Source organism: Thalia democratica, chromosome 7, assembly GCF_965202585.1.
Source record: "Thalia democratica chromosome 7, ktThaDemo2.hap1.1, whole genome shotgun sequence".
Taxonomy (NCBI): domain Eukaryota; kingdom Metazoa; phylum Chordata; class Thaliacea; order Salpida; family Salpidae; genus Thalia; species Thalia democratica.
The window spans coordinates 36,110,809-36,174,978 of record NC_139171.1 but is presented as its reverse complement, the minus strand read 5'-3'; the positions used below and the strand labels follow the sequence as shown (position 1 = coordinate 36,174,978).

Here is a 64,170-nt window from a genome sequence, read left to right as displayed (position 1 = left end):
AACTAAGTTTATAGATGATGTTACGTTTTTCTTGGATGGAAGTGTACCTCTAAATGGAACTTACAAAGATGTTTCTCCCATCCAAGAAAAAAGTAACATCATCTATAAATTTATTTGTCACTGTGGTAGTGACTACGTGGTAAGAACATCACAAAGGTTTAATGTAAGAAAATATGTTCAGCATTTATAGTAACATTTATACTTTGTAATTTAGCTGTTGTTTTATTTTTATACACAAACTTTAAAGTATACTTTGACTAAGGACATAAACTTTTAATAACTTTCCATAGGCTTAGATTTACTTATAAGTAGTTTTTATATAAAACTATTTGAAACGCTAACAGAATCGTGTTTAAAACTACGAAAGCCTTATGAAGTTATAATATGCAGAATATAAAACAAGTAAAACTTACAAAAGTCTAAGTATAATTATAAAAAAACTAAAACGTTGCATATCATTAAAATAAAACACATATCATAGTATAATGGAGTGTCATATTTATTTAGTTTAATATTAAAATGTGTTAAATTTAAATTTTAATTTGAATGAAAAAAAAAAAAAAATTTTTTTTTTATCTATTTATTTTTGTATTAAATCTAATGTAAGCTGCCTTTGTTATCGTTCCGTAATAACCCTCATTATATTTAGTCATATATCATACAATTACTTTTGTTATAATACTCATTTAAATTGTTTATCGTTTTACTTTTATTTTCAGTTTCACACCGTTAAAAGATTAGGTGTAAATGACTACAGCTAAAACTAATAAAAAAAAGTTATTTACAAGAACAGTTTTTTCAAAGATTTTTATAAAGCAATAATACTTTAAATACAAAACTTGAACAGAATTACTGGTTGTTGCCACTTTTGTAGAGGCGGTTTTTTACTTAACTCAGTGTGGGCAGAACACACAAATAAAACTTGTTTGCTATCAAATACAGTTAGCTTAACTTAGCTTTTATATTTCATGTGTAATTTTTTCAATACAGTTTATCAATGCATGTTTTAGCATAACTTGAAAAAAAAGTTTCAATGAGAATAATGATTTTTTTATAAATATTTTTCAATGTATATTTTCGAGTTAGTACAAGGAATTTTACAAAATTTTTTGTTATTTATTTTATTTTTTTTTATACAAAAACCTTAACATTGTTAGCAAGCATTAAAGTCCAGTGTAAACAATTGAGTTTTTTTTTATAAGTTTAGTTTTAAAAAACCAAAAAATATTAAACATTTTTGTTGTAAAGTTAGGCAAGCTGCAGATAAAAGTGGAAGTTTGTTGTTTCTGTTAACTACAAGCTTTTAAAGAAGAAAGTAGTAAAATGTAGGAAAACTAGTGATGATTTAGATGAAAAATGATAGGCAGCAAATGCAATTTTATTGGCAAAACAAAAAAAAAAACTTTCATACTATTTTGATGCAACAATGTTTTTTTGACATTAATCTAAATTATCATAATAATTTAAACGAACCAATGCTATGCAAAGCATTTAATTTAATTATGTAATTAAAATTTGAGTTAAAGTAAAACATTGATCTTTAAACCGTTTGTTTTTATAATTTTCTTTTGTTGGACATCGACGTGGAAATTTTATTATTTTCGCTTCGATAGTCTAAAAGCCGAGTTTATAAATAATTTAATATTTAAATCCTATTTTTTTTACTAATAATTCTTAAAATGATATAAACACTTTGGTTTTTAAAAACATTGTTTCGAAAAAATAATAACAACTGCTAGTTGACGCATTTTTGCCATGTAGAGTTAACTACCGATCACGCCGGGTTTCATGCTTTGATCAGCATGTTACATCATGCAATCATGTCTTGACCAGGCGATTGTTATGTAAGAAAGACGTATATTAACAACCGAGCAAACGAGAAGGCAGATCATTTGGATTTCGAAGTTAAAAAGAATAATCACTACACCAGTTTCCAGTCCGAAGCGTAAGCCGCCATCTTGGAAAAGCTAGATGATCTCCAGTGAAACATTCTTATTCAAGTATTTGTTTGTCTGAAACATTTACTTTGTACTTAACTTCATAACTTCGTAGTTTTAAATATCTTGTTCTATATGCATTCTGTATACCTACTTTAGCAACGTCGACGGGGCGTACAACTTGATTTAAGTTGTTAACGTGCCGTACTCATAAGCCTACGCATACTGCAGCAGACAAGCAGCAACAACTTCCAGTTTGGATTAATTTGAACATTAAACTCGACCCATAAGCCCACGCATTCGGTGGCATAAACTTATTACTTTTACCTTTCATTTTCTTTATTTGAATATTATATCTTTTTACCTTGCGCGCTCTACATCCGGTGTCAACGAGGAAGTATAAGTCCCTACTTTCTGAACCAGTAAACTGTACGAGCAACTATTTGTTACAGCCTAACTAGAGTTGTGAACTGCAAGAAGCCTTCTCAAGTAATAACTTTTAATATCGTGTCTTTGATTGCATTGTATAATAAAGCATATAGATACTTGTTAGTCTATATTTAAACTTAAATTATAAGTAAAATGAATAGGGTATTAGCTCTTACACACTCTTGCACTCGGTCGCAGACCGAGGTAGCAACTAAATATAAAGATGGCCCCGAAGCTACTGCTAATCTGGCTCCTGTCGAAACTGCCGAACCTGTAGCGGTTTCTCATGAAGCTAGAAACCCCAGTAGTTCGGAGTACATCAATTGGGTCCTCTCCAGCACTTTCACACAAACCATTGAAGACAACACTAAAAGAATAAACGAGCTAACTAAAGTAGTAGAAATTAAATTTGATGACATTTAAAAAACACTTTCTTTACAGAACAATCAACCAATTAATACCCCTACAAGAAGTGTGGTAAGTTCAGTTATTGTTACCCAGACTAGGAGCCTCACTGATTTCCTTCGAAATTGCCTCGGTCTCAGGCTCGACAATCTCATCAGATTCCAGGTTAGCAGTAGTCTCGGAACAACTCATTTCGGTTCGCGAACGTGTGCGAGGGGCTTTTAAGGTTAATGCCTTTTTTAGGGGTTTAAAGGACATAACTATATAATTTATATAACTAAATATAATAAAACTAAGTAATGTTGTTTTATTATGTACAAGTAAACGCAATAACAGCTCACAATAAGTCTAAACACTTAAAGTTAATAATTAAGAAGGGAAACGTGCTATGGATTCCCTACTTGTCGTGTCACTGGTCTCCGGTCGCTCAGTTTCTGGCATTCGACGTTGGTCCGTCTCGTGTACAGAATCTAGATTCTAGATGAACGTTTGCTTGGTCTTCTTTCGGTTCCCGTCCGTAATCGGAGCGTGGCGATAAAATACAATATTAAATAGGCACGATGATGTAAATATGTATAAATATTACAATACAAGTACAATAGTAAGTAGATACGATAATATAAATATGTATAAATATTATAATGGAATTGATTAAATGTACGAAAACAACTTGTTCGTAGAAGTGTAGCTAAGGTTGATGCCACAGTCTGTGTGGGCTTACTCGACAAGATGAATGTTCAAGTTTTTTTTTTGAACGCTGTGGACTCAATCGTGGAATTCAGTATAGAGTTATTTGATGAAAGAGTACTTGCAGTACTTAAATTCTCGATGCCACAGAATGCGTCGGCTTCTTCGATTAGGTGGCTGTTGAAATCTTCTTGCTTGAAGATTGGCGGTAAATGTCTTCTATCAAAGATGGCAGCGGTTGTTATTTCTTTTGTGTAGCAGAATGTCGCTTTGTGCTTGTTTCGAGGTGTTATGCCCGCTTCACGCTCTGATTGGGCGTATTTGTAGTTTTTCGATTCTTTTTCTAGAATTTCCGATGGACTTTGGACTGTAGATAACGCGATCTCTCATTTGATTCTCTCATTTTCCCTGGACTTTGGACTGTGGATCACTTGATCTCTCATTTGATTCTCTCATTTTTCCTTAGCCAACACCCACAAACAAGCTATTTCCAGGTCAATCAAGAAATCGAAAACAAAAATAATTTTAACTAGCACTTATTTTGTTTGTGAAAATTAGTTTTTTTGGGAATTATTTTTACTATATTTATTGTTTTTTTTAAAGGAAAAGTATAATATCAAGTGAAAAAAATTAATTTCTTTAAGTTATCAAAATTTGGACACAAGGCAAAATAAAATTTTGCATAAGTGTCCAACACAGTTAATGGTTTTAATTCACAAGTTATAAGATATAAAAACTTTTTTATATCTTAAATAAATAGTACAGACGTATGAATAAGGTGTACACTTTTCATATCTACTACTTATTACATAATGTAGGTTGACATAAGTAATAGTTAAGATTTTTACAAAGTATACATGTTTTCTATAAAATTTTGAATAACTTGTTAAATTTTAAAAGTAGATTTCATAATAAAAAACTTTTGCATCACTGTAAACATATAGACTTAAAATACAACATCTGAAATCTTTAGGTAGTATTTAATTGTAGCTGAAATTAAGTAACTTTAGTTTATTGCATTACAATGCATTTATTTAATAATAAGAGGCAAAAAAAAAAGATTTTCTTTTATTGCAAAACTAAGCTTTCTTTTGGTAAAAACTTTGAAAAAAATAGTAGATATTATATATAAAAGGTTTTTAAAAGACTAATTTTTTTAAGCTGTTTTTTCTGACTTATATAAAGTTTAAAAATATTATCAAAAACTATTTAACGACTTGTTTTTTTGATAGTTGTTAACCTTTTTTAGCATGAAGTAAGTATATATAAGTAAGACTTGATAAAAAAGACTTAAACATTTCAGTTATACTTGTTACCTAACATATAATAAATAAAAGTAAAGTTAAGCTATTTCTATACAAAATATTTTAGCATAATACTACATGATATTTTCAATAAAAAATAATTAAAAACTAAATTAAGTTAAATGACCTATAAATCAATGTTAGCTATATACACGTCTTAAACTAATCGATAAAAAACTGCTCAACAACTTACCTTGGACACAAAAATTTTCAAAAAAAAAAAATCTTACATAGCTCACCTATTTCATATTTCATAAACTAATTTAAAAGCATAAAGTATTAGATATTAGTTTGTTTGTTTTCTGTAATGATCTACCAAATCCACTATTTAGGACTCCGGAGCTTAAATGTTTTAAGTCTTATGTAGTTTCATTAGAGATCAAAATTAGAAATATTAACTATTATAATACCATTAGTTGGTAAATATTGTTTACTACAAATGTTTAAAAAAAAAAAACAATGTTTTTGTTTTAATGTTTTATTTGAACTTTTGGAAATAGAATGTTGTAAAAGAAAAAAATAATCTACTTTTACGAAATCTCAGTTTAGATGTTAAATTCCAAGCTATTTAAACGACTAAATTTGAATTTTGTACCTTGTTTGATGTAAAAGAAAAAGAAATTAAATATTAAAAAGCTTTAAAAAATAATGAACTTTTTTTTGAAAATCTATACATTATACTTTAATTTACATAAGTTCGAACTATAAATTGAACAATAATTTCTTTAGCAACTGTTTACATATATAATAGTAATTAATTTAGTAAACTACATTTACTCATATCAACACGCCATTAAGCTTCAAAGAAACCTATTCTGTTTTTTCAAGTTGTAATAATTAATGTTTTTCGCCGGTTTTTGGAAGCAATCAATTTCGCTTTTTTTTCAGACAATTTTCCAGGTTCCAAAAATAACCTTTAAGAACAAGCAGAAGATACCTGTGCCGAAAGATACCTTTTTGCAAACCTGGCAAGATGTATGTGTTTTTTTATTGTTTGAGTACCACCAAGACAAGACTTCAGCTTCTTTAACTTCTTCAGCAGATAAATTTTCTTCAGCAAAAAAAAATAATTTTTGTCTCAACCTCTTGATCAACTTAATCTTGTTGCTAACTTTCGTGAGTGTTTGCACTTTTTTCCGATTTAAATTTAGAATAAAACGACAAAATTTTTAAGAACATCATTTTTAGATAGTTGAGTTTTAGCTTTATTAGGCGGTACTAGAGGAACTTGACCACTTTGACCAGTCTCACGACAACTATGATTTTTTTTTTTGATTTCAGTTGCGTTACAACCTTCTGTTTGAGATTAGCAGGGAAAAAGCCAAGTCGATACCGTGGATCAACAGCTGTTGTGAGTAAAAACAAGTCGTTATCATGAAAGTTTATTTGTGTGGTGTTATAAGTAGTATAAAACCTATTCTTTCGAAAGCCTCTTCTATACTTTCTGCCAAGTTTTCTAAGGTTGAAGAACTACTTTGACCTTGTGGACTTCTTCAGGAAACGAATCTGGAAAGCACGGTTGTCACTTTAGCGAGAGTGAAAATTTAGCACGGAATGAAACTTTAGCACGGAGTGACACTTTAGCACGGAATGACATTTTAGCACGGAATGAAATTTAAGTACGGAATGACACTAAAGCACAGAGTGAAACTTAAATTTGATTCTATACATTACATAGTTTGATTTTAGATTTTAAACATTACAGTAAATATGTTATGTAAGCATAAAAAAAATAGTGTCAGTCCGTGCTAAGTTGTCAATCCGTGCTAAAGTCTCACCCCTTGCTAAAGTGTCACACTGTGCTTAAGTGTCAATCCGTGCTTCAATGTCAGTCCATGCTAAAGTATCATTCTGTATTAAAGTACGGAATGACAAAAAAGCACAGAGTGAAACTTTAAAACAGAGTCATACTTTAGCATGGACTGACATTGAAGCACGGATTGACACTTAAGCACAGTGAAACACTTTAGCACGGGGTGAGACTTTAGCACGGATTGACAACTTAGCATGGACTGACACTATTTTTTTATGCTTACATAACATATTTACTATAATGTTTAAAATCTAAAAAGAAACTATGTAACGCATAGACTGTTTACTCCTTACTTAACTATAATTTTAAATGTAATACTTTTGGTAGATATACTTTTCCTTGAATTCGCACTTTAAAATGCTTAAAATGCGTGATCAACAAGATGCTGACTATATAAAGTTCAGTTTTAAACATTTTATTAAATATATTCTTAATTAGTTTAATTACTCAATAGTACCGACCGTGCTAAAGTGTCACTCAGTTCTTAAATGACGCCGTGCGAATATGACACTCCGTGTTAAAGTGACGCCGTGATAAAATGTCACGACGTACTAAAGTCTCACTCTATGCTAAAGTTTCACTCTGTTCTAAAATGTCACCCCGTGCTAAAGTGTCACTCTTTTCTTTAGTGACGACCCGTGCTAAAGTGGTGCTGTGCTTTTCTAACACCTATCCATTTTTTTAAGATTAAAAAACTTTTTTAGTACTGTGCGTTCGGGATTACTTGATAGCAACGCGTTGTTTTTACTACACTGCTGCCTTACTATTTAAAAAGTTTCGAGCAGCTTATTAATGAAATTAAGATTGTAAAGAATTTTAACAACTTGAAATACATTAAAATTTAAATATGTGTTTCATATTGTCTAAAAAAACATTTTAAGTTTATAAATAGATAAGCGACGCCCGTGCTTTTCTGACCCGTTCCCATTTAAGCGATAATTTGTTTTACTACCTTGCGTTTTTTCTACCATTTAGAAATATTGAAAAACAAGTAATATTTTTTTTACTTTTTAGCTTCGCACATTCGTAATAATGAAGTTTTAATATACTTTATTGCTTATTGAACGACATCAAAGGCGCTAAAAGATTGATCTAAGGAACCTCATTGGGTACGAAAGAACATTTCGGTTATCGAGTCATACACCACAAACTTTAAGTTATTCATGACTTGAAAAGCATTACTGAATTTATTTTGACATAGTCAAAGATTAATTTCTAATTCAAACTTTTTTTCACTTAATACAACTGATGTAAAGTAATAATTTTGTGTTATAAAATTTACTTAATTTTTTACTGTTATAACCGACTAAAGGCTTTATTAAGTAGTATATAAACGGAAAGTTTTAGTTCAAGATATAAATTTTGCACCATAAAAAAATCTGAATCAAAAAATAATTAAGTCAATAAATAATTATATAAAGTCATAATTATAGCTCAATTTTTTCTTACAACTTGTTTTCATTAAATATTTTTTTACGAATCTAATCATGATAATAACATCTTTTAGTAAAAAATCATCCTTTTTTTCAGTTAAAATTTTCTGTAATTTTTACTATTAGCTTGAACTTATGTTATATTTGTTTAAAACTTTGCACTAATATTATAAATAAATTGACTAATGCCATGTTATTTTTTAATATTGTTTAAACAAATTACAAGCTATGTGTTTGAAACTTTTAATAACGTTTTCTTTGTTAAATATCAATAAAACTAAAATACTGAAACGTTTATAAAACTAATTAAAAAGTGTAAAAATATAAAGATACACAGTACATCATTAAGAAGAACTAACTAAAGTAAATTTAAATTTATAGACGAAAATTTTAAATTAAAAATTATAAGTTTCAAATACATTTGAAAAAATTTAAAAAGATACAGCAAAAATTGTTAGTATGGCTATTTTTAACGGCTTTATTTCAAAAAAGCTAGTATACTTGATTACTTTAAAAATACAATTATATAAATAAACTTTTAATACTTCGCATTCTTAAAAGTATTAAAAAAAATACTACCATACACCAGTTATTATTTATTGAAAAAATATAGCAAAAGAACAGAAGGATTTTTTTTTTTTATTATCAAAAATAAAATAACTTACTTTTTAATAAGTACTAGGTTAACTTTTAATGTTGAAGCATTAGAAATGCACCGACTTGCTTTATAAAAATTTTGCAAAAACTTAAAACAGATTGTATTTACAACAAAATCAGCTAAAAAAATTAAATTATTTTTACAAACTAAAGTTTTCTCATACTTAAATACTTTTAAAAAATATTCTCCATACCCAAGACCTATCTATTTACGCGTTCACTTGACGCGTATTCGCTCGTCTTGCAAATGTTTCTGTACGGATAGTTCCTGCTCTGGTCCAACCTCCTCTTCATCATCCTCGACCTCTGATGCTGGGTGGTGCGCGGGTTCCTTCCCGACAAGTCCCACTCGTCGTACCCCCTCCTCTTCGCCCTGCTCTCCTCGAACAGCTCCACCTTGATCTTCCTCTTCCCGATCACCTGCCGGTTGAAAGCGTCGATGGCCCTCCCTGCCTCCTCCCTGCTGCCGTACAGCACCGTCGCTCTCCCCGCCGACGTCTTGCCGCCTCTCAGGAAAAGGTGGCAGTGCAAGACGGTGCCGGCCGCCCCGAAGATTCTTTTCAGCTCTTCTTCTTTGACCTGGTAGTCCAGCTGCAGGACGAACAGCCTCGTTTTTTTCCTGACGTCTTCTTTGGTCATGGCGCGTGTTGAAGTTTTTTGTTTTTGTGTGATTTTATATTAATAGAAGGATATGATCTAAATAAAAAAGTTTAGACACTAATCATACAATACTAAACAAAGCTCTGAAAAATAAGTCATATATTTTCAATATTGAAGAAAAATTATTACATAGTTGTTGTGATCTTATTTAGTAAAAACTATTTAACTTTTCTACAGAAACTCAGTTTAAATGTTGCATAACTTTTACAGATATAGTTCAACTCACGCAATAAGTTTCTAATTCAAATCTCTGTTGAAAATGTTTTTCTTAGATACAGAGGATCTAACTTAAAGTTCTTTATTAAAAAAAAATTTTTTTGGTAAATAAAACAGTTTTTTTTTAATTTTTTAGAAAAGATCACAATAAAGCAACTTGCACATAACTAGTAATCAGTAAGTGAAAAAATATTTTTTTAACATACTATCTACATGTAAAGTACAAGTTCAGATTTAATTTTTTTTTTAAAGTTCGTTTTTGAAATTTTCATAAAGTATCTAATTTATGCAACAAATTACAGTTGTTAATACCTTCTAATTAGTATAAGAAAATTTTTTAATGACATTAAACGACAAATATTAAATGATTTTACTAAAATACAGGTATATATAGTTCTCTAAGTTTGCATAATTTATTTTAGTACAAACATAAGCTGTTAATATCACTTTTTTTATTGCTAACAAATACAAATATAATATTCTAATTGCAACAAATTAAATACGAAAAACAAATACACATTTTATTGCTAGTGAACACACTAACTTCGATAGCTTGATAAATATGTACTATTTTTATAAGGTTTATAATGTATTAAATAGAACAACAGTAATCTAAAAATTATGATAGCTCTATTTTTTATTTGTAAGTCTAGTTTTGAAAAGTTTACTTATTTTTCTAAGTAAAAGTTTGTGTCAGCTGATTCCAAATATGTTGCGTTAATTTATACTTTTGATAAATAATATTTTAAAGTAACTATATTAAATTAAGCTATAAGCTAGTGTGTGTAAACAAAAGGATAAAATTCATACACAATTTTTTTTAGTTTGAAACTAATATTTTGAGTATTTTTTTGTATTAACTATTAAGTTTTTTAAACTGTAACATTGGAATTATTTAAAAAATCAATGAGTAGATTTTTTTTATACTAAGCAACTTAAAGTAAAATTGAAAAAAATAAAAGTAAATAAAAAACTCTCGCTCGATTTTTATAAAACAAAAAGTTGCAACTAACACTTAAACGTGCATAAAAAACAAAACATGAAAAAAAAATTGTAAAACAACCATCGCGCTGCTTATGTTATAATGTAACGCTTATTTTCTTAAATGAATTAATTTAATACCTAATTAATAGCATTTAATTTAGTTGTTAATTTCTTTATAGCGTATAGCAATGAAATAATTGTTTTTCAGTTATAACTAGTATAAGTTAGCAGAACTAATTTGAATTAAGAATGAAATGATTATTTTGTAACTGTCCTTATACTTAAACTGAATTAGTAAGAAAAAGCTTTCTAATAAAATCTATCTATATTTATAGTAAGACTAATAAATCTTATTCATAAACTTTACTTTTAGATGTTCTTATCTTCATAAAGTAGTTCACAAAAACTTTAAAAGTTTTAGTTTTAAACAATTAACGTGAACTAAATGTATTTTTCTTCAAAAATATTATCAACTATGTATTTAACATCAAAGCTTTGTAAGCAATTTTTCCTTTATTTTCTAGAAGCTAAAAGTTAAAATGATTTTGTTAATTTTGACCAAATTAACAAAACTATTATCGTATTGACGCAGCTTTTCCAACAAATCTTTTGAAAACAACGAAACAAAGTGCAATTTTTGAATTAGTTTTTTACAAACTTTTACTAGTTCTATACACAATCTTTAAATTTCGGTTTGAAATATACAAGTGCAATAAATTTTTGCTAAATAACAGTAAGATAGTTGATGTAATTTTTAATTATTTTCTGCTTAAAACAAACTTACAATAAATCGAAAAAAAAATTGGAATGAAAGCACTCTTCAATAAATGAAGCTTAAATTAAATATATATTTACTAGCTCAGTTTCTTATAAAAATCTTAAAACTATAAAAACAAGATAGTTTTCCGTTAAGCTGAAGACTATAAGTTTAAACAAAATTGATTACTTTTTTCTAAATTTAAAAATTATGAACAGTTCTTAAAAGTTTACAAATTTATAGAATTTAGGCCTTTTTATATTATTTTAAGTTGATAAGAAAAGCTTCTGAGAGTAAGAAAAAAAAACTACTTGCTGTTTTTTGATTAAATTTCTTAGTACTTAACAACACAAAAGTGTTTGAATAAATTCATAACTTCGACTATTTTTATATAAAGCTAATTTGCATTTTATTTTACTTGAACTATTTTTAGAATAAAACCTTTTTTGTTAATTGACTTTTTTAAAAGTTCATAAAAAACAAACTAATAGTGTACTTATTTAGAAGTTGTCAAAATTCGAACATAAATAGTTTTGATGAGTAAAATATATTTTTACAAAATAAAAGTCTATACATCATACTTTTTTTCTAAACTACTTATCATAGTTTTTAACAAGTTTATTTATTGTTTACAATATATAAGCAATTAATTCAAAACCAGGCTAGCTTTGTAGTAAAAACCTGTATACTAGATGCATATTTAGCTTATAAGATTAGAGTAGCTTTGAATAAAACTTATCTCAAGTTTTATTTATAAAAAAATAACAAGGAAAGTAATTTAATCTAGCTAAGTAGAAATAAAAATTAACAAGTTGTACTTAATTATGTAAAGCGGTTTATTTAAATAATTTCAAAATGAAAAATGAACAGCTTTGTAGTCTAAAATTAGTAAAACATTATACTGTTTAACTAATTTTCTATAAATACTTTATATAAAGATGCATATGTAGATTACATCCCGTATCTGAGAAGGTGCAGTAAAAAAATTGCATTGTTTTATACTTATTTCTTCTCAACTTACTAAAGCTACGCTAATAAAAAAAGAATTTGTTGTAAAAAGCTTGAAATAATTATAATTATACTTGATTTCAGCTTTAAAATTATCATTATTAAAGTTAATAGTGATCTACAGGGTCCTAGTTTAAAAAGTGGATACGAACCCAGCCAAACTTAATTTAGAATATATCCGGATCCAGTTCCGGTCAGACTCTAGTTTTTTTCATCCGGTAGCTATCTAGTTTTAGCGTAATATATACGAAAATAAATTAGGATCAAATTATTTGAATCGATCAAAAGTGATTTTTTCGTTTAGAAAACATATTAATTTAAAGAAACAACCACACTAAATTTGATAAAAAACATTACCGGAAAAGACGCAAGTAAACTATCGAGAGTAAACAAATTTAGAGTACTAATACATAGAAAAAAATAATTTAAGTATGATGTAGGTTTACAAACATTTGGTTGATAAAATACAAAACTGTTTGAACAAATTAACTTTATAGCTTTTCTTTATTGGAATTTTTCACCATAACTGTATCAATTAAATTATATTTATTGAATTTTTTATAGCAGTTTTTCTTCTTCGTTACAGGACCTACCAACACTTTTTTTATGTAGTGATTTAAACTTAAATAGATTTTTTTATTCATAAATAATTTTTTCTGTACATCTTATTAATGTATAAAACAAAGTAAAGCAACTTATCCAGTCAGTGAACCCAAAACGACACCGTTTTGTTAGTAACAGACCGAAATTATTTGACTTAGACTTTTGCGGAAAAGCTTAACTTTTGTTAAACTAGTAACTTTATCGGCACATACTAGATTATCGAAGAATAGTGAGAGTTAGCTCAAAAAGTTTGGTCTAATGGACTAGTGTGCGAAAAATAATATTCAGTTATCCGGTCATACAGATACAGATTAATGTCTACTTCAAAATTAATAAGTTATGTCCAGAGAAAGCTGTACAAGTAGAAGCCAAATGAATTAAGAAATACTTTATTTTCATAGTTTATGGGTTGGCTGCAGTTGAGGGTTTTTGAAATTATTTCATTCTTAACATTACGCAAACTAGGTGAAGTAACAACAGTATAGCAGAACCCTAAGAACATATATACCCTAATTCCTAACCCATTTTACCCAATATATAAAAAGTTAAAAAAAAAAAAGGTTTTGTTAATTTATATGATAAAAAATATTTAAAACATTGGCTAATCAGAAGCGCCGTAGACTTGCAACAGACATAGAGTTTATAAGAACATGCATTGTTTTAAATATAAAATAAATAACTACGCAAAACACAATAGACAAACGAATCTGTTTAACTTATAGAATTTACAGCAAAAACACTTATTTACTCATAACTTAAATTTATTTTTCTTTGTTAGTGATATGAAAATGAGGTCTAGATCCGGCTGGATCCTAAATTTGAAAATGGATACGGATTAGGGACCTTATTTTCAAAAATAGATAACTTATATAAAGGTTTATGTTTGACTCACTTAGCTATTGTTATTTTTTTCAAATATTAATAATAAAATAGTTTGTTGTAAAAGAGTTTATCTATACAAAGATTAATTATGAGTAAAAATTATATTAAAAATGTTAAATGTCTAGCTTGGATATTATATTTACAAATTTATTTGATGATTAAACAACACCATAGCTGTCAAAGTGTCAACAGACAACTTTTTACTTGCTGTTTTTTCTATTTAGTTAGATTGTACTCTACATTGTTGACTGCTTGTTAGTATTGATCTTTATGGATAGTTATTTTTGTGCAACTTTACTACAACATATTAGTTCCGGTTGAGACATAAAGTTCCTGTATACTAAATTTCTACTAAAGTTATTAAATAAATAAAAAAAAGAATTTACGACATAGGTTATATTTTCTTATAATGATTTTTGAGAAAAATAAAAAAATCTTTTTTAATAAACAAAACTGAATAAAAGGGCAATATCCCAAAAATAACTTGGTTTATAAAAATACTAAAAACAATCTTCAGTTAAGTTTATTTCCGCAACGATAGAAAGTAAATTTTAAAACATTGTTTATAAATTTAAAAAAAAGTATATACACAAGCCCAAAATGTTACACTTTTTTAATGGGTTCTTCTAGCATCAACTCAATGAACCGAAACAAAAAAAAAGTCTTTTTTAAACTAAACTATTAGGCTAAGATCTTGTATAAAAAGAGCTGTAAGAAAAAAAGTATTTTTACGCTTAAGTTATTAAGTCACGAAATATTACTTAATTTTTCTTTTAACTTAAAGCAGTTGTCGTTAATGCATTTAGCACTTAAGGGTTTAAATAAAAAACACTTTTTTTATATAAGTAAAAGCATTTTTGGCTTTATTTACTATCTTTTACATTTATATTTTATATATTTCAGATTAATTTGTAAAGCTATTCTAATTGTAGGGTAATTTAGTTAACTATAATTAACCTCTTTGTATAAAATTTTAAATCTAAGAGAAAAATATTAAATTTTAGTTAACTGTAAAAAATATACTTTTATCATTGGTCTTTTTAAATATCAAAATTTATTCAACTATGTAATTAAAAAAAAATCTTTTAGGTATTCAGTGTTCAGATTTCTTTATTTTTGGCAATATTGGTGTAATTTACCTTAAAACATATCAAACAACCCAAACTAAGCTAAGCTAATGTTAGTAAATTAGAGTTTTGGAGCTATTAAATCTTTGTTCCTATTATCATCAATAATCTTTCGTTTTGAAGTTTTCAGCAAGGTTTTTAAAAAACTAGTTCGTCAAATTTAATTTATACTTTGAATAAAAATAGTTTAACTTACAAGCTAAAGCAAAGTTTTTTTTTAATGTTGCTGCTGACTATAAGTGTAATCATCTTTTATAGCTCAAAGAAACATTAATATCTATTACAAAGGTTTAAGATATAAATAAAGTGTAATTTTAGTTGTCAACTAAACCAAAATTAAAAAAACTAAACTACAAGTCTAAATGTTGTTTATATGTTTATTAAAGTTTAAATTTGATTCAACAAGTCCAAATACTAAATTAATACTAGATTAAAAATTAAGTACTTATATAGTAGTCTTATAGTATTTTTTCTAGGTATCATTATCTAGTTATTAATCTATTTAAAAAAACGTTCTTGTTTTTGTGCCTATTCAGCCATTGAAGTTTTATCTGTAAAAATGTGTAACCCTGATTAAGATTGTAACTATACAAGCTTAATATTAAGGTAAAAATGTACATTTTATTCTTACACTGAATTATGAAAATTTCTTCAAGACATACTACAGTTTTGCTGCCTTTTTAAAAGTAATGTGTTATGTAATAAATTATTATATAATGTTTGAAATTATATAAGACTAAATGTAGGTTTGCATGTATAACTCGCAATTTTATGTGAATTTATATACAGTTTGTGTTTATGAAGTAGACAGACACATGTGAAACACTTAACAAAGTAAGTCCAAGTATTTAAAAAATACATACTTACAATTTAAATTAAAGCATAAATTGTATCAATTTTTTCTAATATTGTAAGCTAAATTTTTCATCATTTAGAAACTGAATTTTTAGTTACAAAAGGTTATAAAGTATATTTTTTTCTGTATTAAGTGGCTCATTCTTTTTAAAGTGCTTTTAAAAAAGTACATTATTTAAGATGTCTAAAAACATGAGCTTGTCATTTGTCAGCAATTATTTTTTAAGTTCAATCAAACAAACTAAATCAAAATTTTATACATACAGGTTTGCTAAAAAACCTTGAAACCTGGAAAAACCTTAAGTTTGACAATTTAGGCTAAATTTTTAACAATTTTAAACAAAGGAATTTTTAACAATTTTAACATGTTAAGTAGTAAAAGTTCAAATTGACTCAAATAATCTGTCATATAGATAAAAATATTTGGTTATCATCAAAAATTGTTTTTATCAAAAGAAACATTAAAAGTTGCTTTAGAGTATCTTTTCAATGTTTCTATACTATTTAACTCAGTTTCTTACCTTAAAATTAAGTTTAAACTAAAAATAGACTCAAAAATATGGTCTTTTTTCAAACAATCTGTGGAAATTATGAAAAACTGGAGAAAATTTGCCAAAAACATTTGGCAACCCTGTACATATAATTTTCTAATAAAACCTCAAAGTATTAAAACCTTTAAAATTTTCCAGGACAAAATAGTGTAAAAATAAATAATATAGTGTTATTTTACAAAAAATAAAAAAATACTTACATTGCTAATCAAACATGCTAAGCGAATAGAGAAATTTTAAGTTAATAACTCTAAAAGTAAAAGAAAATGATAAAATTTTAGTTAAAATTATATTTCCAAGAAAATTCTTAATAGAAAAAATTGTTCATAGGTTTGTATAGAGAACGTTTTTAAAATTGATTTGATCTCAAAAATAAACAAAATTTTGTATACAGGAACCTTTCATACTCAAGTTTTTTTTTAAGAGGCAAAGTAAATTTTTGTAAAAAAAGATTTTTGACACAAGACAAAGGTTGGCAAACTACAGCCTGCGAGTTGCATTCAAAAATTTTGTTGACTTATTTGATAAAATGTTGTTTTAAAAAAATGAAAACAAAATAAATAAAACATAGAACTAAATTTTAGTGTTATCTAAAATGGATAATCTTCTATAGTATTTTTATTTTGTTCAAAAAGATTAGTTCAAATTCAAAATATTTTTTTTAAGGAAATTGAAAACATTCCTTTTTTGACCTGCCTACCCCTGCCCAAGGGCTTTAGAATAAAACACTTTATTATATTAAGCAAAATATTTAAACAAACAAACATTAGTAGCTATCAAAGCAGGAAAGCGTATCTATATTATTTCTTTTATTTTGTACGCACATTTTGAAGTAGGGATAAGCAACCTATGGCCTGTTGAGTAAAAATTTTGATCAGGCCCAACAGCAGCCTGTGGGAGCATGAAAGTATGGATGGCAAAACAATATAGAGAAATATAAACTAGATATTCTGGAAATTGAAATAAAGAGCAAAAAAAGTTTCTAGTATAATTTAGTAAAAAAATTAACATAGAATTAGTATTGTGTTCAAATGAATTGGATACTTTAGTAATTATTCTGACTTAATTGAAACTGGAATGCTATGGCCCACTAAAGACTTAATTATTGCACATCTGGCCTACAGACTTGAAATGTAGCCCTATTTTAAGTACTGACAGCAGCATAACTACTAGGAGTGTAAAGTTATTGGCGTGGAATAGCTTTTATCATAAAAATTATAAACAATCTTTAATAACAAAAACTATATTAAACATGACAAAAAAGGCTTTCCTAACACTCAGGATAACTCAAGCTAGTTTGAACTTTGTTTAAAAAACTCAGTCTGACTTAAGTTTGTAATTTAATCTTTAAGGGCATAGAAGGGGGATTTTTCAAGTTGACAGGGTTGCCACTCTTTGAGCCAAAAAATCTTCCCTGAGTGACCAAAAATTTCCCTGAGTAACCTTAAATTTCCCTGAGTTTCCCTGAGTATTTTTCAAATCTTAAAAAAAAAAATTTTCTCTTCTAACGCAAATTATTAATACCTCATTCTCATTTTTCTTCTTTAATAATAAAAGGAAGGTTGTATGTGTATGCTTCTGCATTAAATTTATGAAAAAAACTGTTTTCAAAAACTCAATCAACATTTTTAGCAAAGCGCTGTTGCTCAAGATATGCCAAATATTGGGCCCTATAAGATTTTACAAATTTTAACAATTCAGAACTTAGTTCAACTGTGCTTGGTTCTAGACTGTTTGCATATAGATGATCTTTGATCATTCTTCGGGACCTTATTGTCATCTCTCCCATATTAGTTGATATTACTTGGGCTGTTTTCCTGATACCTTGTTAAATATGGAACCAAAATTGAGGCAACAAAGCTAATAAAATTAAATTTCACAACTATTAATACATCATCCTTTATAGCATTGCTTATAGTTATAAAATCTTGACCTGGTGGCTGTTTGTAACCAGGCAGTTTTTTCCAGTTTTGTTTAAAAAATAAGAACTAATAGTACAACATAGTGTTTTTTAAACTACATAAGTAACTAAAAATAAAAAGTTTATTAGAACTTTTCAATGAATAGTTAACAACAACTTTCATTTCTCTTCAACTGTTTGATTTTACTTAAGTAAATACAAATTTAAAACTTAAAAAAACTACAATGTTAATACTAAGAATATTGAAGAACTAGCCGCAAGGCTAAAAAAATTCTAAATAACCACTTAAATAATAAAAATTACTACTTTTGAACAAAATATTGAAACTGGATTAACTAAATCTCATTCTAGATCTAGAAAAAAATTTCCCTGAGATTTTCAAAAACTTCCCTGAAATTTAGAGAAAAAATCAAAACTTCCCTGAGTTTCCCTGAGTTAAAAGAAAAATGCCAAAATTCCCTGAGATTCCCTGAGTTTCCCTGAGATTTTCTACAGTTTGAAAATTCCCTGAGATTCCCTGAGTGTGTGGCAACCCTGAGTTGATCTTATTTTGTAGAGTTTTATTTGAGCTATCACACATTTTTAACCTCTTGAAAAAATTCAAAGTAAGTTATGAGATATAAGCAATCAAAGTTTATGTGCTAAACAGGTTCCTGAAGGAAGGCACAAATTAAAAGCGGGAACAAAGACTATTTCATTCTATTTTTACACAAATCTATTTTCACATTAAGTCCATTATTAAAATTTGAATAAATTAAATAAAAATATTTAAGGGTTGATCATACCAATTTGATCATCAGACCACAAACCCTTGGTAGACTGAAACCGATTTTGTCCTAATTAGGACTCATCAGTCAGCCTCAACCAAAGAACTTGCAGTAGTCAATCTACAAATGGTTTATACATGCAAGCGTGAAGCAACCATTTGCTGGTAATGATCAGTGAGTCAGCATTGTCTTTTGCTGTGCAGCGTTCAATGCATTGTCCACTAGGCAAGACATCTGGTACGCTCATGTTAGATACAATCAACAAAAACATTGGCAAAAGTCTGCAGAGCAAAAGCCTGGACTCTTGTATGAGCGTTGGTATACAAGAGTCCAGGCTTCTACTCTGCAGACTTTTGTGAATGTTTTTGTTGATAGATTAAATGAGATTTTTTTTAGATTTGTAAAGTACTAATTTATAACAAAAAAGATTTTTTTTTTGTCATTAAGTTTTTATTTTTATATATTTTTTTAATTTTTTATAACAAGATTTTTTAAATATTGAAAGGATCATTTTCTGAAAGCTTGAAGTAATTATCTCAAAAATTGTAGGAAGAGATATATTTTTAATGAAATAGTCTTTTTTTTGTCTGTCTCATTAGTTTGTGCCTCCCACAAGGATTCTGTTGTAGTCTCCAACTTTGACTGGCTACATCTCTAAAAATAATTTGAATTTAAAATATGTAAGAAGCAACTTGTAGCTTAGTAAAAACTTAACAAAATAAGATAACATTTAAATAAAAGTAATCTCCCCCCTCTATGCCATTAAAGTGTGAAATTTTAAAAAACTACTATAGGTAGTACAGCATAATAGTCTTGTTTGTTTCAATTCTTTTTTTTAAAGTGTTGTTGTTTTATATGAGCATTAAACTATAGATAGGTACCAAACTTTTTTAGGTTTTTTTTTAATATGTCAAAAAGTCTTGCAGCTTTACAAAACTATTCAAGCAGTGAAGATGAAGCTGTCTATGAGAAAGAAGAAGAAAAATCAAAAAGAAAAGTTCTTCCAATTCCAAAAGACATTATTGATATTTACCGTAGTAACACTTTAGAAAAGAATGCTAACCACCAAGGAAAAATAAGGACCTTTGCTCACAAAAAAGGAAATTGGGCAACACATGTGTACATTCCTTATCAATATGAACTGCTTCAAGGTTTAAAAGAAAACATTAAACTCACATTAAAAGACATGTCAGGTTGGAATATTGTAGACAGTTTTCATGTTAGTTTGTCAAGAACCTTTGTGCTGCCTTATAACCAAATTCAGCCTATAAAAAGTTTGCTTAGTGATTCATTTTCTTGTGAAAATAGTTTTAGTATTCAACTCGATCCTAATGACCTCAGATTTTACACAAATGATGAAAAAACTAGGTCATTTCTTGCATTTGAAATAAAACACCCAGTTGTCAGGAGAAGACTTTTGGACTTGACAGCAAAAGTTGACACTGTTTTAGAAAAGTACAACTTGGAAAAGTATTACAAACATCCATCATTTCACATAAGTTTTGCTTGGTGCTTAGGTGTAAAGAATAGCTTAGAAGAACTAAAAAAATTCAAAGAAAAATGGAATGATTTATTAACGCAAAACGATGAGCTATTTCAAATCTTTGTTGAGTTTATATCGATGAAATCAGGAAACAAGTATATGACATTTTCTCTTATTTAGAAAGTGTTTATTAACATTTTTTCAATGGAAAGTTTTATCTAAACTAGGATGCATTTGAGTAGAATTTAACAATAATTTTTTTATAGTTAAATAACTTTTATGTTATGTCATAAACGCTCAAATTGCTCATCATAGTGTCAGAACACAAATACTATTATTAGTATTAAGATTACAAACGCTTGTTGTAACATAGTTACTCATTCTATAAAGAAATTGAACTTAAAATATACAACTTGCTTAAAACTGTTAGTATTTATAAAATAGTACTCAAGAGTATATAATTTTTTAACTATGAAGCTATAACTTTTAAAAAGTAGTTGTATTTCATTAATATTTAAAATTTAATTTATAAACTCAAAGACTTATTTTAGTTATACAGATATTTTTAACAGAAAGATTACTATTGTTCATTGCCATTTTTTTGATACTTTTTTGTGCCGTTATAGAAAATTAAAATAGGAAATTGATTTTTAATAGTATTAAGTATAATTTTAATACTTAGAGGAGTATTTTTATTTATTGTATATTTATATTGTTAAATATATAAATGTTTCTACTAGTTATTATCATAAAAGTAATTATTTGTTTTTGTGAGCTTTTTTAGTCATAATTGTAAGTTGTGTATTATATGAAGTAATATTTTGTTTTTATAGAACTTATCAACTTATTATAAAGGTCTGATTTTTTGTTGGAAATTTAACTGAAATTTTATAAATTCTAAAAAAATATTTCCTCAAATCAGATATTCTTAATTAATACATGATTTGAATTTTAAATTGTAAAACATAAGATAAGTTATATATACTTTACATTTAGTTAGATAATACCCTTTGTATAACATATAGTACTAACCTGAAAAATTTTTATAGTCTAATTCTCTATTGGAATTTGTTTTTTTTTCAGCTTTTAATTCAAAATGTCTGAGTCTACTACAATAAAAAGAGTTAGAAGAGTAAGTTGAAAATTATTTTATTCTTAAGTCCTATAAGATTAGAATTTTTTGTAATGAATTTTTTACATAAAATTAGGTGTTACACTCTTACATAGACTACTTTTGATAACAGCCAGTTTAGGCTGAATCTAAGTAATTTTTGTACATCATTATACTAATACAAATTGTTTTATGGAAGCTTTAACTTAAAAACTAAAAGCAGTGTTACCACAAAATCAGAAAAGTTAGGAAAAACTAAAAAATTACAAAATTCAGGAAAAATAGGGGGTTTTTAAAAATAAAAGACAGGAAACTTGATATAAACATGCTCTAAACAACAAAGTTTATCATCTCATAAAATTGCATTTTGCTAAATTTTATTTTCTAAAAGTTTTGCTTTTGCAATTCATCTTTTATCAGGGTCTAATTGAATTTTTGGAATAAATTAGAGTCTTTTGTAATATAATTTGTTTTATTAAAAAATAAAGATAATTGATTTAATAAACTTTAATTGATTTTACTATACTTTGGTTATGTATTTTTGTATTGGTTTTGATTAAGAATTCCAACATTTTTTTTTACTAAAATTAACTTTGGCTTTTATATGAAAACTTAAAGTACAAACTATAAGCCAGTTTTTATAGAATTCAAAAATATCATTTAACTTTTGAGATATTTAACTTTTTGTAAAAATTTTCCAATATAAATGTATGGACCGCAAATTTTTTGGGGTCAATTTTATTGGAAATTTTAAAATTCACTAAAAACCTATCTCCTCCTTCATTTTTTGACCTAGAGACTTAAAATTTTCAGGAAATGTTCCTTTTAATATTTTGAAGAATCTGAATGTTAGAATTTTTGAAATTTTGAAAAATAAAAATTTTATCCACAAAAAAATAAAAAAAAGTTAGTTTTTTGACAATAATTTTTTTTTTACTCAAAATTAAAAAAATTCCTACAATAGATCTCTATAAAGTTTAATGATACACATTCTGTAAAAATTTGAGAAAGATTACTCAAAAAATGAAGGAGGAGATAGATTTTTAGTGAAATAGTCTTTTTTTGCATTTAAGTTTTCCCCTTCCATAAGGAACCTATTGAACGCCCTTTCTTCGATCGCTTATATCTCAAAAGTTACTTTGAGTTTTTTTAAGCGGTTAAAAGTGTCTGATAGCTCAGATTTAATTCTACAAAATAAGATCAAGTTGTAAAAAACAAAGTGGACCCCCCCCCCCCTATGGCCTTAATTAAAATTTTGTCAAGTTTTAAAACGTGTCTAACAGATATTAAAATCTCTACAAAATAAGATCAAATCCTAAAAACAATTAATGAGTAAGATATTATTGTCTTTTCATTGCATTATTTGTATTGAAGTTTAAACAAGACATATAGAACTTTTTGCTAATGGATACTAGCCAAGCGAATAAATATGAAGAGTATTGCAAGTTAGGTGGAAAATGTAAACATTGTACTTATTTATGGACAGAAAAGTTGTAACAAAGTAGAAATGTAAAAGGTACTATTATAAAATATTTTAGGAATATGAAAGACTGAAGTCGGAACCAGTTCCAATGTGCTCTGCTGGTCCTATCAATGACGCTAACTGTAAGTTCGTTTTTGTTTTTGACTAATAGTATCTAAAAGTATAGACAAATATTTTCTGTAACAAGTTATTTAGTTTTTAAAAATAATTACATAGTAAAGGGTTTTAAAAATTAGCTTTAAGTACACTTGTTATAGAGCCACTAATCATAAGTATCATTTGAAAAAAAATAACTTACCTAAAACAAGTCTATTTCTATTGTATTTATTAAATATTTTAAAGATAACTTAATTAAGCTTGCATCAAAATCTAATTTAAAGAATTAGTGTTTGTTCTACATTGTAATAACAGTATTTTACTTTAAAGTCAGAAATTAAACTGTAGGTGATACATTTAATAACCTATTTTTAATTTAAGCTCTGTTTAAAAAAATATGTGTTCATTTAATTTTTTATACTTTACAATCTTAATACGTTTGAGCAGTAAATCTATATCTGTAGTTATATGGTTGTCTTACTTTTGCTGTTTTAAGAGAATTTAATAGAAATTTTATACACAGTTTTTTATGCTTCAGTAGTTTTTTATAAGATAGTACTTCTCTAATTACTTTTATTGTACAAAAAACACTTTGCTCAGTTTATTACAAACAATAGTTTAAACTTTGCAAATATTAACTAGTTGTTTATGTTATGAGACTCACATTTGCAAAAAAAGTTTTTGCTGTCAACAGAAAATTGTTTAATGTACTAAAATATTAGATCTATGCTTTATGTTATAATTACTTGGAAATTATTGTTTTTCTGGTTTTAAAGGTACATGTTGTAATTAATACTAATACATGGAATAAAAAAAAATACAAACAATAATTTTTAGCTTAAATGTTCAGTATTTAAACGTGCACAAATTTTAAAAGTTTATAAACAACTGTTTTTTTATATTCCGTAGTTATACATTCTAATTTGTTAAACTTTAAGTTTTGTGTTAAAGCAAAAATTTACAGGGTTGCGTTAGTTTTGACTTTTGACAAGGGATTTTACACAATTTTTATAGACATGAAAAATTTGAACTAATTTTATGTGCTAAAGTTCACTGATTATTAGGGATTAGCAACCAGGGGGCGGCATGATGACGAGGTTGTAGAGCAACATTAAGGCATGGGGGGGGGGAGTAAAACACTTTTTAATAAAACTTTAAAATAGTTTTTATACTATGATCTACTGCAAATAAAATTGTTGATTTAATAAAGTTACTAGACGTAATTTTCAATATTGATTTTTTGTTTTAGTTTTACAACTATATTTGACCTTATTCAGGATTGAAGAGCAATATTGGATCTTATTTTATATAGTTTTTACTTAGCTACAAGATGATCTTTACATATTTCAAAAATTCAAAATAACTTTTGAAATATAGTCGGTCAAAGTCTGAGGCAACAATAGGTTTCTTATGGGAGGCGCAAACTAAAATGGCAAACAACTAGAAATCAATAAAAATCTACCTCCTAAGTTTTTTGAGATAACTACTTCAAATTTTCAGGAAATTTTTCTCGCAATATTTAGAAAATTCTGTCGGAACAAAATTTTAAAGTTTTAAATTTTATAACAAAAAACAAAAATAAGACTTTTTTTTTTGTTTATTTTTTATATAAAATTTTTATTTTAATTATTTTAATTCTGTCCAACAGAATTTTCTAAATATATCAAGGAACACTTCCTGAAATTTTGAGGTAGTTATCTCAAAAGACGTAGCAAAATATATATTTTTAGTGAAATAGTCTTATTTTGCTGTTTTAGTTTGCGCCTTCCATAAGGAACCTATTGTTGCCTCCAACTTCGACCGGCTATATCTCAAAATTAATTTGAATTTTTTAAATCTGTAAAAAGCATTTTGTAGCTTAGTAAAAACTATATAAAATGAGATCAAGTTGTGAAAATTTGTTTAAATCCAAAAATCTTTGCTCAAAATCTACCTATTAAAACCAATTTGTAATTATTTTTTGTGTTACTTCTGATCCTAAATGATCCTAGAGTTGAATTATAATCTAAGAAAAAAATTAAAACTAGTAATTGTAGAATTGTTTTTAAACAGTATACTAAATAACTTAAGTAAATTTAAAACTAGCCTTTTTTCAGTTTTAGAATGGTATGCTGAAATTGAGGGGCCTGTAAGTTTATTTACTATAACTTTTGGAGTTTGTACAGTTTTTACATGTGTTTTTTTCGTTACTGTACACTTACACCTGCTTTAAGTTTGAAGAAAATTAAAAAAACAATATTTATGTTACTTCGTTGGTATAAGATTTTTATTATTTTTTCTCTATAATCAGCTGAAAACTTTAAAATAGTGTTATATACTATGATCTACATTAAGTAAAATTGTTGATTTAATAAAGTAGTACTAGTCGTAATTTTTTATATTGATTTTTGTTTTACAACTATATTTACTAATAGCCATTATCAAATAAATACTGCTTTGTCTAATTAGAAATCGGTCCACTTGGTTTGCAATAAAAGTTAAGTAGTATTTATTTATACGGGGCTTTTTGTAGATGTTATAATAAATATTTTTTTTAATGAAACGTAATCTTCGTCTAGTGATAAAAGCGAATTACTCATCAGTATTACAAGTTTGTTGTCGCCTATTACTCATAACTTGTTGTATGAGAAACTTTAGTTGAAAAGCTCTTTGTAACTCTTTTGTATTCTCTCTTGCAAGTTAAGTAAAAAAAACTTGTCTTATTTTGAGTACCGACATAAGTTTTATATCCAAGTATTTTTAAATTACTCGTTTGTACTAAGACATTATTATAGTTTTCACATTTAAAGGCTAACAAATAGTAATTTTCAACTATTTCATGGTTGAAAGTGTTGTATTTTGAACTATTAAATAGAAAATTATTTCAATGAATTACAATGTTTACCGCTTTAAAAATAAAAGAGCAAGTATACGACAAGTGTTCAACTAGTTTTTTTTACCTAAAAAAAAGCTAAACTGAAAAGTTGTCGTGTATTTGAAATGTGAGTGTAGTTATAATTGTTTAAACTGTTGAGAAGTCCCTGGTGTTTTTTAAAATAATTTGCAAATTATTAGCAGTTCAATATACTTTTAATTCTTTAAAGCTCATAAAGTGTAAACGAAAGATTAAAAATAACAATTCGTTTTAAGTCATGTTTAAAATAATATATTTCAACTTTTGAGATTGTAAAGGATTTTGCTCTCAACATTTTTAATTACTTTTTTCTAAGCCAGTTAAAGATGCCATAGTTTAAATACTCTTAAGATTACGAGCTATTGTGCAATAGTTTAAGTTATTTACTTGTCACTTTTTAGTTTTCTGTAACTATTAAGGTATACAATTAAAAGTTGTCAAGTGAAACAGTTTCAAAACGCTCATAGTAAATCGTTACAATTAAAGTTTTATTTTTAATGTATACACTGGTTTCATATATTGTAACGTATGATCTATCAACTTATTATAATACGTAAGCACACGTAAAATTACAAACAATTGCGTAAAAATAAGTTTTAATAAAAAAAGTTTTGTATATTTATTTTCTGCTTTAAACTGGCTAAAACTAAGTTCTTTGTAAAATTTAAGTTTATTTAGTCTGTAAAATTTTACCTTTTATTTTTTTTTAAATTACAATTTAAAGTTATTTGAAATAAGTAATCTATATATGCTACTAACAGTCAATCAAGTACTACTTTGCATACATTTTTATAGGTAACTTACTAAGTTTTGCTTTATCATAATTTCTGTATTTTATTTTGATATAACTTTTATTAAAAAAAAACAAAATAATCAAGAATGATCGATTTTATTTGATGTTTTTTGTTTTTATCAAGTATATACTTCCAAAATAGTATTAAACAATAAAGTGACATTAACTTATTTTAATTTTACTATCAATAAAATCCATATTTTAATTATTATTTAATTTTTATATTTAAATTTAATTTAAATAGTTTTTTCTTTAATGTTTATAAAAGCTTTGTTATATTCTTCTCACTATAAAAATAATTTAACTTTTAAGCATTTTGTTTGTATTTACTGATAATGTTGAATAATTCAAAATGAGCAGAGAGATAGTCCTTATTCGGGAGGCAAGTTCAGATTATCCGTTGTGTTTCCTAAAACATATCCCTTCAAACCTCCGAAAGTCAGTTGTTAATATTGTTTGTCTAAGTATATTTAAAAAATTTTTTTTTTTTTAATTTGTTTGTTAAAAAGTAGATCTGATCTGAACAAATCTAAGCTGTATTATAAAAATACCTAAATAAGTAACTTTAGCAAACTGTGCATATGTTTTATTCAAAACTTACAAACATTTAAATTTCGCGTCTTTAGGATTTTATTGTATTTGATCTATTTAAAAACCCTCACTGTTTTCACAGATTCAGTTTAAAACGTACGTGTACCACCCTAACATCAACGATAAAGGGGGTATTTGCCTGGACATATTGAAAGAAAGCTGGTCACCCGCCTTGACAATATCAAAAGGTTTGATTTTTGTATAAAACGTTGTTTGTATTGTAACATTCTATAAATTTCTACCTCTTTCTTAATTTTAGACTAAACATTCATAACTGATACGGTTTAAGTTTGATTTAACAAAAATACCGTGTGCTTTGATATTTGTAAAGTTTTTCATATCTTAAAAATCAAGTAAATAACTCAGGGTTGCCATTTTACCTGGAAACTTGAAAAAAAAACCTGGAATTTGACAATTAAGCCAAAAAAAAACCTGGAAAGTCTAGAATTTGAGAAATTTTGAAAAAAACCTTGAAAAACCTGGAATTTTAAAGAACAATCACTAAAAAAACCTTGAAAAACCAGGAATTTTAACAGTTTTAAAATTTTAAGAAGTAAATTTTGATTTGACTCAAAAAATTTATTATATAAATAAAAAAATTGTTTCATCATCAATAACTTTTATTAAAAAACATATTTAAAATAGTTTTACAGTATCTTATCAATATTAATTACTATTTAACACAGTTAAACTTTTATTAAAAAACATATTTAAAGTAGCTTTACAGTATCTTATCAATATTAATTACTATTTAACACAGTTACTTACAGGGTTCGTGCGCGTCAGGCTAAGTCAGGCTAAATCAGGCTAAATCAGTTTTTTGAAAAAAGTTGAAAAACGTCAGGCTAAATCAGTTTTTGTGTTTAAAAATTTGAGAATCTCAGTTTTTGTCAGTTCAAATGCATGAAATATTTTTAATTAAGATCAAATTGAGATGTGAATTCATTTCTAAATAAAGATTTAGTTATTAAAGACAAAATCAGTCAGTATTTGTAAAAATAAGTGCTTAAAACCTTTTGTTGAATCTCTAAAATTTTTTTAAGAATCTTCATTATTTTGTTTTAGTAGATTATATACGTCATAATTATAAAAATTCATAAAAAAGTACAGTTTAAACATTCTAGTTTAGTTCAACAACTTGACTGTTTGTTTGAATTTGTTTACATGAGCTTTGTTTTTCAGAGCTTAGTTGGTTAAACTGTTTTAATTTCTAATATAAAGACTTTATACCAAATACTTTATAGATTAAGGGCATAGGGGGGGGGTAAACACCCTTTTTTGGTTTTTGATCTTATTTTATATAGTTTTTACCAAGCTACAAGATGCTTTTTACAGATTTAAAGAATTCGAAATAATTTTTGAGATATAGCCGGTCAAAGTCGGAGCCGACAATAGGATCCTTATGGGAGGCGCAAACTAAAACAGCAAATAACTAGAAATCACTAAAAATCTATCTCCTCCTACGTTTTTCGAGATAACTACCTCAAACTTTCAGGAAATGTTCCTTGCAGTATTTAAAAAATTCTGTCGGAAGGAATTTCAAAAAAATATTCAAAAAAAAGTTTATAACAAAAAAACAAAAAAAAACAGTTTTTTTTTTGTTTTTTTATATAATTTTTTTATTTTAAATTTTATTTAAAATTCCTTCCGACAGAATTTTCTAAATAAATCAAGGAACATCTCCTGAAAATTTGAGGTAGTTATCTCAAAAAACGTAGGAGAAGATAGATTTTTAGTGAAATAGTCTATTTTTGCTGTTTTAGTTTGCGCCTCCCATAAGGATCCTATTGTCGGCTCCGACTTTGACCGGCTATATCTCAAAAGTTGTTTTGAATTTTTTAAATCTGTAAAAACCATCTTATAGCTTAGTAAAAACTATATAAAATAAGATCAAAAACCAAAAAAGGGTGTTTACACCCCCCCCCCCCCCCTATGCCCTTAATACTCTTAGCAGTTTGTTCATATATTTTATTTTCTGTTTATTCAAAGTTATTAGAGATATTCACAAGACTAAAAAATTACTTATGTAATATCATGATTATTTTAATTAGTTATTTTAAAAGTTAAGATGCTTTAATGATAACATAAAGTTTTTGAGAGATGTGTTTAATTACATTTTGTTTTTCTTTTACAGACTTATTCACATTTATGTTTTAATAAAAGTTTCTGGTCCAGTCATGTAACTTATAGTTGACGAATTCAACTACTAATTGACACGAACCTTGTATATGGGTGATAAGTGGTGGATGTAACTAAGCCCCAAAATTTAATAAAGGTATGAATTCATTGAAGCAGAAATTATAATGACCAGTTAAAAATATTCAAGTTGCTGGGTAAGGGATTGATAGATGTTGAAAAATAATTCATTTAAGTTTTTATTTTCTTTAAAAGTAGTTTTGTGAATACTTTTATTGCGTTAATTTGCTAATTAAGACCCCCCGATACCCAAAATGCCTTCTGAAGGTGATTTTTTCTACTTTGAAAAAATGTCAGGCTAAATAGGTCTCTGTCAGGCTAAATGAAAAGGAATTTCGCGCACGAACCCTGTACTTACCTTACACTTAATTTTAAACTAAAAATAGACCCAAAAATGTGTACTTTTAAAAACCTGGAAGAAATTTGGAAAAAAACGAGTGGCAACCCTGATAACTATACATTTTTATAACTAAACTTTACTTTAGTTATTTAACAAAAAACATATTTTTTACTTAATACTTAAGTCATGACTTGTTTTTATTTTATTTGAAATACATTTTGACTAAACCCCATAAACTTGTAATACATATTGTTTCAAATGCACCTTTAACTTCACAAATGGTTGGTTTCAAATTACTTATCAGTTCAAAACTAAAGTTGAGTTAATAGAACTAATTTTATTTAAAGGATAGTAACCGTTGAAAATATTTTTTTATATTTGTATGATACATATCTTTGCCTGAGAATAAATCAAAGTCTACGTTAAATTTTTTTTTGGCTCAATCACGAAACTAAATAACCTTTAATAAGTTTTTCATTGAAACATCAGTTTAAGTTTGTGTAAAAAATAATGTTTTAGCTGAAATCGAATAATAATTATAAAAACGATTCTAATTGGTATACTTTATTATTACAAATTAAGTTCTAGCTTTTTTTTTGACTAAAAATTTGCTCAATTTACACGGTAAAGAGCTTATTTAAATAATAATACAAAAGCAAGTTAACTATATTCTATTTATTATTAGGTTTCTGTGGCAAAAAATCAGACCTTAAAAAATATATATTGATAAAATAATAAAACTGGGCTACGTTAACAAGGTCGGAATTTTTTCACTTTGAAACCCAGTAATAAACGGAAAAGTTTATTCGGAACTTTAACACTATATAAATTATGTTCAACAATTACTTGTCTATTTCCTCTCATATAAACTAGCATTTTTCAAATATCAAAAGTGTAAAGTTGACCATTGCTTATGCGAGTTGGTTCACGTAAAGTTTATATTACTCGTAAAGCGTCCTGTTTCAAAATGCAAATGACTTTTTTTGCTGTTAAACTTTTTTAAAAAGTTTTCAAGTGCATCACTAGTTTCAAGATTTTCAAATTCGCAAATTTCTCCAGTCCTTCTCTCCTTGGTGTCCCTGCTGACGGACCCGAACCCCGACGACCCGCTGGTGCCCGAAATCGCCAAAACGTTCAAGAACGACAGGAACAAGTACAACGAAACGGCCCGGATGTACACTGAGAAGTACGCCAAATAGCAAAGCTAAGCAAACACGGTAAACTGCTGTTCACGGTGAAATATCAACAGTTGAAACGAAGCTACCATTTGAAAGTCTGCGGTGACTTACCTGTTTGTTATTATTGCACCATTTATCTAAGATTCATTTATCTTAGTTTAAAACAAAACATTTTATTTTTATTTTGGATTATTTGTGCGTTTTGTTGTTTTAAAGTAATTTGTTTTTTCAAACCAAGTATTTGTAGGTTTCAACATATCCTTAATTTTATTAAGAATACCTCCTGTATTTTTCAATTTAGTCGTAATTTTTTATATAATTGTTTCCTTATTTTTTTTATTTGATCGTTTGTAGATTTTTATTATTATTGTACTTTAGCTGTATTATTTATTATTTTACAATTTTTGATACTATAAATACAAAATTCTATAAATATAAAAATATAAAAAAATATACGGCTTCAGCTTGTAATGTTTGAAATCTCACTGCTAACAAAAAGTAATTTGTTTCTAAACAAAGAACTAACTGAAGCTGCCATATTAGTTAATGATTTTGTTTGTATAAAGTCATTTTGTTTTTTTTTGAAGAAAAAAAGTTTTTAATTTTCTTTATTTTTTGCCTGAAATATAATGTTTTTTATTTCAATTTTCGATCTTGTTTTTTTGTTTTCAAAATCATTTTATAATCAATTTCTGATTTTATGTAGGTTTTTTGGCACATTTTTTTAGGTTTCTTTTTTTTACTTGTACATTAATCATACTTATAACATCTTTAAATAAAATTAAATTATTAAAGTCTGACAAAATAAATTATAAAACTGCACAAGTTATATCTGTTCTTGCAAGATTTTCAAAGTAAGTATGATAAATAATTTTTTTTTTAGAAAATGTGTTCGTTAATAATTTGACAACTATATAATTTTGTACTTAATGCAAACTAACCTAGAAAAAATTGGAAAATAATGTGATTATAAAAACACAATCACTATCCACGGGAGTCGATCATTTCTAACCCGTTATCATTTCTAACCCGTTCACTTCTAACCCGATCATTTCTAACCCGATCATTTTTAACCCAATCACTTCTAACCCGATCACTTCTAACCCGATCATTTCTAAACCGATCACTTCTAACCCGATCACTTCTAACCCGATCATTTCTAACCCGATCACTTCTAACCCGATTATATCTAACCCGATCATTTCAAACAAGATCATTTCTAACCCGATTATTTATAACCCGATTTACCCCATCATTTCTAATCCGATCATTTCTAACTTGATCACTTCTAACCCGATCACTTCTAGCTGATCGTTTCTAACCCATTCTACTTGTTTATTTTATTTCTTAATTTTAATCTAGTTTTCTTCAAAAACTAACTAGTCTTAATAAAACAATAAAAGTTTTTTTTTTTTTAGTTTTTTTAAAACATGATTTTATGTGTTACGTAAAAAACATTGGTAGTATAAACTTTAACTTTGATATTAACCAAACATAAGTTTAATTATTTTTATCACCTTATTTTTTGATATTTCATCGTACACATAATTTCAATTTTTTTTCATTATTTTATATATCTTTTTTCGTTCAATCTACTTTTACAGACGTTTTTCGTGAATAATTACAATTTACTAAATCTTTTACTCTACAATATTTTGAATTTCTTTGTAGGATTTTAAAGTAAGCAGTTATAACTATATTTAAGTTGGATCTTATAATAATTCACGTGACTATAATAAATTTAACATAAGCAAATTTTAAACATTTAAAACTGTAATATTCAGATACAAAAACCGTGATATTACGGTCTAAAATCTACAATGTAAGTCTGTTGTAAATGTTGTATTATTGCTGACTAACGTATTAGCGCTTTATTGTAAGTTGTTTTTTATTTTCATTTTAATAACTTTTATAAATTATATATAACTTGCATAGGCCGATTAAAGTAATGGAATTCAAACAAACACTAGTAGAAATTAAATACTTTTGTTATATTAAGTAGAAAAGCTGATTTTAAGATATAACCGAGATATTAAAACAGTTATGTCGTATAACAAACTGCATAAGTATATTACGTCGATTGACCGTCTTGATTTCACATCATTAATAAATTCCTACTTAGTCCTATACCTAAAAAAAAGTCACTAACAATTAAACAGACATGTTTATTTGTATAACAAGTCCGAGGTTAGTCAAATCTCGCCCAGGTAATATTCTTTAAAACCTTTGCTTAAATCTATATAATATACAAAATGTTTTAATTACGACTTAAATTAGTACTTTAGTAGACAAAAATTCTTTATAATTTATTTTATTATGAACAGTTGAAATAATGTAAGTATAAACGAAATAAGTACTGAAAAACATTTTGAAATAGAGTAATAAATTATTTATAGTTAAATTAAGTATAACTAGGAGCAGAAGTTCATAAAAACTACATCAAGTTTTTTGTTTCCTTTAATCAATTATTTTTTCAGACGATTATTACACGCAACATATTTATTTTTTCTTCATTACAGTAAGACCAGCTTGAAGTCTTTTGACTTTGTTCTCAGTGTTTTTTTTGCACCTCTAAACTTTTAAAAACGATTTTAGCACCTCCAATATTCTAGAAACCTATATTAGAGTTTCACAATACAAACAAATTTTGTTATTTTATTATAAATTTTAAAAATATATAAATTAATCAAGTAACTTATACTTAAATTTCATATTTAATTATCGCTAAATAATCTTAAGTTCTTGTGTTTTTGGAAACCTGTGAAACTATAACTTTTAAAAGATATCAAGAAATTTTTAAAGAAGTTTCTATTATTAATCGTGAGAAACTGTTTTTGCAATTTTAAATTTTTTTAAATTTTCATGATATATGTAAATTTGTTTTTCTCTATATACATCATGTTTTGAAAAAAAAAGATGCAAGAAGAAAAAGCAAAATAATAAGTTTCCGACACTTAACTTTTATAGTTAAGTTTAGCACATAATATATCTTATTTAATATTAAATATAATTTACCATAGGCTAAAAGAAAAAAAAAATCTTAAGTTCTAGTAAATGACGGGTTCTAAATGTTGAAAAACGTCTACCTATACTTTTGAATTTTTAAACTGTATACACTTTCGTTTTAAGAACTTACAATCTAACATTGATAATTTTAAATGAAACCACCATACTAATTACAATAACTAAATTTTATTAACTGTATTATTTATATATATTTTTTCATATATACTGATATTAATATTCTTAAAAAATTGTAATAAAATTGAATTCTTAAAAAAAAGTTATAAATTAAAAAAGTTATATAAATTCGCCTTAAATTTGGTCTCTATACTTGAAAAATGTGAATTAACCAAATAGAACCTCTACAAAAAAGAAAAAAGTACGGAGTAATCTTTAATGGCTGCAAACCTCATCATATTTCTTACAATGACGACTGTCAAAACTTAATACTTAATCTTTAGAATACAGGAGACTTATAATTTTCCTAATGCGTTTTAAACTAATAAACTACATTTAATTAAAAATCCATTTTCTACATTATTTAAATAATTAATTAATACGAAAATAAGCCTTTGATTTATAAACCTAACGAAAATAAACCATTATAAATCATTGATATAATATGTTGAATTTGGGTAACTCTTTAGTTTGATTTTATTAGCAGCGCCTTTTCTCTGTTAATAATATAAGGTTTTTCAATATTTTCGATAGATATTTTTTTAACCTGTATTCCTAATGTGCTTTGGAATTTAAATTTAGTGGTTAGTAAGTTCAATTATTTTTTTTTATTTTTTTTCTAATTGTCTGTACCTTAATTCTAATTTTTTTTATTTTAATTGTATTGATTATGCTTTGGCAAAGCGACAAAAAGAATTGATAAAAAAAAAGAAATACCAAACGGTTGCACAAATGTACAGAACCTAACTTTAAAAGTCAGATTGTGTATATCCGGTTGATTTTTGAACAAGAATAAATTTTATTCATGAACTTTTGTAGTTTGTTTGAATTCTGACATTAATATGTTCTAGTATGTTCTATAAGAACTTTATAAAAGTAACCATGAACCTTCTTTTAATGAAAAAGTGCGTAATTCAGACTATTTTGCTGATTGCTCCACTAAAATCATTGAAATAATTTACAAAATCATCTCTATATGTGTTGCTGAAATTTTAAAAGAATATTTTTTTTTTGTTTAAAAGAAACCGGAAATTAATTCTAAATTGTATTATTGTGCAACTGTGTTTGATTTTATTGGAATTTACTAATCAATAGAGAATTGATGTTAAACTTGCTTATTATGGAGTCATAACCAAATTTGTTAAAAACCTTCTCCTTTAAATCTTAAATCAGTCAATTAGTATTATAATAAAGTGTTAAATTCTTTTGCTGTTAATCTATAATCATTAGATAAAACTATAGTTTTTGATTTCAAAGTATATAAATTTGCGTCTCTTTGTTAAATGTCATTCAGTTTAAGTGCCCAGATTTTGATGCCTGGGTCTAGCGTAGGATAACAAACTTCCAATAGCAATGAATATCAAAAATTACATTTTAACAAAAGCTATCTGAACATTAAGTTTTATTTTAAACAAAACTAACTAAATATCTTTAAAAAAACAACTTTGTTGAGATTAATTTGTTTTTAAAACAAATCCTTATTTTAAAACAGTAATAAACAAATATATTAATCCATATCAGGTTAATAATTGTCGGGTTAGATATGAACAGGTTAGAAATGATCGGGTTAGATATGATCGGGTTAGAAATGATTGGGTTAAATTGGGTTAGAAATGATCTTGTTAGAAATGATCGGGTTAGAAGTGATCGGGTAAGAAACGATCGGGTTAGAAATGATTGGGTTAGAAGTGATCGGGTTAGAAGTGATCGGGTTAGAAGTGATCGGGTTAGAAATGATCGGGTTAGAAGTGATCGGGTTAGAAGTAATCGAGTTAGAAGTGATCGAGTTAGAAGTGATCGGGTTAGAAGTGATCGGGTTAGAAGTAATCGAATTAGAAGTAATCGGGTTAGAAGTGATCAAGTTAGAAATGATCGGGTTAGAAGTGATCGGGTTAGAAGTTATCGGGTTAGAAGTGATCGGGTTAGAAATGATAGGGTTAGAAGTGATCAGGTTAGAAATGATCGGGTTAGAAATGATAGCGAGTTAGAAATGATAGTAAACCACTATCCACAGAGCCAACATACACAGGCATTTAAAAAATTTACCGAGAAAATTCCAGTTTAAAAATAACAGAACATATCTACCTAAGTAACAAGCTTTTTAGTACTTCTAACAGACTATATAGTTTTACATGTTATGTGAGGTTTTACAAGTTATAATATCTAAGTTACTAAAGTTTTTGCTAGTTCACTTGTTCTAAAATACAGGCTGTCTACGAAATTGAATTATACGTCTACTAGTTCAAGACAATAAGTATTTTTTGTCGCTGACTAAACCATAAAAATAAAAAAACTATTTAACCATTGGGTTAGTCAACGTAGTATTTAAAATTAAAAAAAAAAGTTAAATAAATTAAAAAAAAGTTGAGTTAGTTTAGTATTCATACTGTGACAAAGTATTTGAAAGTTCTTTTAACTTTTTTTTAAAGTGTTAATGAAATAAAATAAATAAATTTTTTTTAACGTTTAAAAAATTAAGATCTATAAGCTCAACAGACTATAATAGAAACTAGCAAAACTTAAACGTGATAGACCATTGCTGTTAATGAAAGATGAACTTGTTTTATTTACTAGTAATACGATTAAAAAAGGTAGTTTTTATTTAGTACTATTGGGTGTGTAACTTACTTTTGATTAAAAAAACAGTACAAAGTTTGCTACATTTAATCTACTAAGGAAATTCCCCTGTTCTTTTAAAAATTAATTATCTTCAGAAAAAAATACAACCCATTTCTAACCCTTATTTGAATGTTAGTTTATTTCAAAACGATATTTAAGTAACGTGTATAACATGTATAGTATTTTATAGCAAACAACAGTATATTATTTAAATTAAATACTTTTATACGCAAAACAAATGATCAGTGTTAATTTTAGAGTTTTGTGGTGAGTTAAAACTTTTAAACTTGTTTATTAGTCATCATCTATTCAGCTTTATGAAGCAGCAACAATACTTTTGATTTAGCTTAGAAAAAGTAGTACAACTAAACTATTAAAGAATTGAATTATATCAACTAGCTTTAAAGTGTTTAAAACTTTCTAAATTTAAAGTGCTTTATTTCGTAGTAGATTTATACAAATAAAACACAATTGTAAGTCGATGAATGAACAATAATGAACTTAGTTGTAGATTTTCATAGAACATTTAAAGTGTTTATAGTACACAATTAAGTATTAAGATAAGTATGGAAATACTTTAAAAAAACCTTTCGATAATAATTCACTGTTACTCCTACTTTAGAACTGTAAGTAAGTTTGCCATATAAATAACTAACCACAATAAATTATAGCTTTTAAAAATAGTTACATATTATCTACCTAAGTAACAAGTTTTTTCAGTACTTTTAATAGATTAGAAAGTTTTACTTATTAGTTCAATAGTTCAATTATTCTCAAAAACAGGCTGTCTACGAAATTGAATTAAAACATCTACATTCAAGACAATAAGTATTTTTTGTCACTGACAAAACTATAAATTTTATATTTTCTAAAAGTAAAAATCTTTAACTACTGAGTTAGTCATCGTAAGATTTAAAAAAAAAAAACAACTAAAACAGTTTTATAAAAACTTGAGTTAGTTTAGTATTAATACTGTGAAAAAGTATTAAAAAGTTCTTATAAACTTTTTTTAAAAGTCTTAATGAAATAAAAAGAATAAATGTTCTTTAATGTTTAAAAAATTAAGATCTATAAGCTTAAGAGAATATATTAGAACCTAGCATAACCTAAACCTTATAGACCATTGTTATTATTGAAAGATGAACTAGTTTTATTTACCAGTAATACAATAATATATACAAGGTAGTTTTTGTTAAGTAGTATGAAGTGTGTAATTCATTTTAGATTAAAAAAACAGTACAAAGTTTGCTGCATTTAATCTACTAGGAAAAATCCCCTGTTCTTTTAAAACTTAATTTTCTTGAAAAAAATACAACCCATTTCTAACCCTTATTTGAATGTTAGTTTATTTCAAAATGAAATTTACGTAACGTGTATAACATGTATAGTATTTTATAGCAAATATCAGTATTTTATTTAAATTAAATACTTTTATACGCAAAACAAATAATCAGTGTTAGTTTTAGAATTTTGTGATGAGTTAAAAATTTTAAACTATTTTATTAGTCATCATCTACTCATATTTATGAAGCAGCAACAATAATTTTGATTTAGCTTAGAAAAAGTAGTACAACTAAACTATCAAAGAATTGAGTTATTCACCTAGCTTTAAAGTGTTTAAAATTTTAAGTGTTTTATTTCGTAGTAGATTTAAACAAATAAAACAAAATTGTTAGTTGAATAATGAACTTAGTTGTAGATTTTTATAGCACACAATAAAGTTTTAGGATTGGCATGGAAATATTAAAAAAAAAACCTTTCGATAGTAATTCACTGTTAATGTTTGTAAACCTTAGAATATTACTTAAATTTAACGAAAAAAGCGTATGATGCTAAAAAAATTAATAAACTTAGATAAACTAACTAGTACAGGGGTTGGCAAGTTGCGACCCCGAAGAGTAAAAATGAGGCCCGCGATTGCAAAGTTTTAGTTATAAACTTTTATATTATTATTTTTGACAACCAAGCTAATATTCAACAAAAACTAACGAGAAGTCTTATTAAATTTTATAGTTTTATTATGCTTCATTCTTACTAAAAATTCTTTAGAATTTTATTTTATCTCATATTGTTATATTTAAAAGCAATAAATAAAAAAAAAAACTTTGTTTGACCTTTTTAAGCAACTTCATAATAATATCAGGAGCGGCTGGAAGTCTAAGGTTGCTTCTGATTGGCTAACATTTCATTTTAAAGTTTTAAGTAATAAAATTCTTTTTTCGGTTTATGCTTTTCATATTTGGGTAAGGTGGGTTAGGGATAAGGGTATAGATCAGGGTTTCCAAAAGTGGGCCAAGGGGGCCTAGGGGGCCATGACAGATACTCAGAGGGTCAAACAGCAAAGCAGCCACAGGGGGCCGTGAGGTCATAACTTGAAACTTAAACTAGATATTCTGGATTTGTTGATGAAGAGCAAAAAGAAAAGGTCTTAGGATTTTTAATGGTAGTTTTGAAACATACTTTAGATATTCTGAATTTGTTGATGAAAAACAAAAGGTCTTAGGTGCTTTTAATGGTAGTTTTTTTTAGTAATCTTGTTGAAAGGGGCAATAGTTTTTTTAATTTCTTAAAGGGGCCATTTGAAAAAAAAATGGGAAGCCCTGGCAAGATGTTTTTTAATATTCTGCTGTATTACCACTTTACCTCATTTGCGTAATTTTATGAATTATAAAAAAATCCAAAAACTTACAACTAACCGCCGCTAAGTCCAATAACTTGTCTTTAACATCGCTAGCTCAGTTTTTATTGCCAGCGGCGTTGTCATGCAAAAAAGCAGCAAAAAAGTTTGTATTCAAGTATTCATTAAGGAGACTGTGATAAAAAATTAAAACAAAAGAGAAAATAAGTTAAACAAAAGTTGCGAAAAGAAAGACTAAAAGCGATGCAAAAATTGTTTTTATAATTTAGTTTAACTGCCTATTTTTTTTTCATATGTCATGAAAGAAAGGAATTTGTGTAAAATTGATATCATATTTTCTAAGTAGTCTAACTTTTATGGTTAGGCGTTTAAAACATTTACTGATCTTTTATAGTACATACTACAATTCTTTTTCTATAGATTATAAATTATGAGAACAAATAAACCAAAAAGCGATTGGTATGTATTTTTGTAACGAAACTTTAAAATTGTAGGCAACTTTAAAACTTTTTCGTTCTTTTCATTTAGCTACAATTATTGATAACTATTTTTTACTGTTGGCTCTGAAAATAGCATGAACTTTTTCATAAATCTTCTCAAGTTCTATATTGTAACATATTTTTTCGTAAATGGTTTTTTAGTTTTCTTCTCAACTGTAATAAAAGTATCTAGTTAAATTAAATTTTATTTAAATTGTAACAGTTGTCAACAACATTAGTGCTTCTCTAAAAACAAAGTTATATCAGTTTAAAGTGTTTCCTTATCATGTTATTATTTTGAACTAAACCATTTAGAATACAAAATACAGTTAAACTAGTTTAAAAAAACTATTTATCATAAATCTTGATTTACTGAAAAGTCTTTACAATTTCGTTTTTATAATAATAATACTAGAAGTTCACAGTTATAAAAGATTTTCTAACTCTACTTTGATTATACAATAATACAGAGCACTACCAACCACTTTAAACTAATTAAGTATAAACAGTTGCTAAAAAACAGTCGTATAACTTTAGTACAAAGATAAAAGTTATAACTTTGAACTACGTGATAACTTAAATTTTTCTAAATGTAAAACATTTGTTTAAAAACTTTATACGCTAAGCCTAGTTTTTAAAGACAAATCAGTTAGAAATTTATTACGATGGTATAACAATTACCAGAAGGTTAAAAGGTTGATAAACTAATTTTCTGGTTTTGTTTGCCTTATTTTTAATGCAGTTTATTTTGTATATTTATAATCTCTGTATGTTAAGCGAATTTAAACATTAAGTTTAGTTAAAAACAGCATTTAATTTATTATAAATCTATTGTATACCGACTAAATTGATTCGAAAGCAATTAATAAATTAGCTACTATTATTTTTTGCTATACTCATCAAACATTTTTTTATTTCAAGCGAAATGTTAAAACAAACAAAACTATTTTAAACTTAAAAAAACAATAAATCTAATACTTTTAAAATCATAATTACTTTATTTAAAGCTTTATGTTTGTTTTACTACTTTTGATAAGTTTAGAAAACAAGATGCTTAGCCACAAATACTAATAACAGTACTTATTTATAAGAAAAATCTAGCAAGTCTTACAAAGCCACATAAAAAGTGTCATGTAAAGTATATAAAAATAAGTTGTTTCAAAATTTTGATTACATTCACCGTCTTCATTCTATCGACGTAGTGTTTGTAACTGACTTATAACTTTTAGGTGCTGGGATAAAATAAAGTTGTTTTATACTCAGTGAAAACAAGTGCAAGTACGTTAAATACTTCAATAAATTTTTTTGGGTACTTATAGTGAGGGTTGGTAAAGTACGGCCTGCGAGCCGGTTTTTTGGCACGACAAGGAAATATATCTGACCCACAGCGTACATTTTATCTTAAAAAAGTTTGTGCATAACGAACGATTCTGAGAAATTAAATTAAAATTATTTTTATCTCTTCTTAATTTGACATTTAATTTACAGAAGTGGTTTTTAAAAAATTTTTCATTTATTTATTTACTTTCTTTTGTTATACTATAGTTTTACAAGTTACTGAACAGACTAAAAATTTATTTTAAAGTTCAGCAAGCGAATTTTTTCTTGTAAAACGAGCCCGCAAACAAGAATTCTAAGTAATACAAAAAGATTATGTAGCTATTATAAAATCGCTTATAAGTAAAGTATTGTTATTGTTTATTGAACGATAAAAAAGCGCTCAAAAAGTTTTGCCTAATGACCTAGTGTACGAAGGAACTATTCGATTATCGAGTCGTACACCACATTGTAATATTTTAAACACCACATTTTTATCAAACATTTAAAAACTTAAAGGTTTCATTTGGTTTATTTACAGTCTAGTGTTTGTCAAGTACATAAATATTTTATTACGATTAATAACAATGGTATTTGAAGAAATTAAAGTAAAAAAGTTGTAACAAATTTGTTCAGTTAATAACTGAATTTTGTACTTATTAAAGTAAATTAGTAACTGTAAACTAAATAAAGTCGTTAAAAAATATTTAGCGTAATAAGTTCGAGTTAGCTGTAATAGTTATCATATTTTAAAAATCGGCATGATTAAATTTAATATTTAAAATTGTGTTATATAACTTGTTACTAGAACTTTGCTATAAAAAGAACGTTTTTTAGCAATAGCAACGGGAAAATTATTTCAGTTTAGTTGTAGTTGTACATTAAAGATTTCTCTACAAATTCTATCGTTCAAATCAAAGAATGTTAGAAATGTCCATTGAATTGCACTTGTTGAAATTTTTCTTATATTGATAGAAAAGCTATTTTTTGAATAATATTTTAAAGTTTATATGAACAGTTTTTATACAGTTCTAAAAAGACTTTACACTAGTCTAAATTTTTTAAACTTTTTGTTAAGATGTTTTTTTATATATTTTGTTTGTATTTTGATTGAACTTTTTTTTATGAATTGTAACTAACTGTATTTCTTTTGGGTTATCTGTAAAGTAGTGAAAATAGTTTAATATATATTATATAAGTCACTTATTATTGGTAGAGCACACTATTTAATAGGGTATTATGAGTATCTTACAAAAGCGATCCGAAGTATAAAACAAAGGCGACATCCAAGTAACTCTCTATATCAAACCGGCGGGCGACTACTTTTATTATGATTTAATTTTGTTTATTTTGCTTGAAACGGTGTCAAGAATTGAAGAGAAAAAAATCAACGATAAAAAGGTTTATAATAACTTTGTCAGATTAATTAATAATTTCTAAACTAAACTACTTTTTTTAAACTACGTTACAATTACTCTATAAAAATTTCAATTAATCCAAAATATTTTCTGCTTTAATTAATTTAATCCTGTGTAAAGTAATAAAAGCATTTTGAATTTTAAAAGCACGTTATTTTTTAAAATTTTACCACATTGACCAAAGTTTTACACTATTCCGTGTCGTGGGTGCGTTCTGATTTTTTCATTAAGTTTAAATATTTTAATATTAAATTAAACGACTAAATATAACACTAAATACTTGCTAAGAGTTTTTAATCTACTTCCAGTTCACCTAAACCGCTCATAAAGCTTATTAGGTCGATCTGTTTTGATTTTAATGTTCGGCTGTTGTCCTCAGGGATAATTCTAAAAATTCTATTTTTGTCATGTTCTAAACTTTAAAAGACGTAGTATATATGTTCTATTTGAGAAATATTTTGACTAGTCGGTGCATTATGAGTTTTAAGAATTTTCTTTAAAGTTTTGACTGAAGTTTATTAAGGTTCATAAAGCATTTATAGTAACTTTTCTAAACTACTAAGCAGATTTTTTTGATTCGACAGTAAATTAGTTTTATGTTTCAATATTTTAGAAGTATTTCATAAGCCATTCAGTTTTGTATTTTTTTGAGATATGTTTATACTATTTTATTTAAAGTTTTAAACATATATATAAAACCATATAAATAACTATATAAACCACTAATTTAAGTTTAGTTAGTTTAAATTTAAACTAGCTTAGTAATCATTAGTTATAAACTAGTTATCGGATTTTAAAAGTATTCAAGTTTTTTTGATATAACAAAGTTTTAAGCCTGTAGTTATGAGAACCTTCTTTTTATTTTAATTCATACACACAAAGAATTATACATCAAGTTGTTAGTTAAAGTTGTTCAAAATCAACTAGAAATTAATAAATTTACTAACCGAAATTTATTAAAAAAAAATAGTTCAATCTTAAGTAAAAACAGTGTAAAACTAATAATTATCATTGTTCAGTTTTTCGACAAAACTTTTAACGATTAAGGGTTTGAATAGTTAGAAAGAAATTAGTGTATTAAAACAGTACACAATTTTTTTTATTTCCAAGTAGGAGACAACAACTTTTTTAGGTTTATTTTATGTTAAAACTCATTATTTGAAAACTAACTTTAAGTTTGTTACAAGTTACATAAAAATAACTTACTTTGTTAATTAAATAATGCATATAGAAGCCTAACTAAGTATGACCATCAGTTATTCGGCAGGAATTAATAAGTGTGGTATTAGTAAAATTTATGTATTTGTACTCTTGAAAGTGTTCTAAAGATATTTAAATAACAGCAAGCAAAAAGTTTAAGGCTATTTTTCTAATAAATGGCTGCATTTGTATGTTTTTTTAAAATATCAGCATTTCTTTTTATTCGGATCTACTTTTTACAACACTAAACTAGATTTTTTAAAAGGAAGTTGCTTAGCTAAAAAGACAAACGAATGCGCTTAGTTTAAAAAAAAAACTATATGATAAATTTGTAAAAACTATTCTAAAAATATGTGTTTAATGTTGAACAAAAGTAAAACAAGTTAATACTTACATCAAGTACGATATAAGAAAGATAAAACTTGCACTAAGAAAATATCAAGTCAAACTAAAATTGTTATTAGTTTTACATTTGATATTTCTATACATTTATATACCAAACACTTATATCATGTTTGAAAAGTTTGACAGGAGATTTGGTTCTTGTTTTACAAAAAATAAGTTATTGTGGTTTATTGTGCAAAGTTGGATTGTTCATGACTCGAGTCACTTAAACAAAAAGTATATGAAAATAGAAAGATAAGGCATGAACATGAATAAACAAAACAAAAACTTAAAAAAGCTCGCACAAAAAATAGAATGTCTTTAAAGTAAATCGAATATACAGTATACAAAAACAAAGAAAATATTAAAAGGCAATTAGGTGTTATAAAGATACTATTAAACAATATAAAATAAAATTTACTTAAAACAAGCTTCAAAATTAAATAGTCATAAAAACTTAGAAGCTTTAAATATAAAGCAAATAGTGTTTTAAAGTTTATAAAACGATTGATTACTTTTATATAAGGGCGTGGTAAACATTAAAAATTAACCTTTTCAGTAGCTAATTGAGACAAGGTAAGTTTTTAAATGAGTGTTTTATTGTTTTTCGCCGTTTTTACCGTATTTAGCTAATGATTATTTTATTCAGATAATTCTGTTTAGAATTTGAACAAAAACTATCTACCCTCTTACACAAACTACATGTGTGGTAGTAGTTTTTTCACAAAACTATTGTTGTGAGGAAAAAATAATTTTGCAACTGGTTATTTTTTAAGTACTTTTTTATATATTATTTACTATTGTTTCTTCATAATACATATTTTTAGAAAAAAAAAACGATTTAAAGTTATTTACGTTTACCACTTACAACTTTAAATACAGTTATTTATTCGAGTTCCTTTCTTCTATATACCAAAAAAACTAAGCGAAGTTTAGTTAATCTTTCTTTATATGACAAGGTATACATATTACAACGGCTGTGTATTAAACGTGTGAATTTTCGTTGTATTTTTTATTAAAACTTTGCTAATTTTAGGCTAAAGACTATAATTTCTCACTGTCTTTAACCTTTCAAACGAAAAAATGTTTTAAGGAGTCTGGTTATTTATCTTTGTGAAGCTTTGTAATTTTTTAGGATTATTACTATTAACAAATAAATGTAAATTATTGTTACTTAAAATAATTTTGTCTAATGATTTCTGAGTCGATCAAGTAGGTTGATTTTTACAAATCAGTTATTTGATTTGTTTGTTGTCTAACTAATATCTAAAAACGATCTAATTTACTTTTGTATCAATATGTTTCTTTTTTGAAAAATATTTGAAGTGTTGGTTATAAAAATGTTACTAACTGTGTAATAAAAAGATTTTAAAACTGATTACTAAAATTTTGAGCATATTATTTACTTTTAATATATCATTTAAAAATTAAAACCGAATCTGCTTAATTTTTTATATGTTTAAATTTTTAATCAAAACAGTAAATTTTGAGAAAATGCAAACTAAATATCGTAATTTTCAATTCTTATCATACGTATTTACATATAAATCTTTACATTATTTTATCAAAACAAACTATCAAACTTTTAAACGCTGAAAATGTAAAAACTAACAAATTTTTAAAAGCCGACTGTTTTATCGCAAAAAAATCAAAACTGTCAAAAGATATTTTTGCTTTAAACAGCGCAAAAACATTAAACATGATTTGTTGTTAGTTATCTAAAGCTAATATTTTAAAATGAAATTTAAAATGATTTCCTTTAAAACTATGGCTACTTTTTTTGTTAAAATGAGTATAAAAATAATTATGTGTAATTGCAATTGTATACAAATTGATTAAAAATGTTGAAGTTTTAAAGATTACTTTTAAATACTTTTACGGGCTGGGTGTCACTTTTGCACGAAGGGACATTTTTTCACGGCGTCATTTTTGCACGGTCGTCACTTTTGCATGAAGGGACACTTTTGTACGAGCGTCACTTTTGCACGGTCGTCACTTTTGCATTAAGGGACACTTTTGCACGGAGGGTCATTTTTGCACTGCGTCACTTTTGCACGCGGAGACAATTTTTTACGGTATTCATTTTTGCATGGCGACATTTTTGCACGACGTTACATCCGCATGGCAAATTTTTGCAAAGCGTCGCTTGCATGCGTTGCGTGCAAAAGTGACAACCGTGAAAAAAGTGTCTCCTCGTGCAAAAATTTATTTCTTTATCTTAGTTTCTAAATAATTTTTTTTTTGTCTCTAGTATGAATCTTTTATAAATAAGTTTATTTAATCTTTTCGTTAGTTTGTTTCTAGCATTAACTTTAACTGTTTAAGATTTTAAACAATTTACTTTTTGCCTTTAATATAAGTATGTTATAAAGTTTTAGTTTTCAGTTTCTTTTTATTTTACAGATTCAGTAGTAGCTAAAAAACTTTTAATCGGCCTGCATGCAAAAGTGATGTTCCGTGCAAAAATTTCACCGTTAAAATGTGACGTTGTGCAACAATTCAGCCGTAAAAATTTGTCATCGTGAAACAATTTTGCCGTGCAAAAATGACGCTGTGCACAAGTGACGCCGTGCAAAAATGACCCTGCGTGCAAAAGAGTCGCCGTGCAAAAATGTCCCTTCGTGCTAAAGTGACGACCGTGCAAATGTGACGCCGTGCAAAAGTGTCCCCTCGTGCAAAAGTGACCCTCCGTGCAAAAGTGACGCTCGTGCAAAAGTGACCTGTTCCTACTTTTTGGATCCTTTTTCTAATAATAATATTTTTTATAGAAATTTAATACTGAAAAAGTTTACTTTTGTTTTCAAAATATACACAAGTTTATTATTTTCGACCTCAAATCGAAATGTACAAACATTCTTTTGATAAGATAGTTGGCAAATATTAAACAAAAGTTGTAAGCATATAAGCAGTTTTTTTTAAATTATCAATCGGAAATTGTTTTTATTAAATTGTCAGATTAAGTGACCTCAATTATATAGTTTGATGAATTTTACAGACAAACTAGGCTTTTTTAAATAAAGGCTTTTATTAATAAAAGTTAATACCCTCCATGTAACGGTGCAATATTTCTTTTTCTTTTTGTACTTTTTTACTTGAAATAAATCTTAAATTTTAGTGACTAACTAAAAGCTTAGTTTTTTTTTTAATTTTTTCCATACTAGTAGTTAATAGTTATCTTGTATTTTAGTTGTTGTTTTTATTTATTGGTAACTGAATCTTTTTTATTATAGTTGTTTTTAGTTCATTGAATTTCAGATTTTAAGACAAAATAATATTTGAAAACTAATATGAAAATTAAAAAAAGTATTTTTTGGTTTGAATTTCTAAATACCTTTCAATATGATAGTTAATAACTTTTCTAGGAAGTTTTTTAATTTAAAACTATATTAGAAATAAAACATTTTGTTCAATTTTCATCACAATTTCAAAACGTGATGTAGACGAAACAATGGGAAAGAAAAAATATTTGAAAATGAATATTTTTACTTTAAAACTACACGAATCGATAAAAATAAGAATGTAATTAAAATTTTAAGCGTATAAAACGAAATTAAAAGTTTTAAATTTGTTTGATTTTTCAGAGAAACTTAAAAATTAAAGGTAACATAAGTATACCCAGGTGATCTCGTGCTAAGGTTAACCCTTTTGCGTGAAACTTATTTAAACTCGCTTAGTTAACAATATATTTGATAAAGTAATGAAAAATTTAAACAGTACTCAATCTTTATTACTATAACACATGTTTCTGTGTGTTAACAAGTTAACCCATTTCAACGGAGCTATAAAAGTTTAAGAAATACTATAGAGTTGAATTTGAGTATTTTATGAAATATCATAGCTCCGTTGAAGTGTGTTAACTTGTTTACACACAGAAAAAAGTGTAATAAAGAAAGAGTACTATTTAAGTTTTTGGTTATTATATATTCTAGTGAATTTGTTCCGCTAGAATCTTTATCAGCAAACGCTTAAATTTATCTTTTGAAAAGCTATTTAGTAAAATATAGTTTATGAAAAAATAAAGAAACATGCTAAAGTGTCACCCATGCAAAAATATTTTTTTTTTTTAAATTAACTTCATTCAAAAGTGATGCCGTACAACTCCGACCAGTTCGCATTTTACTTACAACTAAGGTGCAATAATAAACTTTATAACTTTTTAACTGTGAGCAAACTACTTAAATATTTGATAAAAAGTAGATAGTACGCAAGTACGAAACAAAACTGTAGAAAAGTTACTTTTTTATAAATGTTTCCTTTTAACGTTCAACAAACAAGATTTATAAATAATTCTCAAATCGGTCCAGGACACAGTCAAAGTTGTTCTGCTAGTTTAAAGTTCGCTGATGAAGGACTGTTGTCCGAAATCGATTTGAATTTTTATGCAATAAACTTGTAGATTTTTAAACTATCGTTTATTTATATTTTTGTAACGTCCAACAAAGTAAGTACAATTCTTCACGATGCGCGGTATGAAATTGATGCATGACTTCTTAGAACTAGATATAAAAATGAACTTTAAAGAAGCTTGGTCGAAGCACAGGGGATGGTTTGTAGTGGGGGCGACCTGCTTGGTGCTAATAGGAGTGGGGGGTTTTCTTGCAAGTTTTGGAAATTTTACGCAGTCTTTACGGAACGAGTTTAACAGTACGGAGGCTTTAACAGGTTAGTATGGTGTTTTAAATGTTTTTCTGAGGTCAAACCAAAAAGTATTTATCAAAATCTAACCTTCGACGTGCTTTTTAACTTTGTATATTATTCAGAGCATGAAATTTTAAGTTGTGTTGACTGCTAAGTTAAAACTGTCGTAGAGATTATTAATATTTTTTTAAACTTCAAACTTTACTAAAGAGTAACTGTTTTAGGCTTGGTCGGTTCTCTAACTTTCGGGGTGTTTTATGGCTCAAGTCCGGCCAGTTTTCATATCATGAAGAAAATTGGGGCTCGCAACACTTGCCTCATTGGTACCTTATCGCTGCTTGTTGGCATGATATCCAGCTCTTTTGTCACCAATATTTATCTGCTTCTGATCACTTATAGGTATTATTATGAATACTTCTACTTTTTTAGTATGATTTTGTTTTAAGTTTACTAAAAAAAATTTTATAAGAATTAATCTATAGAAAAGTTGAGTTAGAGTTTGTACGTTGAAACTTTTTTACCTAAGAATAATTCTTAATATAATATAAGTAATTTAAAAACAATACTGTTTGATTCAGCTGTAATAATTAAAAATTAACTGATACAAAATGTTTATTTCAAATATTGTAACAAACTGAAAGCTGGTACGAATGTAAAAAAAAATTGAAAAGTGTTCTTATGAACGCAATATACTTTCAAGTTTCTTGGTTGGAGCTGGTGGTAATTTTTGCTTCAACCCCTCAATGATTCTCATCGGATCGCATTTCGTTGAGAAAAACAAAGGGTTGGCGACTTGCCTGGCAACTGTCGGGCTGTCTATCGGTATGTTTTTTTATTGCAGAAAAAAAAAACTACTCATATTGGACGGACGTTACTTTAATGTTAAGTTTCTGTATGTGTTACTGTATATTTAACAACATTTAGAAAAAACTTTAAAGTTGATGATTTTTTTCAGTTTGAGTTAAATAAAAGAGATAGACGAGCTTATTTTAATATTTTTCTTAAAACTTTGTAATTATCTATTCAGCCTAAAAACTTTTATGGCTATTTAAGTTTAAGAATGACTTTTTAAAATAAAAGAAACTAAAACACTGAATGTATTTTTTATCTATTTTTTATCTAAAAAACAACTCACAAAGGTAATCTGGGCATCAACCCGCTCTTGGGCCACCTTGTGGACACTTTCGGATGGCGAGTAGCGTTGAGAATAATGTGCGCCTATGTTGTGTCGACTGCGTTAGTTGGTATTTCCGTCTACCGCGAACCAGATGTTAAAAAACCTGATGAAAATCATGTTGAACTGCAAAGTTTGTTTGGAAACTAAATAGTCTGTCCTGTGCTAAAAAAATCTTTTTTTTTCAACGTTTTGTAGTATAAACATTCTTTATTTCATATAGCTACCCTAGTATTAACTTTCTTACAAATATAAGCAAGTGAAACGAATGTTAAAGAGGAGAAAGAGGAAACAAGTAAGCTGAGTACACCGAGAATGCTCATGAACCCAGGAGTTATTTTGTGGATAGTTGCAACTATTGTGTGGAGTCTATCCTTTGTTTTTCCATTTATATTTACAGTAAGTTTTTATCAAGCTTTTTCTTAAACATTAATTTTTCTACAAAAGTTACTGATGTATACATAGTGATTTTAAAATACAATTAAAGAACTTTTTTTAATTGGTAAACTGTTTGATAATGTTAAGCTAGACATCTTTCTACACAATATAAAGAGAGTTGTAATTTACAAAGTTATCTTTTTAGAAAGTTTAAAGAGTGAAAAAAAATATTTGAGAACAAAACTATGTTGTTTATACACAATTTAAACTGTAATTCATTTCTAAGCATGATGTTTGTGTTCATTAAAAGTCTGGTGCAGACAGAAGTTGGTACATCTAAAAATAAAACATGACTTAATAGAGTTTGTCCTTAAAGTTCCATAAGCTCTATAGCTGTTAAGCATTTTTGTTTTTTTAAATGTTGTAAATAAAAGCTTTAAGTTATTTTTCAAATTATGCATTTAGTTTAGTAAAACCCATTATTTTTTTTTATGCTAACTCAACGACACAACAAAACCAGATCAAATATGTCAAAACAACGTTTCACGTTACCACAATTGAAGCGAACAGCATAATGATTGTCTTTGCCGTTTTCGCGTTCGTAGGCCGTCTTGCTGGAGGATTTTGCTCGGAACAAAACCGGGTCAGCCTAACTTACGTTTACGCCATTTTCACAACAGTTGCCGGCATCGTTATGATAATGACCGTCCCAATCAACAACTTCTATTGGCTGTATTTTTACGCAGTTTGTCAGTTTACTTTCAAATGTGCTTTGCGCCTTTTAACTTCTTTATATTTGGTTTTTTTTAGTATAACTTTAAACTCTTTATATTTAACGTTTTAAACTAGAATTTTTTTATGTACTCTATTTACTTATAACTTATATATACATATTTATTTATTTTTTGGTTAATAATTATTGTAGGTTGCGGATTAACTTCTGGACAGACAAATTCGATGATTTACGTCACAACTCACAAGTTGTTCGGAAATTTCTATGGAAATCGTGTATTTACATACGTATTTGTTGCAAAAGCAATTGGTCAGTTAAGATTATTATTACATTAAAGTTCTTAACACGGACTTTTACAGAACCATTTGCAGGATTATTTTTTTTAAATATTTATATAATTTCTTTAGTAGCACTGAAAACTAAAAAAGAAGTGTTTACTTGTTTAACTATGCATACTTTATAAAAAAAAAGTTTAATACTGAAGTAAAAATATGCTAATCTAAACTTTTAGCGGATTAGTTATTTTAATAATACTGAAATTAAGCTGTTCTTGTATGATACCGTTGTACAATCAACTTAAAGCATAATTAAAACTTAAAGGTCTTGTACAAGTTCTTCTGAAAAATTTTTACGACCTCAATAGAGAAAACTCACTCAATAAAATTACACAAATAACATCGCTAAAGTATCTTTATTTGATATTTATAAAAACAAAGCAATAAAATGTTTGACAACACTATTCAAAAACGTTTCAGGTGCAGTAACAGGACCAACTTTGGCAGGAGCGTTGTTCGACGCAACCGACTCTTACGACTTGCCCTTTTATTTTGGAGGATCCTGTTTCATCGCTAGTAGTGTTTTCATGGTAGCAACTAAGGTGGCTGTTGACAAATATTCATTGAAGCAGAGGAGTGTTTAGACTGGCTTCCTGGAGCTTGTGCGATCCCTGAAAAAAGAAGAAAAAGGAAAAATAACATTTTATAAGGATTGTTTTCATTTTATTTATATTTAGTTTTACTATAGATCAATTATATCGTAAATTTACTTATTTGATGTTAACTGTTACTAATTGCTTTTGTCTTTTATTTTCTCTTGATTACTTTATGATACTTGGTTACTATATAAGTGTGTAAAATCTTATTATTTGTTAGCATTGTACTCTACTGAAGAGAACTGCTCGAAATATATTTAGTTTTTTTCTAACTGTGTGTCTTAAGTAACTTATTGTATAGTTTAATGAGTCGAACAAAAAATATTTACACAGTGTTCTACTTGATCTACAAAACTAAGATCCGGTCAGACATGGATCAGATTCTTTTTTTCAATTTTCTTACATAGAAAAATAACTACAAGTTTTAAATAAATAAATGATCATGACCATGTTTTTTTAATAACTAATTATCTTTTAAGAAAAATAGTTTTGTCTGTTCTATTTTGTACAATTATCTAATTTTAATATTACCTAATGCTTAAAAACGTAAGTGTTTTTATAAACTGTAAGTGTAAAATTGTTTTTGTTATCTTTTAGCTCCTACTAGTAGAACTTTCTCTGGATATAACTTACTTATAAAGTTACTAGTTTAACAAAAGTAAAGTGTCTCGCAAAAGTCTATGTCGAAAAGATCTGGTCTATTTTGTACAAAACGCTGCCATATCAAGTTCATTGATTAGAGAAGCTACACAGTCTTATTATATAAAAATTGTACAAACATTGTTTTGTTTTGAATTTTAAAAGTCTTGAAAATTTAAAATACAACTTACGAAAAAAAAGTTGGTTAGACATGTAACGAAGGAAGCAAAGTTGTTATAAAGCAATCGTTCAACATGCTTTTATTGAAAGCCATGGTAAGCATATGCCAATAAAGAGCAAATAGAAAATCTACCTTTGTCTTTTTATCAAAAGTTTTTGTACTTTCAAAAAAAAAAACGAATACTTGTAAACCTACACTACTAGGAACAATTTAACATAAATTACAATTTTTAAACGTTTTAAACTGATATCGTAAATGTTTCTATCCTTGATGGTTTACCTTTGTGTTTTGAGGCAACTTTTACAACAAACTTAATTCGGTAGTTTGTTTAAAAAAAAGTTAACAAAAAATTACTATTGGTCGATCTAACAAATCGGATCCCAATCTGTTTTTGGATAACATATGTTAAAACAAGTGATCTAACAAAGTTATGCACCGTAATGAGATTTATTTTTGAAGTTAAGATTCGGCCGGAACCGGAATCGGATTCAATTACTAGTAAAAAAGGTCGAATCTGACCGGACCATAATACGTATAGTAGGTCCGGTAGACCACCAATGCTTCAAATCTTTTTTGGTATAGGATGATTAAAAATAGATAATAACTGTATGATATATTTAATAGTCAAAAACAAATAAAACTTACCTACTTCAAGCTTAGAAACATTAAGTTTTTTTTTAATGTAACTATAAGTAGTTGATTTTTTTTTTGTAAGTATCAAACCTTCTATTGCAACTAATTTTAGCGAATCTTCTCAATTTCGGGTTATAATCTTGATGAACAAGTTTAGAAAATCGTACGAACGGATACTTTTACACCAACAAAACTTTTCACGGGTTAAAGCTTTACTTATTTTTATTTTTTTTTTACTATCACTTTTTTTTCTGATTTCTTATTTTTTAGTTTTTATTTATTTTTTCTTTATTTATTTACTATCACTGGTATCCTTAACCGTTATCCTTGATCGGTATTTTTTTCTTATCTAAGTTCCTTTAATTTTATCATTTGTTGTCCTGGACAAGACGTAAAAAGGTATCCTTGGGGTGCGACCCGATAACCAAAATGTTCTTTGTACACCAAATCTTAGGACCAAATATTTTGAGCATCTTTTTTATCGTTCAATAAACTATATATATAATTGTATGTATACCTCTTTTTGCTATTACTCTACCCCTAACCCTTACCCTTAGTTGGTAATTCTTTTTAAATTAATTTACTATTATGTAAAAATGACTTACCATGTAGAAGTATCTTCGTACAAAAGTGAACCTTTGTGAAAAATTGTTTTCGTGCAAAACTGACCCGTCTCCAACCTAGGTATGCATCTTCACCAAGTCTGCAACTAATTTTTAACTTAACTTAAATTACTAATTGCTTTTTCTAATTTTTTAACTATTTAATTAGATTTAGTAACATTAATAGCATGCAACTTATTTAAGGTTTTACTTTTACTTAGCTAGATTAAATTACTTTTGTTGTTTGTTTAAAAAAATCTTGTGATAAATCATTCAATCTTTAGAAGTACATAACATATACAACTAGTATACATGCTTTTACCTGACAAAGCTTATATTTATTTGAGTTGACTGTTAGTATATATAAACAATATATTTAAACTGTTAAAAAACTAGGAACATTTAATTTAAAAACCAGAATACTGTGTATGAACCTTTATTTTGAATAAATGTTTGCATATTACCAAAACTTGTTTTTGATAAAAGCTAAATTACTAAGAACAATAATCTGCACTTTGAGAAACACATTGTAATCTACACATTTAGTCTTTTTAGTTTTCTATTTGTATTTCAGACGTAGAAAAGTCAGTGCTAATCGTAATTTTGTGTAAAAGTAATTTTTTGCTTATTGACTTAAAATAAATGTCAATAAGTAAAATACATTTTATTCTATCAGTTTAAGTAAAACGAAAAACAAACAAGCTTCACATAAAAACAGTTTAAATTATGAATTTACCTAAACACTTTTGTGTTATTAAGTACTAAAAAACTTACAAAAAAAACACCGTTTATTTTTTATTTTAAGAACATTTTTCTTATATAATTTAAAAGTATTACAAAAGCCTTTATTTAAAATTAAAAACATTTTTAAATGTTCTAGTTTATTATAACTTAGAGAATAGTAACTTATTTTGTTTTAAACTAGAAGATAGTTGTCAGCTTTATGAGAAACTATCCTATTTTATAGCTTTAAGTTTTTATTTGAAGCTTGGCTCATAAAATTGTGTTTGATTTAAACTTAGTTTACCTAAATAATGCTTTCATTTAAAGTTTTTTTTTCGATTTAGGTAAGTTTGTTTCAAACATAAAATGGTTAAAAAGTATAACAACCGTTATTTAGCAAAAGTTTATAATATTTGTTTATTTTGAATTAAAATAACTATAGTATAAGTAAAATTTGTAGTTCACTTTCTTTTGAAATAAAGTATGTTTTGTTGTTTTCATTTGCGAGTTGTCGTAAAAGCTACATTACGTTTTTTTAAATTTGGTCAAAGTTCGGCTTTTGAAAAAAAAAATAACTTTGAGTTTGTAGAAAATATAGGAAAATGTATTTTCTAAAATAACTTTTTGCTTGAAAAAAGTATTATTGATAAAAAAAAAACAATAAGTACAGTTAATTATACAGAACTAAAAGTAAAACAAAGAAAACTTTTGTGAGCTAGTTTATAAATATCAGAACATCTAAAAAATGAATCTCATTATATAAACTTATATCAGATAATTATGTTTTTAATTTTTACAATTTTATAAGCAGAATATTTTTATTATTAAAAACGATTTGATTAAAAACTAGCTTTTTTTTAAACTAATTTAGTTTAATTAGTGAGAAAGTTACAAGACAAGCATGCAAAATTAATTCTAATTAGTTCAGTTGTACTTCTTTAAGAAAATTAAGTTAAAGTAGTTATAATTTAAGTTTAAACTATTCTTGTTGTTATTAGGCTATAAAAAATTACGACCAAATTAACTGCATTTAATTAAGTACTAAGTTGCTGCATTTTAAAAACTATGCTATACATAATAACACAAGAAGCGCGTTAGTTGTTAAAAAATATTCTTTGAAACTTTATTGTATGAGATTTTTTTATGAATATATTTTGCTTTTACACCCGTTTAAGTGCTAGTCGTACCTTTGTGTTCTGTCGGAATAGAAAAGATATTTTTTTTACAGATTAAGTCTTTTAAACTTTAGTTTACATAGTTAGTAAAAAAATCTACTTATTAATTTTCAAAACAATCCCTACATTAAAGTTTTAAGAAAACTCTACTTTAGCAATTTCTATAAAATATTGCTAAACATGTTGGTTTCAAATTGTATAAGTTTTGTGTACTAATTTTATCTTTTAGTTTACATACACCAGCTTTTAGTTTAATTTAACCCAGTTACTTTACAATTAGTAACTAAATGATATTAAAAGTATATATTTGAATTCAGGTAATTCAAAACTTTACTTAAAAAATAAAAACGTTTCGAAATCATACTTAAAAAAACAAAAATAGATGTTTTTAGATTACTGTTGTTCTATTTAATTTGTTTTAGACTTTATATATGTAAAACAAACTTACTAAATTTGCGTTTTCACCACCAATATAGTCTGTAGTTATTTTTGTCATAATTGTTTTTTTATACGTTATAATACAAAAGCTATATTTACAAAATTAAGCAATAAAACAGTGATAAACAACTACTTTGGTTTTTAAGTGACTCTGTGTTTTTAGTAAAAAATTATATGCATACTTCGAAATTTTTGTGCAGGCCTAGAAAAATAAAATTACTAAATAAATACAGTTTGATGTTTATAAAAATTATTCCTAAAACTAACCAAAAGGTGATACAACTGTCAATTCTTACGTTAACTGAATACTTGGTATAAGTTTAGGAAACGAAACTTAAAACAAAAATTTAAACCTAAACCTGTGTTTTACCTGTAGAAAACAGGCTAAAATAACATAACTTTGTATTCTTATTTATCAATAAATGCTTTTTAATAAATAATTTAAAGTTTTATCTTTTGTATCCTAAACATATATTTTGGGTAGAAAGCTGTTTTAGAAACTATTTGCATTAATTAAACAGCTACGGTTAAAGTTATGCGAACTTTAAACAAAAATTAATCAAAAAAATTATTTTATAGCTTTGACTAAACAAAATCAGAAAAACTTAGAAAAAATGTTTTTTCCTCTATATTTAAAAGTAATGATTGGTATGTCCTGATTATGTTTAGTCCAAAAAAAAACTAATTAATTTTTAAACTTCTTTATAATATCATAGCCCTATACAAACACACAAAAACAAAAACTTTCACACGCGCCATGACCAAAGAAGACGTCAGGAAAAAAACGAGACTGATCGTCCTGCAGCTGGACTACCAGGTCAAAGAAGAAGAGCTGAAAAGAATCTTCGGGGCGGCCGGCGCCGTCTTGCACTGCCACCTTTTCCTGAGAGGCGACAAGACGTCGGCGGGGAGAGCGACGGTGCTGTACGGCAGCAGGGAGGAGGCAGGGAGGGCCATCGACGCTTTCAACCGGCAGGTGATCGGGAAGAGGAAGATCAAGGTGGAGCTGTTCGAGGAGAGCAGGGCGAAGAGGAGGGGGTACGACGAGTGGGACTTGTCGGGAAGAAACCCGCGCACCACCCAGCATCAGAGGTCGAGGATGATGAAGAGGAGGTTGGACCAGAGCAGGAACTATCCGTACAGAAACATTTGGAAGACGAGCGAATACGCGCAGTGAGTCGATAGGTCTTTGGTATGGAAATAAGTTATTTAGACTATCTATGAAAAAGTAGCTAGTTGTGAAGTCATCTAAACTTGTTTAAAGAATTTATAAAGTGAAGTTATAACTTTATCTGTTAACTTTTTCTTTTTTTCTTAATTTTACAAAGCAAGGTGGTGCATTGGTATTACTAAAAAAATAAAAATAAAAATAATTACTAATTTTAATTAAATTTTTGTGTTATTAATTTATTTTTTCAAAAATTAAGATTTTCACTTCATACATTTGCTTTTTTGCAAAAAAAAAATCTATGAAAAAAATCTCGTGGAGGATAAAAAACTAGTTTTAATGCAGTTGATAATATAAAGTGTTGACACTGTTATATTTTTTTTCTTTGCTTTAATTTGGTTAATGTTAATTTTTTTAATCCAAAAAGTTCAAATACAATGTTTATAAATATATTTCTTATGTTTTAACTTATGAAGTCTGTTGAAAATTTTAATAGTTTCATGTCAATAAATTTCGTCGATTTTTTTCATTATTTTGCTAAATTTATTATGAAAAACTTTAAAAACATAACAGTGATAAAATTTAATTGAAACTAAACAGAGTAAACTATGTTAAATCTTTACAGTTATCTGATTATAATAAAGATTTTCAAAAGGATATTTTAGATTTTTTTTTTAAATAAACAGAGTCAGCTTATAACGTTTTTTGTGTTAGTTTTAAATAGTTTTTTAACTAATTGAATAAAATTTTAATCACAATAGAAATCTTGTTTTACTTAAAAAAGGTAGTTGTTTATAAAATTTTGTTTTTATATAAATTGAGCATTTAAAAAAATTATACAGCTCTTCTAATCAAAGTTTTAATCATATAATTTACTACGTTTTTTTTTGAATTCAGGTGTCTTAATAGTGCAAATTTTACACTTTGACCTATAAATTTTATTATGAAGATGTTTTTTAATTATTTCAGCCAATTTTAATTTAGTACAAGTTTAAAAGTTTCTGATAAAAAGGTTTTATTGTTTGAAACAAGATACAAACAGCAAAGTACAAGTTCAAATTTAACAAACTTTTGATTTGTTTTAGTAACTGTAAAACAAAAAATCATTGAATTAATAGTTCAATATAAACTGAGTCAAAAGAATATTTAAAGTTTTTTTAGTTATTAATAATTTTACACCAACATTGTTTACACAAAAATAAAAATAAAAACAAGTTTATAGTTTGAATTTAATTTATTAAATTTTAGAAGTTTGAAATTTCAGAAAAATACTTAATACAAAATTTTCTTTTATAAGGTTTAAAATCTAAATTTGTAGCAAAACAAAAAAACTAAACCAAAAGTTAACTTTTTAAAAGCTGACTGTTATCAGTGTTTCATACAGGCTATATTAAACTGACTAAAAAACATTAGTATTTAAAGGGATACAAACTCAGTTTGAAATGGTAACTACTAAAAAAAATGTTTACAAAAGAAAACGATGAAAAAAATATTATTGTGAATAGTTATTTAACTTTCATATAAAAATTTAAAAATAAAAATATTTTAATTTCAAACTAGTTGGTTAAGTATTTAAAATCTTACTCAAATTCAGACTTAAGAGAAACTAAGTAAATGAATAATAAATCAAGCTTGCCAAAAAAAGTGTTGCTATTATTCAATTAAAATAATTAGATGAAATAATAAATTTATTTCTTATCGTTTATGCTTGTTTGTTACTTATGAATTGTACAAAAAGTTATCTATTAAACTTTGGACACTTTAGCTAAATTTATCTCTTATGAACAACAAGTAAAAACGTTTAAACGTTAGTTTAAGCTATTTTTCTCGGTTACGTTTACTTCAACAACACATATTAAGATTTTATAAATAGCATGCATTTTTTGGTTTGTAATTGTTTTATTAAATAGTAATGAATTTAAAAATCTTATAAGATTTTTTACATGTATCAAAACTTAAGTTTCTTTAGTTTTAAGTTTTTGTGATTTCTACCAAATCAAACTGTATTAACTTTATACAAACTAAAAGTTTTCTTTGTTTTTAATGTTTAAATTTTTCAAAAACACCTATACTTGAGAACAACTTCAGCCGCTAACTATTTAGAACTTTTAATTAAAGTGTTTCATAAACACTTCTAATTTATTTGCTTTTTTACAAATTTTTACAATTATTTTCACACGGATTTAGTTGTAAGCAAATAGTATTTATCAGAAATTAATTGTGATTAGGTGCTAAATCAATACAAAGTTAAATATTAACATGTAAACAATCTCAATCGTTAAAATTAATTGTTTTAACTTTTATTGATTGTAAAGCATGAGGTTTTACTGCTTAGAATTTTTAATAACTTTAATAGTTTTGTCATCTTATGGTTTAGAACAAAAGAGAAAAAGTTTGTTTAAAATATTTTTGAATTTTTTTATAGCTTGAAGTTTTAAAAAGCAGTTTAATCAAGATTATTTTAAGTTGTTTTAGAATTTATTTTTTAAGTTTAATTTTTACATTAGTTTAGTTTTCTGTCTATTTAGTATTTTAAACAAGCTTTAGATCAGGGGTCGGCAGCCTTTAGTGACTCGCGGGCCAATTTTCAAAGAATAAATTGCTCGCGGGCCGCACTATTTAGAAAAAAGTATTCGAGGGCCGCACTTATTTTCAAACAATTGTAATAATCCTATTAAAAATACAGTTTTAAAGCAAAAAAAGATTAAATAAGCAATAATAAAGCACTAGTAAAGAGTATTTATCGAACTAAGAGCCAAATTATAAGTTTTTATTACAAAACGTTATACTTTTATTATTTAAAAAAGTATCTTTTTAGCTAAGAAGTACCTTGCGGGCCGCATATTTTTGCTTTGAGAGCCGCATTTGGCCCGCGGGCCACAGTTTGCCGACCCTTGCATTAGATAAACAGTGTCAACTTCAACTTAAAAGAAATTAAATCATTATAGTAATAAACCAACTCAAGCAAATGCTACCTAATTTAATTTTTTTTTTACAATTTACTTATAATTTTTTTAATAAAAAGTAATCCTGTTTTAACAATTTGAATAACAGGTGCTTGCACAGAAGTAGGTTTTGATGCCTGAGTTCAACATTGCACAACAAACAACATAATAACAAATACATTTTACAAGCTAAAAACATTTTACTAGCTAATTTAATCATTTTTTAATAAGCTTAGTTAACATTGTTTAAGTAAAAAGTAATTCTGTTTAAATAATTTTAATAACAGGTGCTTGCACAGAAGTATGCTTGTGTGACGTCATAACAACCACAGTCGACTGTTCAAAGCAGCAGCTCGATGAATTGCCAAATTTTGACCTTGTCCCTTTCCAGGCCTCCACGCTGCTTCTCAGTGAAAACTCAATTTACACAATTTCGGCGACCGATCTAAAATCTAAAACTCTCGAAAACGTAGTTGATTTGCAGTTAAACAGCAACTTTATTTCGAAAATAGAAGTTGGTGTTTTTTCATACTTGAAGTCGTTGAAAGTTTTAAACATGACTTTCAACAGTCTTGAAATATTTCCGACCAGCTCACTTGTAGAGTTGAGCTCGACGCTTGAGATCTTAGATATAAGCTACAACGCCGTCGTGCGAGCTAATTTCGACGTGAGAATGGTAAAGCTCAAGCATCTCAACATGGAGTTTAACGGATTGATCGAGATAAAAAGCAACTCGTTCAGTGGGTTAGAGAGTTTGGAGACGTTAAACCTTAATTACAGTCCGCTTAGAAGTTTGGAAGAAGACGGGTCTTCTTTAAACGGACTCTCTGCGCTCAGAAAACTTTCGTTTGAGTACAACCAATTTTATGCTAGTCCGTCAAGTTCAGCTTTCAGCAAAGTTGGTGACAGTTTGGAGTATCTTTCGTTTTCTAAAAACTTCAGACTCGAAATAATAAGTCCCATGAACTTCTCAGCTCTGAGAACACTAAAGCTTTCATCATGCAAACTAGGTGTAATTGGAAACGACACGTTTGTAGGAGCGCCGAATGTTGAGTTCTTAGATTTAAGCTACTCTCAGATACCCCTACTAGCTAAATTTTCTTTGCGAGGGCTCAAAACATTAAAGTCTCTTAATATATCTGGTAACGATCTGTCTCTAATTCCTTACAGATCGCTGCAACCAGTAAGCAAAACTTTAGAGGAACTTGTTGCCGACAACTTGCCAGTTAGGGTAGTTCACAGTTTGCGGGAAAGTTTTGACACAAATTTCATGGGTAACCTAGTTCATCTGAGTTTAGTCCAATGTCCTATAGAAAAAATCTCAGATAGTTCGTTTTTCAACAACCTAAAAAACTTAAAAACTTTAAAGTTGTCTAACACAAGACTTTCAAAAATTCCATCACAGTTGGGTAACCTGACTTCGTTGGAGTTGTTAGAGTTTAATGGAAACCCAATTAAAATGTAAGTTTAGTTTTTAACCTTATTAGTGTTAAAAAAAACTGCAGTAAGTTTTTAGAAGATTTTATCAAAAAACTTTAGTTATTATTTTTAATAAAACAACGTGTATTAAATACAATATCAACATAAATAATTTATTTAAGCAGTCGTTAATTTCTATTATGCAGGATAAGCAGTTCAGCATTTTCTTCTCTACAAAGTTTGCAGACTGTCTACATAAAAAGCAGCAACTCTTTATCAACTGTAGAGGATTACGCGTTCTTAGGTCTCAATAAACTCAACAATTTGATTTTAAGCTCAAACTATTTGCTTGACAACATAGCTGTACTTGCTTTTGAAGGATTACAAGAGCTTAAAGAGTTAGATATTTCCGAAAATGCATTGGAAATTGCGTATTCTCGATGGACATTCGGTTAGTTCCTTAAAATAAAATAATGTCAAAAAAATTCTAAATTCTAAACTACAGTAAAATACTTAAAAAACAATTAACTTTATATGAAATCCTTATTACGTAAATAAACACAGTAAAAAGTAACGGTAAGACTTTTTATGGGTAGAATTGCTGCAATCAATTGTGCCCATAATTTGATGTGACGTCATCAAAATTATGAGTAGTGTTTAGATGTTGCTGCAATTAAGTTGCTTCAATTAAATAAAAATAAAGTACTGTCCAGGCCTTATATAACTATTATGGATAGTTTTAAATTATAAACAAATAAATAAAAAACAACTTGAATCCCCATAAACCAATAGTTTGATTTATTTGTACAATTATTTGAATTATATTTTGTAAACTAGCAAAAGTAGTGGCTAGACTTATTAAAAGATTATGAATATTTTTTTTATTTTAGAATTCAAAGAAAAAAACTTTATTACACTTAAACCATTTGTTTGATTTATTGTATATTTATGTAATTTATATGTTTTATATAAACAAAAGTAATGGCTTGGCATATTATAAATGTTTTGGATATTTTTTTTTATTTAAGATTTTATAAACAAAATTAAAAAAATAAACTTGAACACACATAAACTAATTTTTTGATTTATAGTTTTATATATGTAATTTATATTTAGTAAAATTATAGAAGTAGTGGTTTGACCTTATGTGTCCTTTTTTATGGGCACCATTTTATATGTAGAATTGCATCAATCAATTATGCCCATAATTTGATGTGAATCCATTTAAATTATGGGTAGAATTGATATGTTGCTGCAATTAGATGAAAATATATTACTGTCTAGTCTAGGCCCTATATAAATATTACGGACAGTTTTTGTTGTTTTAAATTTATAAACGAACAAATAAAAAATAACTTGAATACACATAAACCAATTGTTTGATTTATTTGAATATTTATTTAAACTATATTTTGTAAACTAACAGAAGTAGTGGCTAGAATTATTAAAATATTATGGATATCTTCTTTATTCAAGATTTGATAAAAAAAAAACAAACAAAAACTTGAATACAATTAAATCAATTGTTTGATTTATAAGTTTTATCATTTTATTTATATTTAGTAAACTTATAGAAGTAGTAGCTTGGCCATATGTGTACAATTTTATGGGCACTATTTTATGTGTAGATATGCTTCAATCAATTATGCCCATAATTTGATGTGATTTCATCTAAATTATGGGTAGTATTTAGATGTTGCTGCAGTTAAATGAAAAATAAAATACTGTCTTGGTCTTGTATAAATATTATGGATAGTTTTTTTTATTCTAAAATTTATAAACAAACAAATAAAAAGTAACATGAATACACACAAACCAATGGTTTGATTTATTTGTACATTTATTTAGTTTTACATTTTGTAAACTAACAGAAGTAGTGGCTAGACTTATTGAAAGATTATGGATAGTTTTTTTATGTAATATTTATTTAAGAAAAAAAAAATCGTATACACTTAAACCAATTGTTTGATTTATAAGTATTTTTTTGTAATTTATATT

At 26.7% G+C, this 64,170-nt stretch overlaps 3 protein-coding genes across 3 annotated transcripts; all 3 read left to right on the top strand.

Moving 5' to 3' along the window:
• The first annotated feature begins 19,903 nt into the window (after positions 1-19,903).
• On the top strand, positions 19,904-20,831 carry LOC145841332 (U6 snRNA phosphodiesterase 1-like). Its single transcript, XM_082948693.1, has one exon. It carries the CDS (start codon positions 19,904-19,906, stop codon positions 20,657-20,659), a length of 756 nt encoding a protein of 251 aa, XP_082804819.1. The 3' UTR covers positions 20,660-20,831.
• A 723-nt stretch (positions 20,832-21,554) lies between these two features.
• LOC145840181 (uncharacterized) lies at positions 21,555-31,460 on the top strand. Its single transcript, XM_082947350.1, has 6 exons — positions 21,555-21,611; positions 23,129-23,195; positions 25,266-25,297; positions 27,216-27,293; positions 27,529-27,634; positions 31,042-31,460. Exons 1-6 carry the CDS (start codon positions 21,576-21,578, stop codon positions 31,179-31,181), a joined length of 459 nt encoding a protein of 152 aa, XP_082803476.1. The 5' UTR covers positions 21,555-21,575; the 3' UTR covers positions 31,182-31,460.
• Positions 31,461-48,855: 17,395 nt separating this feature from the next.
• Positions 48,856-52,237, top strand: LOC145841331 (monocarboxylate transporter 2-like). Its single transcript, XM_082948692.1, has 8 exons — positions 48,856-49,057; positions 49,258-49,432; positions 49,734-49,855; positions 50,173-50,340; positions 50,464-50,606; positions 51,106-51,334; positions 51,511-51,627; positions 52,074-52,237. Exons 1-8 carry the CDS (start codon positions 48,856-48,858, stop codon positions 52,235-52,237), a joined length of 1,320 nt encoding a protein of 439 aa, XP_082804818.1.
• Positions 52,238-64,170: the final 11,933 nt, after the last annotated feature.

Excerpts from the sequence above, each read along its gene's own strand:
- LOC145841332 (XM_082948693.1), top strand. The coding sequence starts at position 19,904 with ATGTCAAAAAGTCTTGCAGCTTTACAAAACTATTCAAGCAGTGAAGAT.
- LOC145840181 (XM_082947350.1), top strand. The coding sequence starts at position 21,576 with ATGTCTGAGTCTACTACAATAAAAAGAGTTAGAAGA. Across the intron at positions 21,612-23,128 it reads CAATAAAAAGAGTTAGAAGA|GAATATGAAAGACTGAAGTC; the intron begins GTAAGTTGAAAA and ends AAAATATTTTAG. Across the intron at positions 27,294-27,528 it reads ATCCCTTCAAACCTCCGAAA|ATTCAGTTTAAAACGTACGT; the intron begins GTCAGTTGTTAA and ends CTGTTTTCACAG.
- LOC145841331 (XM_082948692.1), top strand. The coding sequence starts at position 48,856 with ATGCGCGGTATGAAATTGATGCATGACTTCTTAGAACTAGATATAAAA. Across the intron at positions 49,058-49,257 it reads CAGTACGGAGGCTTTAACAG|GCTTGGTCGGTTCTCTAACT; the intron begins GTTAGTATGGTG and ends TAACTGTTTTAG. Across the intron at positions 51,628-52,073 it reads ATTTGTTGCAAAAGCAATTG|GTGCAGTAACAGGACCAACT; the intron begins GTCAGTTAAGAT and ends AAAACGTTTCAG.